The sequence below is a fragment of the Gossypium hirsutum genome, chromosome A11, assembly GCF_007990345.1.
Source record: "Gossypium hirsutum isolate 1008001.06 chromosome A11, Gossypium_hirsutum_v2.1, whole genome shotgun sequence".
NCBI classification, from domain to species: Eukaryota; Viridiplantae; Streptophyta; class Magnoliopsida; order Malvales; family Malvaceae; genus Gossypium; species Gossypium hirsutum.
In genome coordinates this window covers 115,225,666-115,297,754 of record NC_053434.1, presented here as the reverse complement: position 1 = coordinate 115,297,754, position 72,089 = coordinate 115,225,666, and the positions used below count along the sequence as shown (strand labels likewise).

Here is a 72,089-nt window from a genome sequence, read left to right as displayed (position 1 = left end):
ATTCTCTCCATAAAACATAGGTGGGGCTAAGATGGACAGGTTACTCGATCCCGATTCTATTTTCCTCAAAAAACCTCACAAGTGTATCTCTCAAATTTTCTCTCGGAACTCTCACAAGTCCATCAAGAAAAATGGCTCTGATACCACTGTTGGTTTAGCAAATACTTAAAAGAAATATAAAACTAAAGATGAAATGAAGAGATTATTTAATTGATTAACAAAGCAGCCCTTATATACAAGTCCCAAGTAACAACCTCAACAAGAAATAAATTCAAATTGCTACTAACAAGATAACAACTCCTACTCCTACTAACAAGCTAACAAATCCCCCTAAGACTTAGTCTTATTATTTTAAAAATAGTTGCAGCCTTGAGATACAAACAGAAACAATAAAAATTGCAGCCTTCATGACCAATACTAGGCTTCCTTAATAAAGGTTAAGTTTTTTTTCAAGTGGAGTAACCTTTTCATGGTATGGCAAAAGACAACCAATAGTGTCTATTAAAAACAATAGAAGCAAAGTATCGTGCAGTGGAGATAATAGCTCAATAAAGCACTTGACTTTTGCAACTATTGGTGGACTTGCATCAAGCGGTGGAGACTCCAATTCCTTTATATTGTGACAACGTGTCAACAATATGCTTGGCAGAGAATCCAGTCTTTCATGCAAGAACTAAACATGTAGATGTGCATTATCATTTTATTAGCGAAAGTATTGCAAGAAGAAATCAAGCTAGAACATGTCAGACCGAAGACCAAGTTGCAGGCCTGCTTAGAAAAGGCTTGTGTGGTAGCAAGCTCGGAAGCTTCTGTCATTAGTTGGACATCGTAGAAGTTGGTGTTAAGAAGGAGTGTTGAATATCAACTCCAACTTATTGGAAAATATCTTTTGCTAGTGTTTACTGATGTACAAAGCTTAGCTATTTTCTTTATTTTTTATGTGCAGCCCAAAGATCTATGAACTAGCCCGTGTTTGACTAGCCAAACAGACAAACGACCCTGCATCTTGCAAGTTTGCTCTTAAGTCCTCTATTAGTTGGATAATGAATCTCACATTCTTTAGAACAAAAAGCGGAGCAAGTATAAGTTTATATAAAGATCATATCCCACATTGTTTAAAAAAATAAGGAAAAAGGAACTTCAGATATAAAGAATTGGTAACACTATATACCCATGCAATTGTTTGTCTCTAACAATTAGGTGACAAAATTTTTTATGTTTAATAGATGGATAATCAAATTTGAATCAATTGATGATTATATGTGTAGTTTATTAATAACATTCGATAAACTTTATAACTAAAAATATGATTATAAAATAATAATATATTGTAAATATCATAATAATAAATTATTTATAATTTAAATGTATATCGAAAAATAAAATAAAAAGAGATTATGTATTTACTTTTATTGATAGTATCCTTTAATTTTATTATATTTATTTATATTTTGAAATTAATATAATATAAGATCATTTTTATTTTTATTTATATAATTTTTTTAATTATAGCTGTTGAATGTAGAGAAATTTGTGATGCATGCAGGATTTAGTAAATTTGAAGGTTATCAGTCTCGTCTGTTCTAAGAACCTTGTAAGAATCCCGGACCTCTCCAACGCCACCAATCTTGGAAAGATATACCTTAACCGGTGTTTTAACTTGTGTGAGCTTCCTCCATCCCTTCAGCATCTTGAGAAGCTAACTCATTTGGACTTCAGTTACTATAAAAAATTAGATCTCTGCCTAGCTTGTATAAAGCCACATGCCTCACCAAACTTGATTTTAGTGGATGCTCAAATCTGTGAAGTTTTCCAGAGGTTTCATCGAATGTAACAGAGCTATGGTTAGATGGAACTGCAATTGAAGAAGTTCCTTCCTCCATCAAATGTCTTTCTAATCTTTGTGTATTCAACCTATGGGATTGCAAGAGGCTTAAATCTCTCCCTACAAGTATTCATAAATTGAAATCTCTTGAAAAATTCAATCTTAGAGATTGCTCAAGATTGGAGACTTTCCCAGAAATCTTGGACACCATGGAGAGGTTGAGATATCTTAATTTGAGCGGAACGGCTTTAAAGGAATTACCATCTTCAATTGACAATTTTATTGGTCTTGAATATTTGAGATTGAACAACTGTGAAAACCTTGTTTGTATTCCTAATGGCTTTTATAAATGAAAATCTCATTGGGGACTTGATATTTGTGATCGTTCAAATCTTGTTGTAAAAAACTTGTTTTCTGCCATTGGAGACAGACCAGTGAAGCTGAAAGATCTCCACGGGTTATCCTCATTGTACAAATTAGATTTATCTGAAACCAATCTTGAGAGCTTACCTACAACCATCAAACAATTTCCTTGGTTGCAAGAGTTAATTTTGTGGAATTGCAAGAGATTAAAATCATTACCAGAGCTTCCACCAAGCCTAGGACATTTGGATGCAGATAGCTGCACTTCACTAGAGGAAGTGTCCAGCATTAAAAAGCTTTTTGAGCAAGCACTGTTCTGTCAAGATGAACCATATCGATGCTTGAAGTTGATATTTACCAATTGCTTCCAACTGAATGAGAAAGGTATGGGGAATTATGGAACACCAAAGTTGGAGACACCATTTAAGCAAATGGTGAATGTACTAAAAGATTATCATCAGGTCTACTTTTTCTTCTTCTTCTTCATCCAAATGTCCTAGGCTTGGTGGAAGCTCTGGTAATGATTTCAATCTCTTGCAATTCCACAAGATTAACTCTCATCGGTAGGAATTTTGGCATTAGATGTGAATGTCATCTAAAATCCTATAATGGCGACAGTCATGACCGAATGTTTGGTTGGGATCACATGTTCCTCTTGTAGGTACCCAAATTTGCCCTGCCCAGGCTCAACAAGCCCAAATCCCTAACCCAAACCAAAACCCAAAATAGCCCAATAATTTTAAAAAACTAAAAGCCCAACTGGCCCAAAATTTTAAACAGAACAGAACCCTAGCCCTAGCCTATCCTCTTCTGTGCCTTTGCCCTTGACCAGCAGCCTCCACAGCTTCCGCTCACCCACGTGACATCTGACAACTTTCAACCACCCTCGGCGCCCCGTCTCATCTCGTTAACTCTCCTGACACCTGCAAACAAAGCAAGAAGAAACGACAGAAGCAGTACAAACATGGCAACAGAGAAACCAACAAACAAAAGCAAAAGGCATAGTATTGTATCTCAGTCGGCTATAAAGCCACCAAAAATGAATGTATTTTAGGGGGGATACAAAAAGATTGTATTTTTTATGAACAGAAAAGAAATAAAAAAAGGGGCAGAATAGAACCTAAAAAGGTGTTTTGATCTTTCTCTTTATTTGTTACTCTTCATTTTCTTGTTTGTTCTTATTTTATTGTTTTATATAAATCTACTTTTAAAAGAAAAATCAAAAAGAAAAAGAAAACGAGGCCTAACCTCGAAGAGATGCCGTGAAATTCCTTCTTCTTCGTCGAAATCGAAGATAGAAAGGGTCTTAAGGCCGAAAAAGCACCGCCGGAGCCCGAGCATGCTGATCGCCGTTCATGGTGGCGAATCGGTGGTTAAGATTCTGCTGAAAAAGGAGGCTAGGGTTCTATTTTGTTTCAGCCGATTGAAGCAGGAGAAAGATTTTTTTCCTTTTCTTTAATTTGTTCTCAAGTGGCTGAATGTTTTTTAGGGTTGTAGGCCTGATTTTGTTCAGCTAATGAAACGACGCCATTCCAGGGGAAGGGATCTGCGTGCAAAACCGTTTCCAGACCCGAACCCGTGCCTTTGCGCCTTAAATAGGTTATTTATGAAGCGGGTCCTTCCCTTTTTGCGCCGATATTCAATCGGGCCCTGTTTACATTTTTTTCTTTTAATTTTTTCCTAAGATTTGCGCATTATTACAATCTAACCCGCGCTTAAGCACAGCGTTTTGGGATCTGGATTATTTCCAGTTTTGGTCCCCGCATACTGGCGCGTATTGCATTTTAGTCCTTATTTCAGTCCCAATGGTTTATTTTATTTATTATCTATCCCTTTAAGTTTGATTTTGTTTCAATTAGGTTTTTTTCTTTCATTTCAGTATGTAATTCTTTTATTGTTCTTTTCTTAGTGTTCATCTCTTTTCAAAATTTTTTATTTAAATATATATTTTGAATTACTCTTAATCATTTTTACTTCATTTCAACTTGGTATTTTAACTGCATTTATTATTATTATTATTATCATTATTAATGTTGTTATTTTTATTACTACTATTTCTTTATTTTTATTTAATATTATATTATACTGTTTATTTTTATTATTATTAGTATTAGTTTTAGCTTCAATTAATATTTTTAACATGCATATATATATATATACTTTTATGTAACATTAATGATAATTTTTTTTAAAACATTATTATTATTTTTAATACAAGCATATATATTATGAGTATATTTATGTAGTTTTATTAATAGTTGTTTTTAATATTATGATTATTTCTAATATGTATATATTATGTATTTACCTCTAATACAATATATTATATATTTTTAATACTAAGGTTATTATCGTGATTATTATTATTATTATTATTATTCGTTGTTATTAATATATTGTTATTGTTGGGATTAATGTATTATTGTTTTTTTTTAAATTTATTTTATATTATTTACTTTAAACTTGCTTTACAAATTACTTACTTCAAATTGTTATATATTTCATTTATGTTGGAATTTATATATATTGTTTATTCTGAATCATTTCATATATTATTTTTTATATTATTTGTTATAAAACCTTTTCTTTCCTTCAATTGATTTCATTTATTATTTATTTCAAATCTTGTTATGTTATTTATTTTTATATTATTTTAATTCATTTGTCTTAGATCATTTGTGTTGGTATTTAAATAATGTATGATATATGTGTTTTTATTTTCATATTATGTATTGTTATCTTATGTTGTCCATTAGTCTTTTGTGTCGCTATCTTAATTTTGTCTATGTTTGACAAGTTTTATCTTGATTTGTTTCTTCAATTAGTTATACCTTTAGTTTTCATTATTTTGATTATTATTGTGTGGAGGTGAGCTCATGGATATTGCGTATGTTAATTTGCTTTTTTGTTATATATAATTTTCATTCGTTAATGGAATTAGTCATCCATGTATACATTATCATGTTTATTCGACTTTCATTCGTAATTGTCGCATTGTATCTTTTTAACTTATTGATTCAAAATTAACAATTCCACTTTATTTCAAATCAAATTAAGATATTTTGAGTCGATTTTATGAAACAAAGGCGATATTCGATGTTCAAAAATTCGAGGAATCGTGTCCTAACGTGTTGGGTTTTGATCTTTCGTTTGTTTAAATAATCAAATGTCCCTTTTAAAATTTGGTGTCATTTTTTTAAGGTAATGTCTGATATTCGAAAATTCGGGGAATAGTGCCCTATCGTGCTGGATTTCAATTTTTCGTTTGTTCAAAATCATCAAGTATTCCTTTAGAATTTCACTCGTATTTTCTAAATTCTAAACAAGGCAATGTTCGATGCTTGGAAATTTGAGAAAACGTACCCTAACTTACGGGGTTTCGGTTCTCTCGTTGATTCTAAATAGCTAAATATCTTTTTGAGTTTAAATGCATTGAATTTCAATTAAAGATGACCTCGTGCTCGAGAATTCATGGTATTGTGTCTTAACTTACGGGATGTAATACTCCGATATCTCGAGATAAGGAAATCTTCAACAATCATTTTGAGCTAATTCAAGAATTTTAAAATCGACGTCAATAAAAGGGATCGTATTTCAAATCCATTCTCGATTTTCAACTTTCGACTCTAGGACAATAATTAATTAATTTGGTACCAATTTTAGGCGTGACGAGGGTGCTAATCCTTCCTCGCACGTAACCGATTCCCGAAGCCTTTCGCACGTAACCGATTCCCAAACCCATTCTCTCGAGTTTCGAAGACCAAAAATAATGTTTTCATAAACTAAACGTTTTATTAAAACAAAGGTGGTCCGATCACACCTAACAAAGATCGGTGGCGACTCCCCGTTTTAATTTTCATTTTCAAATAAAGTCGATTCCCGTTTTCAAAAAATGATTTCGACACCTCTTATATGATGATTTCAAAGTTTGGGAGTTCGTTGAAAGTCATCAAACAAGTGTATTTACAATGAAACTTCCTTTAAATTCTACCGTCTTCTTTATAGGTTGAATAGTCACTAAGGAATATGTCATTGGAGATAAAACAGTGCGGGGTTCATCTATTGTTTGCAAATTAAGGATTCAATGTATGACACCCCAATGATGCTTCATATATTTCATATGCAGTAAATTTCAAACCCTAAATATGTAGTTAATATATATTTTGTTTATAAAATGTTTATTTTCTTAATACATATTTATCATAGGTTTTGTTTATAAAGATTTATTTTTCACTCAAATTTTTATATCTTCTTTTTTTTTTATTTTTTTTATTTCCTATTGCTCAAATACAATTAGAAATTTAAGGCATATCTAAATGGATTTAAATGAATATTAAATATTTATAACTCAAAGGGCATACTTTAAAAATAAAATTATATAATAAATCATATTTTATATTGTTTTTAAGATGAATTTTTTTTCCAAAATAAAATAGATTGCAATTTTGGATCATGAATCAAGAAGGAAAAAAAAAGAAGACAACAATTAATATTTTTGACTATTTACATAACTGGAAATATATATATATGAAATATATAAAATACAAAACTTGGTTAAATGGCAAGATTCAACATTGAGAATTCTTTTTGGTAAGACAACATTGATAAATTTAACATCTTGTAATAATTGACTTTATTCAAACATAAACTATGTTCAAAATTTTGGGTTTTGTTCTTGTGTTATTCTTTCGTTTTCTAAGTGTTTTTTTCCCTCTTTTACCAAGAGGCTAAAATCTAAAGATTCTAAAAGAACTAAAATATTTTAGGAATAATATTTGATATATTGTTAATGCATAAATTTTATATACTTTTAGTAAATAATAACATGAAAAATTATTATTAAATTAAACAAAAAAATGGAAAACTTTTAAATAAATAGTAATAATTTTATTTAAACATGATTAAACATTAATAATAACTATTATAAATAAATATTAATATATCTAAGATTTAGGATATGGTATTTAAGGTACTTGAGTTTAAAATTTAAAGGCTTTAGCATTTAATTATAACTAATTATTATTTAATGTTTGTATTGGATTTTAGACATATATGCGCATGGGAATATAGCTCTAAAAAATTTCTAAATACATAGAAAATTTGAAGGGAGTAACTTACATTAGAATGATCCTAACAACTAAAATTTTTAGGCACCAACAAAATTTTGCCATATCATCAAATTTTAAAGACATAAAATTATTATACACTTATCTATAGAGAAATTATTTTATGGACTCTTCTCACCATATTATTCATGATCCATTTTCAATTATTTAATAACATTTTAATAATTTTTTTCTAACACATAATTTTGGTAATTTTTTATCCTAAACCCAAACCCAAACCCGTAACCTTGAACCTTGAATCTTGAACTCGAACCCTTAACCTCAAACCCTTGAACCCTAAACTCTAAACCCAAAATTCAAACCCAAACCCTGCACCTTAAATCTCAAACCCAAATCCTAAACTTTGGGGTTTGGGGTTTAAAGTTTAAGGTTCAGGGTTCGAGTTTAAGGTTCGGGGTAAAATAAGTACCAAAATTATGTGTCAATGACATGAAAAATATTGCACAAAAATTAAATTTTTTTTAAAAAAATTGGTTGCACAAAAAAATAGCTTATAGAAAATGATTAAAATTTGTTAAAGAAGAAAAAATGTTTGTTTATAATTTGAAAAATTAATTATTTTAAGTAATTTAATTAAAGTTAAATTAAGTTGGAGAATATATTAGATATAGATGAGTGTATGATAATACTTTGTTATCTTTAAAATTTAATGACATGACACTATTTTATTTGTGTCTAAAAACTATACTTTTTAGATGATCCTAATATAATTTATTCCAAAGTTTAAATATACTTATGTCGGACAGGTATATATATCTAATATTTAAATCTGGTTCCAAACCACTAGATTTTCATCAGCCAAAATCTAATCTTGTTTAATAATTTGCAAAACTAGTTTTTATCACTTCTTAGAGGAACACAATCAAACATATTCTCAAACTACGCACTAATCTCTCATTACCCTTTTTAAGAAATGAGAATTGCATTATTTTCAGAGCATCGTGTCTTACAAACTATATATTCCATTGTCACCAGAAGCTCCATTGCTGCAACAAAATTATTTTGTTTGTAAATATTCATTTTTTATTACTAACATTTTTACTAATAGTATACAATTTCTTGAAAGGTCCCTGACCAACCACTTTAAAACATAAAATGCTTCTTAGACTTGTAGTAGAGTTAGAATGATGTACAACTAAGCAAAGATTGTCTAACTTTAGAAGTTTAGCAGGATCGTTGAGTTGCTTGACTATTGCAATGTTCTAGAGAGCACAGGTTAGACTCATTAGAGGTTTAAAATACCAACATTGTTAAGAAGTATATTTTTTAAAATTTCCTGAATTACAAATGTCTCCTCTCTTGATTAAACAAAAAAAATACGCTTGAATATGAGTATACAAGTAACACATTGTTTACTAGAAATAATATGTGAGTGTAGCTTCAACTTCTACATAAAGTGTGTGAGAGTAACTTCCATGAAATATTTATATCTCTCCTAGTTAAATTGAGTAATGTCTCTTTTAGTCTAAGTATTTAATTTAAGTTTTTTAAAATATTTTTTTAATTTTACTCTTCAAAACTGATGGGCGTCGAAACTATCAAATAAAAATCCTATAATAAATTAACTCTAGATAGTAGTAAAAAGAGTAGTAGGGTCGAATCCATATGGATTGATTATTTTTATCCAATTTCATTTTTTCTTGTGAATAGGATTTCTATCGTGGCAATAGTCGTGTCCACAACTCTAAATGAACTCGTTGAAAAATAAGCAAACAAAATAAATTAGAGGAGTTGAAAATGTTTAGAAATTAAATAAGTGAGATAGTAGAAATAAACAATTTATTAATCGAAAATAAGATAAAATAAGAAAATGGATTTGAATTTTGTAAATAGAAATATTAAGCCTTAGCCTTAGACTCGGTGAATTACGATTTTCGAATTGATCCTCGAAAATAGATTCTCTCTTCCAAACCATAAGTTAGTTATAGTGATCAAGAACGTCCTAATCACCAATTTTTCATTTCGTAGCTGATTTCGGTACTGCTTGCAAATCAACCCTTACTGATTGTCTAACCATGATACATGCGTTTGCAATTCAAGACCCCGACAGCCTTACGTTTTGAAGAACCTAACTCAGGTCAACGACCTCAACTGCGTGGAACATTTAAATCCAGCCACTATCTCCCTTGACGAAAATCTCACTAGTATGACCCGCCAGGATATGCCAATTTGTTCATAGAAATCCGAATATAGTACGGCCGACTCGTCTTCCCAACTATACACCAAAACAACTCCAACCCAACATGCACTTTGTGTTGAAATCAAATTGACTTTAAGGGGCAAATTTGTATTATCCCATATTCCGAAGAGATGGTGAATATCGTTATGAAAGATTTTTAATGCGGATTCATTTCTCACGATTCTTAACCGGAAAGAATACCGGCCTAAAGCTAAGTAGAAGTTTAGCAAAGTGCTTGGTTGGTGTATGAAAATGATTTTAATGGAAATGGTGGAAGATGAAAAAGGAAAGACACTTGTTAAGCAATTAAGCCAAAATATTGAAATGGAAATAAAAGTTGGCAGAATGTCTGTACTTCACGCGTGAAAAGAAAGAAAAGAAATGAATTGATTTTTTCTATTAAATTTTCAGGTATTCAAGGTGTGTTTTTCTAAAGGCCACCACAAACCCTATTTATATAAAAACCACATACTAAAATTAGCCTAACCCACCTAACAACTAATTACATGAAATAAAATATCAAATTTTCTTTTTTAAATATGGCTTTTACAAAGTAAAAAATATAATAAGCCCTTAAATGTCTCCAAATTTTTTATTCGACCCCTTTTTTATTGCTCGCTTTCAATTTAATCATTTTCTGCTTGTTTTCGAATTAAAGCATCCGAATTTCGTTCTTGACAAAATTTAAACATAAAATCATCAATTTAGCAGGAATTATTTCAAGGTCAACCATACTCCCCATGTATATTTAATTTGAAAGAAGGTGGTTCAAACAGTTCGGGTTGGTTTTGGCTGATTCGGTCCTGGGTGTATGTTTTAGCAAATGACAGCACTGAAATTTGACAACACGTGCCCACACCATAGAAGTTCAAATCTAATATATTTTTGGATGAAAGAGGATAGCCTCTACCATCATTCCTCGAAAACAACAAAATGAAATAGATTCAATAATAATCTTATTTTTTTATTTTCAACATAAATTAAACTAAATTCAAAAATAAACAAATTAAAATAAATAAATATGGGTTGCCTCCCAAAAAGCGCCTTTTGTTTATCGTTGTTAGCTTAACGACCTGAAATGTTATCCGTTTGGCCTATTGAGAATTAATTCTTCCATTACGTGCACTTGGAAGCTCTCGTATAAAGGTTTAACATTTTCCCATTGTCTTTGAAGCTTTTCCCAGATTCCTCCATCATTAGTGGATTGAGACATCTTCGAGCTTCTCCGTCCGGGCTTGCCTTTTCCTCTATCGGAATCCTTATATGTTCCAGTAATGATTTGAGCTCTAATTTCGGGGTCACCATGCGAATGACAGCTTCATGTATTAGTTTTTTATCATCGATAATTCTTCTTATTTAACATCGAGATCTGCATTCGTGTAAAGTACAGTTTGTAACTTGTTCTTTTCAAAATGTAAGCTTTTCAATGGTTTCATTCTATCGACACTAGAGACATTCGTTATTACACTGGGATGACTCATATCCTCATAAACATTAAACCTAGCCACTTTACCATCAAATTCCATGGTGAGTATTCCACTCTAAACATTAATTTTCATTCGCGTGATGCATAAAAATGGTCTCTCGAGTAGAATATCAGAAGAATTTATCGAGTTGTCATCCACCATGTCAACGATGTAAAAATCAGTAGGAAAGATTAGCTCATTTACCTTGACGAGGACATGTTCTAGCACTCCTTCCGAATATACTAAAACCTATCCACAAGCTGAATGACTACACCCGTTTCTTTCAAAAGACCCGTATTTAGTAGTTTATAAATAGACAAAGGTATAACAATAATAGATGCACCTAAATCGTACATGGCTTTTTTTAAATCCAATATTGCCTATTTTGTAATATATGCAAAACATACCTTGATCCTTACATTTAGGTGGCATTTTCCTTTGTAAAATTATGGAGATGTTTTCTCTGACATTCATCTTTCCATTGTACAAGAGCTTCTTCTTACTCGTGCATAATTCTTTTAAGAATTTTGCATATCTTGGAATTTGTTTAATTGCATCAAGAAGAGGAATGTTGATTTCTACGTTTCGAAAAGTATCAAAGATCTCATTCTCTTATTGCTCCTTCTTAAATTGGGTGAGTCTTCCAGGAAATAGAGGCGGTATTGTTGAGTTTGACTCCTATTTCAGTAAAATTGAAGAAATAATCTTTCAGTCAAACTCTGTTTATTTGTTTCAATCAAACTCTGATTAGTCTAGATTATTTTATTATTATTTGACCTTTGAATTTAGCCTATAAGTAGGCTCCTTTACAACCTTAGAAAATACACTCATTAAAGATGAGAACTTATAACATATTTAGAGAACTTTTTATTTATGTTTTGAGGGGTTCTTTATTTTCGGGTTTTTTGGGTTTAGTTTTTATCTCCATTTTTTGTACTCTTCATTCTTTTTCCATTATAGTAAAATTATCTTTGCCAGTGGTTTTTATCCTCTTTGGAGGGGTTTTTCACGTGTTTAATTTCTCAATTTATTCCGTTATTTTTTACTTGTTACTTAATCGGTAGATCCCAACAAGTGGTATCAGAGCTAGTTTAATTTTCATAGATCAGCCCCTTTAGATATGGCAGTAACAAGGTTTGAAATTGAGAAGTTCGATGGTGAAACAAATTTCAATCTATGGCAAGTTAAGATGATAGCAATTCTAGTTCAATCCGGCTTGAAAAAGGTTGTTACCGGGAAAAAGCCTGAGAATCTAAACAAAACAGAATAGGAAGAGCTTGATGAAAAGGCTTTGTCTGCAATCTAGTTGTGCCTCGTTAATACGGTATTGTAAGAGATATTGATGGAGGAGACCTCATCCACCTTGTGGAAAATGTTAGAAACTCTTTATGTGACTAAGTCTCTGGCTAACTGTTTAGTATTGAAACAACGTCTATTTACGTTTCACATGAACGAAAGTGAGCATCTTAGAGATCATATTAGTTAATTCATTACTCTTTTAAATGATTTAAAGAACGTTGAGGTTCATATTGACGATGAAGATCAGGCTATGCTATTATTATGCCCTTTACCCCTTTTATACAAGTCTTTCAAGGAGACCATGATTTATGGCAAAGACAAACTCTCGTTCGAAGATGTGAAGTGTCATTTGTTGAGTAGAGACAAACTCGACAATGAGTTTGGTTTGGATAGCAAGGCAGATAGACAAGCTTCCGTTTTGATAGCATCAAAGAAACGAGACAAAAGGTGTCGCTATTGTAAAAAAGTTAGGTCACGTCAAAGTAGATTGTTATAAATAAAGAAATAAAAGAGTTGCTAAGAGTAGCGAGAAAGATGTAGCTAGTGCTAATTTGGCCGATGAAAGTAGTGATGATTTCTTGTTAGTGTCAACGAGCGATAACTCCAAGCTCACGTCCGAGTAGATCCTAGATTCGGGATGTTTTTTCCACATGTGTCCCAATAGAGAATGGTTTTCCACATACAGTTCAGTTGAAGGTGGAGTTGTATGTATGGGAAATGATTCATCTAGTAAGGTAATTGATATTGGTACTGTTAAAATTAAGATACACGATGGGACGATTAAGACAATCTCAGATGTCAGGTATGTACCTGATTTACGAAAGAATCTCATCTCCTTGAATATTTTAGACTTGAAAGGATGCAGAATCAACATCGAGTCGAGCAACATTAAAGTATCTCATGGAGATCTCATTTTGTTAAAAGTTAAAAGAACCGACAGTCTTTATATTCTAGAAGGTTTTACAGTGACCGGTGAAATCGGATGTCCCTCATTCGTTATGGAGTCGAAGTTAACTCGTTTAGAGCGGAGGCAACTTGGTCATAAGAGGGAAAAGGTATGACCGTTTCGTTAAAGAGAGGTTCTCTTTTGGATGCAGGTTTTGAAAAGATAGGGCATTGTGTTCGTGATAATCAGACTCAGGTTAGTTTTAATTTGGCAGTATACAAATTGAAGGCTAGAAGTCTTCCAGTTTCTAAGCACAGATTCAACTCAGTTAATTCCCTGCATAGTTCAAAATAGGCCTGTGGCGAGCTTTGGCAAATATGGCATTGTGGAAATATGAGTCAAGGTGGAGATTTGTTGAGTATGACTCCTATTTCAGTCAAATTTGAGAAATAATCTTTCAGTTAAACTTTGTTTATTTGTTTCAATCAAACTCTGATTAGTCTAGATTATTTTATTATAATTTGACCTATGAATTTAGCCTATAAATAGGCTCTTTTACAACCTTAGAAAATACAACACATTAGAGATTAGAACTCATAACACATTTAGAGAATTTTGTGTTTACGTTTTGAAGGTTCTTTATCTTTGGGTTTTTAGGATTTAGTTTTTATCTCCATATTTTATACTCTTCGTTCTTTTTCCATTATAGTAAAATTATCTTTGCACGTGGTTTTTTATCCTCTTTGGAGGGGTTGGAGGGGTTTTTCATGTTAAATTTGTGTTCAATTTCTTAATTTATTCAGCTCTTTTGCTTAATCGGGTCGATCCCAATAGGTACTGCAAACGGTTTCTGTGGTGCCGATTCCACTGAAACCTGTGAGTCAAGTTTCTTATCTTCTCGTCCAACATCATGGGCATGAATTGTGCCAGGTACGGGTTCCAAAATCGTCCCACTTCTCAATGTCATAGTAGTTGCATTATGTCGAGAATGAGATTTAGTTTGAGATGGCAACTTACCTTGAAACTCCAAATGGCTAACCGTGAATGCAAGCTTTCTCACTTGCTTACTTAATTCTTGAAAATGCATGTCAATTTTTTTATTTAAACTTTTCAGTACTATTGACGAGCTTTTTCACTATGGCTTCCAAAAATGATTTTGGTGGTGATAATTGTTGAGTCGGAAGCGGCCTTTGTTGGTATGGCTAATTGAATCGAGAATTCGACCTATAACTAAGATTTGGATAATCCTTTCACCCCACATTATAGGTGTTCAAATAGGGACCATATCTCCTTTGGGGTGATCCTGGAAAATTTCCAACAACTTTCGCTTGTGCTGTTGAACGTGTAGTAGCCCAAACTTGATCGGGCTTGAATAAGGCAAAAGAAAATAGATAAACAATCCACAGTCCGTTTACAGCCAAGGCCCGTTAAGCCCAAATACCTTAGACCCATTACCCTATACCGATTACAACCTTAACCCAAATAACTTACAAACCCAAACTTAACCTACAGCAGACCCAAACCTGAAGGCCTAAATAGTAGGGGCCCAAATGACTTTCAGATAGGGTTAGAAACCCTAGCTCTCATTCTCTTCGAGCCGCCACTAATTCTAGAAGGATTAGGGAGCGTCTGTCCAGCTCCCGAATCGAGGCCACCGTTCAAGGCTCTGCCTCCGTAATCAGCGCCTCACCGTCACCACGAATCTTCACCACCAGATTCCAGGCCTCCATCAACGCCAGCAGCCCTTGAATCACCGAGATTCTCGTGGTCACCTGCAAGAAAAAGAAAGAAGTCAAAGCAAGATTGCAGTAAATAGATTAGAATAGAGTTTGGAAAGAAATCTTTCGATTTCTTTCCAAAATAGGCAGTAAATCAAGGCTATAAAGCCTTTTCTCAAATCTATAAAAAGGGGCACGCTAATACACACAGACATAGAGAAAAACACACCACAAAAGCATTGTACACCAAACATCTGCAATAATATTTCAGAAGGTGATTATTTTCCATACTATTATATTATTTTTATCACATAATGTTTATATATCTTTATACTATTATATTATTTTACATTTTAACAATATATTATTTCATATTATTATTATTTATTATATATTATTTTTCATAAATTATTATTATTATTTTACATTATTATTTATATATTATTATATTTTTACTTGTATTATATATTTATTAAATATTTGTATATATTATATAATTATTTTATTATAAATATAAATTCTTTTACACATTTGATATTTTATATACCAATATATTTTATATTTTTCATATAATTATTATTCTTATAAATATATTTTTATATATTATTAAGTATCACATTTTTTTTATACATGCTCATTCTATTTATCAATTGTTTATATTATACATATATTTTTAAAACTCATGTTTTTATTATTATACAATATTTGCTTTTACTTTAGAATTAATTGCTATGTTATGTTTTATATGTTATGCAATATCTTAGACTTTTATAATTTACTTTCAAATGTATATTTTTTTTATATATGTGTCAAATTGTACATCATGCATCATTTTTTATTATTAATATATTTAAATATATGTTGAATTACATGTTTATATGTTTTTACCTATTCTTCTTAAATATATATTATGTCTTATGTATATTTTACTTATTTAAAATTGGCCATGTTTTATTTCTTATATATGTTAGCTAATGTATGATATTTATGCTATCGTGCTTTTATTTACCTATTATTATAACATGTTATCTCAAATATTATGTTAATATGCTCCTTCATGCATCGATTTTAAAAAAAACGAGATTCTAAAGTTTTCAAAAATAAAGGCAATGATTGGTGTTTGAAAAATTTGAGAAAAGTAGTGCCCTAACTTATTGGGTTGCAACTTTTCTCGTTAAGTTCAGATAATCAAGCACCCTTCTAAGTTTTTTAAGGTTGCAAAGTACAAGCAACTGTCTCGGAATTTCAAGGCGTTGTGTCCTAACTTACTGGATATGGCGTTTTGTTGTTTCGAGATAGGGATTTCCAAAAAGGCTAACTTAGTGTCAAATATCTTAAAAATATTGTGTCCTAACTTATTGGATGTAATATTTTGATTCATTTGATACAAGTGAACCATAGTTTTCAAAAATCAAAAATGTTAAAAGAGGATTGCATCATAAAATTTTTAAATTTCCGACATTAAAGACACTTGATAATTAATTAGGTACCAATTTTTGGGCGTTACGAGGGTGCTAACCCTTCCTCGTACGTAACCGACTCCCGAATCTGTTTTCTCGACTTTCGTAGACCAAAATTAATGTTTTAAAACAAAACATTTTATAAGGTGATCCAATCACACCTAAAAAGATTGGTGGCGACTCCCGTTTTCGTTTTTCTTAAAGTCGATTCCCATTTTCTAAAACTCGATTTAAAAATGATTTCGACAGAACGCTTGTGCAGAATAGGACATGAGCCCGTCGAAAACTTGTGTTTGTTTACGTATAAAGTTTAAAAAAGCGAAGATAAAAAACTTGTGTTTGTTTACGTATAAAGTTTAAATAAAAAAATTATTGAAGAAACACATAATAAATAATAAGCACCTAATTTTACTTATAAATTTAAATAACTAATGTTTTCTTGACCATTTGGAAGTGATATGGAGATATAATTTAGAACAAAAGCATTGAAGAAAATAATTCCCTCACTCACTGATTTAAGGTGTGGAATTTACTTTTATTGAGAACACCAATTCCAACCAATTAATTGGAAAATAAGATTACAGCTGCCGATTCAGCTTTAATTGAATTACTTTTGTTGTTATTTTTAACATGAATTGAAATACAAAACTATTGAATTGTATATTTTTCAGGACTCTTTAATTTTTTTAAATATATAGAAAATTCTCGTAAAAAAATAAATATAGATGATTATATAGTGGATGCGGATGTTTTTAAAGAGATCCAAGTCATAACTAATTATTAAAATTCTAAAAAAAAATTCAAGTACTTGAAATTGAAAGTAAAAATAGTGAAAATAAAAATATCTCAATAAGTTATGTCAATACAAGAAAATATGGAATCGTGAAAATAAGATGTTGTCAACAGCAATTTTGCATGCAATATTATTATTGAAATAATTAAAAAAATGAGGTTCTTGAATAAATTTGTTAAGAAATATAGACATGGAAAAAATTGACCAAAACGAAAAGACACAGTTAAAGTATAATTAAATTTGTGAAGTTTCTGGACAAGTAGTTTAAGCATCTAAAAGTATAATTAAATGAATAGTTTTGCAAAAATGAAATAATAAAATATAGTTTTTCGCTAAGTCTTGGCATTGATTATGAAAAAATATAATATTATTTTGTGGTAGATGTAATAATCTTTAGATATATTATTAGTTTGGCAGTTCATGAAAGATTTGACAAGGGTCTTATGATTGTTGTTACAATCTTTATATAAATCACTTATATATAGTGGAAGTTTGTATTTAAATCCTTGAAGGATTCAGAATGCTGGAAACATATAAAAATTCCCCAAAAATATATATGAATTGATTTGAACATATGTATTATTATACAATGATCATGATCAAAGTTTTGTTATGGTTATTGTTGAAAATTATTGAGGAGATTAAAATATATTTCCCCAAGAATTTTCCCCGCGTTAATGACTTTCAAAAGAATAGTGATATAGATGCTTAGCAAATGCGTTTAAGTGATCATTTGAAAAACTAAAATTCAAGATTTGAATATGTAGAATACGAGATATTATGTGACGTCATGAGGGAGAGTAAATACATGTACTATTTTTCCATTAACTGAGGTTTTGTTCCACTGATAAGGTTTTTAATAATGCATCATGTTATGCGTATTATAAATATGTGTACTCTTTTTCCTTCATTAGGAAATTTTTTCTGCAGGATTTTTATGTTAGTAAAATTTTAATGAGACACATTATCTACCAATAGACATCAAACAAGAAATATTATGAATATTTTATTATTAACTGAATATCAACAACACCAAAATAAGTTTGATACACTGAGATAAATATAAACTTTAAAGAATTATAATAAATATTCTCATTCATCAATAAAATTCATATATTCTTATTTATTCCCTTATTTATGGTTGTTTTACCTTTTCTTTTATTTATTTCATAATAATAAAAATATTTTTATTACGAAAATAATAATTTAGGTAACTGAGTCAACGTTGATTTTACATTATTTCATATCAATTCAAATATATCGGACCAATATCCCACTACCTTATTTCCATGAAACTCTTCAAAAGGAAAAAAAAATATTCCACGAGAAAAAAAAGAAAGCAAATATTGCTCTTTTGTCTCTTTCTGTGGTGGTGGATGCTTATCTTTCCGTTGGAAAAATTAGAATGATTTTAGATATATGCTATAAGGAAAAATAATAAATACATAAAAATAATAATTTTATTTTATATAATATAAAAATTTATTTAATATGACGTATATAATGAATAAACATTATGTGATAAATATAATTTACAAATGAAATTAACACAGACAAAATTAAGAATAAAATCGAAAAGGAATCGAGATACTAAAGTAAAAATTATTATGAAATAAACAAATTCATTAATTAGAATATATATTTGATATAGCTCTTAAACTTATATTTTTGTCAAATCATTTTAGAATGGATTAAAATATTAACATTTGTTAATAAAATTTTAAAATATTTTTATACCTTTTTTTATTTTTACTTTTTAAAAAATATTTTTTTAATATTTTAAAATTTGTAAAACTTAATTAATTACTGATGTAACATCAATGTGACAATTCACGTATATACAACAAATAAATATTAATTAATATTTATTAACTTTTTTACTGTGGCATGCACATGAATTGTCATGTGGATAACATGTTAACATTTAATTAATTATTTTAAAATTTTTAAAATATTAAAAATATATATTTTTAATTTTTATACTTTTTAAATAATTTAAATGATTTTAAATTCTTAAAATTTTAAAATTAATTAAATAATAGTGTGTACTGTGTAATTGAAAGTAATTGAACTGTAATTGAAATGTAATTTCAATGATAGTTCGACAACTTAGTTTTAGGTCCCACACGCTTTAGCAGTTGATGTACTGTGTAAAGTCGTAGTATGGCTATGAGTTTCTAAGAAACAACCAAATCTATGAGTCATTATCTTAAAACACAATAGCTTTACTCATAATCCAATTATCTTTCATCAAATCCAGTGAAACATCAATATGCTTGCTTCAAGATCTTCTTTTTCTTCTTTTTCTGCTGCTGCTGCTGATATGATCAAAGCAAGGACATAAGATGTTTTCCTTAGCTTCAGAGGCAAGGATACTCGTGATGGTTTTGTGAGTCATCTGTATAAAGATTTGTGTCGAAAGAATATCCAAACTTTTATAGACGATGAGGAGCTTAGAAAAGGAGATGAAATTTCAGGGGCACTGTTGACGGCCATTCAAGGATCCAGTGTTTCAGTCATTGTTTTCTCCAAAGACTACGCTTCTTCCAAATGGTGCTTGGCTGAGCTGGTCAAGATCATGGACTGCAACAAATGGATTGTTCCTGTATTTTACGGTGTAGACCCAAGAGATGTACGGAACCAAAGAGGGAGTTTTGCAGATGCATTTGCAAAGCATGAAGAAAATTTCAAGCATGAGCTTGAAAAGGTGAAAACCTGGAGAAGTGCTTTGACTGCAGCTGGCAAATTATCCGGTTGGGATTCACAAGTCACTCGGTAATTGCAACTCCTTTTCTTTACATTCAATCCTTTTTTTAAATATATCCATATATAGATTTGGAAGCAGAGAGATTAAACAGACTTTTGTTTCAAGCAGTGATTCATTTATGCTACCCAGATTCGAGTTGAGGGGCAGATACTTGATATGAAAGACTTAACTTTTCCCTTTTAATTTTTTTTTTTGCCATAATTTTGTAGGCATAGAGAAAAAATAAGAAGAATCTGTTCTTGAACAATGTTATTGTTTGTTGCGTTTTCTATACCTTCATACCATTCTCTCATGTCTAAAATCTATTGATATATTTATTTTCAAAGAAAAAAGTTAAAATTTGAGGATTTAAAAAGGGGTGTAGATTGTGAAATTTGAATTCTACATCTGTATTTGAATGTCTTCTTTTTATAAGTCACCCTATGAATCAATTGAGCTAAACTTGGATTTACTTTATTATTTTTATTTATTTACTTCTATTTCCTTTTTATTTCTCCTGTAATTTGTTTCTTCATTTAATATATAGGCCTGACTCAACTCTGATAGATAAAATTGTCGAAGATATAGTGAAGAAATTGAATTGTGGAACCTCAAGCGCTAATTTAAAGGGTTTAGTTGGAAATGAAAGGCGGATGCAGGAAGTTTTGTCATTATTTCAAGACGGATTCCCGGATTTTCGAATGCTAGGCTTTTGGGGTATGGGAGGTATAGGCAAAACTACACTTGCCGACGCCATTTATCACCATGTTTCAAATGGTTTCCAAAGCTGCTGCTTTCTTGCAAACGTGAGAGAACATGATGAACGAAGAAAATTATTAAAATTGCGTCAGAAACTTCTTTCAAACACATTAGGAGATAAAAATTTAGATATCTCGACGCTCACAATCGGATTAGGCATTCTTAAGGACAGGCTTTCTAGGATGAAGGTTCTGATAGTTTGTGATGATGTGTCAACATTAAGCCAGCTCGAGTTTTTAATCGGAGGAACCGATTGGTTCGGCCCTGGAAGTCGAGTCATTGTTACAACTAGGGATAAACAAGTGCTTATCCACTTTGACATTTATCCAGTTCGCATTTATGAAGTGGAGGAATTAGATGTGGAGATGAATCTGTTCAGCTCTTTTGTCAACGTGCCTTCAAAAGCAGTCATCCTATAGAATATCAGTTGCAGCTATCGAAGATGGTTTTAAGTGTTGCCAATGGAAACCCTTTAGCTATTAAACTTATCGGATCCTCTCTTCGTGGCAAGACCCAAAGCTACCAGGAAAGTGAAGTAAAGAAACTAAAGCAATTTCCTAAGCAGGACATTCAGAATGTGTTGAAATGGAGTTTTCATGCACTAGATTTTGAAGAGAGAAATGTTTCTTGACATTGCTTGTTTCTTTAAAGGGAAGGATCGAGACCATGTAACATGGATCATGGATGCTTGTTATGTCTCTGCATATTCGGGGATTGAGAACCTCATTGATAAATCTCTTATATCTGTTTCAAAAAATCAGATAGCAATGCATGATTTATTGCAACAGATGGGTTGGAATATTGTACGCAATGAATCACCTTTCAAGCCTGAAAAATGCCGTAGGCTGTGGATTCCTGAGGACAGCTATAATGTGCTATCAGAAAAGAATGTAAGGGCCCTGTTCATTTCCTTCACTTATGTTACCTATCACTCTTCATTTTCTCTGGAGATATGCATGTCCGACCGTCATGTTTGATTCTTATTCGAACACATATTTGTATAAAATACATACACGTATATGATAATTATCTTGAGTTCATATTTTGCCTATAACTTGACTCCATATACTGCTCTTGGGTTTAGGGAACGGAAACGCTCACAGGCATTGTACTTGATATGTCCAAACTTCCAAAGTTGGAATTGGATCCGACAGCCTTGATGAAGATGCGACAGCTTAGATTTCTCAAATTATATAATTCTTGTGGAAGAATCCTACTTTTTAAAGGGCTTTTATCATTTCCTGAGGAGCTAAGGTACCTTTACTGGGAGGGATACCCTTTGAGATCTTTGCCCACCAAGTTTGATCTAAGGTACCTAGTTGAACTTGATATGAGGGAGAGCCATCTTGAACAACTCTGGGAGGGAAAACAGGTACTCTTTTTTCTTTTGACATAAAGCTATGGTGTTTTGTAGATTGATGCAAGCAAGTTTCCATTTCCATTTCTTGATCATATAAAGATTCCTCCACATATAAATCTACCCCTTTGTTATGTTTTCATAATATGACTAATATTTAAGTTATTTTAGCATAAAGAAGAAGAAGTTATGACGTTAATTAATTCGGATTATGTTTGGGGAAAAAATGAATTGAGTTAGAATCCTTTATATTACGAAACTCCTTGAAATATTTTATTATTTTATGCCTAAACTGATAAATAATTAAAAATAGAGTTTACATGATATTAATTTCTGTTACAATTCATCAAATCTAAATCTATAATTTTTATTAATTTATTTGAATTTAAAATTATTAGACTTTCATTATTGGAGTAAAGAAAAAAATATTTAAATGCAAAATTATTTAGATCTTCTTTATTTAAATGCAATTTTTTTATAGTAAATTCTTTGCTATTTTTTCTAATTAGCAATTAACAAAAATATATAATGGAAAATATTGATAGTATATAATGGCAAATGTTGAAATAGAGAAAGGTTATATATGTATTTTCTGTTGATATTGATATTTAGATTTTATGTTATGTTTTATTTAAATTTTGAATTTTTATATTAATAAAATATAATAAAATTATTTTAATTGCATTTCAATTAAAATTTTGAATTGAGTTGTCATATTATAATTTAAATATGCACATAAGTTTAAACTAAAAATTAACAATTAAAAGTGATTCACTAAAATATATTTCTAAAATATTTAATTTAAATTTATTTATTTTGTTGTATATAGAAATTCTTTTAAAAGATTTAATTTTTTATATTATTAAAATATTTGTTCTTTTTATAAAATGCCTAAAACTACTTATAGTTCCTCCCCAACCCTTAACTAGAAAGAAAATGTGTATTTGAACTCATGTCTTCTTGCATTGAAAACAATGTCGATATCAATCGAATTAAGACTCAATTAGCTTTAATTTAAAACTTTTAATTATGAAACTCCTTGATGATATATATTACTCTCTTTGAGATAATCAACTTTTTTTTTGGGGGGTATTTTATATGAATAACTTTCAACAATCACAATTCTTATTTTTTCTTTTTGCGCTTTACTATTATCTCAGAAATAAAGTATTATATCAATTTTTGTTTTATGCTATGAACACTAACTGCTCATATTCATCAATTAATCCAATATGTAATTTATTAATATAATTATAAAATAATAATAATAGATGATAAATAACATAATAAAAATAATTTATAAATTAAACGCATATGGAAAAATAGAAGATAAAAGATTATTTATTTACTTTTATTGATATTACGCTTTAATTTTTATTATATTTATTTATATTTTGAAATTAATATAATATAATATAAGATCATTTTTATTTTTATTTATATAATATTACGTGCGGGGCACGTGTTATAAAATAAGTATTTATTATTTTAAAGAAGTAATAAAGAATTTTAATTCGAAATTAAAAATAAATAATCAATTTTGTACTCGTTTTTATGAAATTTTAATTATTTGAAGTTGAAAGTTAATGACCTACCGAGGCAGCACCATAATTTCAAATTTTTATAGGGAAATCTAATCTAGATTAAACCAAAATTTGAGCCATGGGTTGGAATGATAGTTTAGTGTGTTGTTGCACTTTCTTGATATTTTGGTCACATCTGCTGCATTATAGTCCTCCAATGTACACAAATTTATTAAACACTACGTTCTGATGCATGCAGGATTTAGTAAATTTGAAGGTGATCAATCTCAATATGTCCAAGAACCTTGTAAGAATCCCAGACCTCTCAAGCGCCACAAATCTTGAAGAGGTAAACCTTTCCAGGTGTTTTAACTTGCGTGAGCTTCCTTCATCTCTTCAACGTCTGGAGAAGCTAACTTATTTAAATTTCTATGACTGCAAAAATCTGTGTAGTTTTCCAGAAATCTTAGAGACCATGGAGATGTTGAGGGAGATTGATTTAACAGGAACAGCTTTGAAGGAATTACCATTGACAATCTTATTGGTCTTAAGGTTTTGAGATTGAACAACTGTAAAAACCTTGTTTACCTTCCTGACAGCCTTTATAAATTGAAATTTCTTAAGAGATTTTATCTTGAAGGTTGCTCAAGATTGGAGATTTTTCCAGAAATCTTAGAGACCATGGAGATGTTGAGGGAGCTTGATTTAAGCGGAACGGCTTTGAAGGAATTACCATCCTCAATTGACAATCTTATTGGTCTTGAGGTTTTGAGATTGAACAACTGTAAAAACCTTGTTTACCTTCCTAACAACCTTTATAAATTGAAATCTCTTAAGAGATTTGATCTTAACGGTTGCTCGAGATTGGAGATTTTTCCAGAAATCTTAGAGACCATGGATATGTTGAGGAGCTTGATTTAAGCGGAACGGCTTTGAAGGAATTACCATCCCCAATTGACAATCTTATTGGTCTTAAGGTTTTGAGATTAATAACTGTAAAAACCTTGTTTGCCTTCCTGACAACCTTTATAAATTGAAATCTCTTAAGAGATTTGATCTTGAAGGTTGCTCGACATTGGAGATTTTTCCAGAAATCTTAGAGACCATGGAGAGGTTAAGCTTTCTTGATTTAAGCGGAACGGCTTTGAAGGAATTACCATCCTCAATTGACAATCTTATTAGTCTTGATGATCTGAGATTGAAAAACTGTGAAAATCTTGTTTGCCTTCCTGACAGCCTTTATAATTTGAAATCTCTTGAGAGATTTTATCTTGAAGGTTGCTCAAGATTGGAGATTTTTCCAGAAATCTTAGAGACCATGGAGATGTTGAGGGAGCTTGATTTAAGCGGAACAGCTTTGAAGGAATTACTATCCTCAATTGACAATCTTATTGGTCTTCGAAGCTTGACATTGAACAACTTTGAGAAATTGTTTACTGCCATTGGAGGCAGACCAGTGAAGCAGAAACATCTCCATGGGTTATCCTCATTGAAGAAGTTAGATTTAACTGAAAGCAATCTTGAGGACTTGCCCACAACCATCAAACAATTTCCTTTGTTGGAAGAGTTAATCTTGAGGAAATGCAAGAGACTGAAATCATTACCAGAGCTTCCACCAAGCCTGGAATATTTAGATGCACATGACTGTTGGAAACATGATGGGCCGAAAATTTACTTTTTATTACACACTCAATATATTACAATACGAAGATTACAAATATTTTCTCAATGACTAGATAGTCTAGCTGCTGCTAGATTTTAACTCACTCAAGGTTTGCTAACCTTCTCACTCTCACTCACGTTGCTTCTCTTATTTCTTTTTTCTTCTCATTTTTCTTCATTACAACACAAGTTCAAGCCTCTATTTATAGGCTGATAAAGTGACAACAAATGTGGCTATTAATCCACTTAATTTCCAGCCACAAAACATCTCAATAATGGAGCACTTTGTATGGCTAAAATTTCAGCACTTTGCATGGCACAAAATTGCTCCACGTCTCATGCTTCTAGATTATGCTTGGAGTGGGTTTGATTTCTAACACTCCCCCTCAAACCCAACTTTCATACCGAGCTTCTCTTTGAATTTGTTGAATGTCTCCACTTTCAACGGCTTTGTGAAAATATCTGCCAGTTGATCTTCTGTCCTGCAATGGACCAACTCCACGTTTTTGTTTTTCACTTGCTCTCGGATAAAATGATACTTCGTATCGATGTGCTTGCTTCGGCTGTGCGACACCGGATTCTTGGCAAGTGATATAGCGGATTTGTTGTCAACGTAGATGGTAATTGGACCTTCATTTGAAACACCTATTTCTCCCAAAATATTCTTCAACCACATTGCTTGGCATGTACAAGTTGCTGCGGCCATATACTCTGTTTCACATGTTGAGAGAGCAATTGTTTGTTGCTTCTTTGACGACCATGAAAAAACTGCGGAACTGATGTGGAATGCATATCCGGAAGTGCTTTTCCGATCATCCAAGTCTCCCCCATAATCGCTATCTGAGTAGCCAACTAATTTTGAATCTTGTGAGTGGGTATAGAATAAACCATGGTTCATCGTACCTTTGATATATCTCAAAATTCTTTTTGCAGCAATTAAGTGGTCTTGCTTCGGCTTCTCCATGAATCTGCTCACCAATCCTACTGCATATGTAATATCTGGTCGTGTGATTGTCAAATACCTTAAACTTCCAACGAGACTTTTAAACAACGTCGGATTTATCGACTCCCTTGTCGAATCAACACTTAGCTTCATCCCTGGATCAGCTGGCGTGACTACTGGCTTGCAATCCTTCATTTTGAACTTGTTCAAAATCTGCTCCGCATACTTCTTTTGAGAGACAAAAATTCCATCTTGCATTTGTTTCACCTCGACTCCAAGAAAGTATGACATCTCACCGATATCTGTCATTTCAAATTCTTTAGTCATAGCTTTCTTGAAATCATCAGACATACCTGGATTGTTTCCGGTGAAGATCATGTCATCCACATATAGGCATATGATCATGATATCTCCATATCCATTCTTCTTTGTGTACAGGGTGTGCTCGTGCGGGCTTTTGATGAATCCATTTCTTCGGAAGTACTCGTCGATCCTTGTGTTCCATGCTCTTGGGGCTTGCTTCAATCCATACAAAGCTTTCTTCAATCGGTAGACTTTGTCCTCCTTTCCTTGTATGCTATATCCAGGTGGTTGTTCTATGTAGACTTCCTCCTCCAAGTAGCCATTCAGGAATGCAGACTTGACGTCCATCTGATAGATTTTCCATTTGTATTGTGCTGCGACCGCTATGAGAAGCCTAATTGTGTCTATTCTTGCGACTGGAGCAAATATTTCATCATAGTCCACTCCTTGTCTTTGCTTGTAGCCTTTGGCGACTAGTCTTGCCTTGTATTTCTCTACTTTTCCTTCTTTGTTGGTCTTCGTCTTGTACACCCACTTGACACCAATCGGGCTATGTCCTTCTGGCAGACTTGTTAGCTCCCACGTGTCATTCCTTCTTATTGCAGCAATCTCCTCGTCCATGGCCTTCTTCCATTTATTGTCTTCAATTGCTTCTTCGTATGTCACTGGATCACATTCTGTCATTAGACAGAATAGTGAATAATCGAACTGCGTCTCTACAGGTTCCGTAGAATTGTAGATGTCGTTGAGACTCCGTGTTCTTGTGGGTGCTTCATCTGAGCTGCTGCTTCCGCTGCTGCTGGTTGGTGACGAAGGGGCTGTTGTACCAGGACTTTGATCATCGCCTTGTTCTTCTTGGTTGATGACATCATTGTCGTCTTCGTTGAAAAATAATCCTTCCACTTTCTTTTCTTCTTCACTCCATCTCCAGTAATCCGCTTCATCGAACTCGACATCTCTTGAGATAATCAATTTCTTAGTAAGAGGATTATAAAGTCTGTAGGCCTTACTTCTTTTGTCATAGCCTATAAAGATACACTTCTCTCCTCTATCGTCAAGCTTTTTCCTCTGTTGCTCAGGAACGTGTGCATATGCAATGCATCCAAAAATTTTGAGGTGTCCAACTCTTGGCTTGTGACCGCTCCATGCTTCTTCTGGTGTCTTGTGTCTTACACTTTTTGTTGGACATTGATTCAACAGATAAACTGCGCATTCAACGGCTTCAGCCCAGAAAGTTCTCGGAAGGTGTTTACCTTTTATCATGCTTCTTGCCATATCCAGAATTGTCCGATTCTTCCTTTCTGCAACTCCGTTTTGTTGTGGAGTGCGTCTGGCTGTTAACTGATGAATGATTCCATGATCCTTGCAGAAACTTTCATAAAGCTTTGCAGTATACTCGCCTCCTCTATCGGATCTGAGTATCTTCAAATATCGACCACTCTGTTTTTCCACCATTGCTTTGAACTCCTTGAATTTTTCTAGGGCTTCCGATTTTGCTTTGAGAAAATAAACCCAACATTTTCTGCTATAATCATCAATAAAAGTTAGGTAGTACCTGTTTCCACCGAGTGATTCAATGTCGTACGGACCAGATATGTCGGTGTGTACAATTTCCAATGGTCTTCTAGCTCTTCGAGATTTTCCTACTTCAAATTTCTGCCTATGCTGCTTTCCTTTGACACAGGCTTCACACAGTTGATCTGGATGATTAATACTTGGTAATCCATTCACCATATTTGTCTTCGACAACAGCTTCAAGCCAGAAAATCCGAGATGTCCGTACCTTAAGTGCCACAACCATGATTCATTCTTCAGATCCGTCTTCATGCATTTTACTTCTCCAGACTCGATGTCGAGGGTGAAAAGACGATTTCGCGTCATATCAACTCGAACAACTAATTCTCCACTTTTGTTCCTGATGGCGAGTGAGCGGTCTTTCATATGAACTTCATATCCTTTTTCTAGGAGTTGACCAAGACTGATCAGGTTGCTCTTCAAAGCTGGTACGTAGTAAACGTCTGAGATGTACTTATTCTCTCCATTCCTTTGTGTTATAACAACCTTGCCCTTTCCTTTGATTTCTGCATGTGAGTTGTCTCCAAAAGTTATTTGTCCATGAACTGTTTCATCTAATTCTGTGAACAGCTCCTTTCTTCCACACATGTGGTTGCTTGCACCGTTGTCGAGATACCACACACTTCTCTTGCGATCTTCATTTTCTCCGTAAGTGAGAAAGACACTTGATTCCACTTTTTCGTTGCCTTCTGCTGCGACTGCTACATGGTTTCTTTCATCCACTTTGTGTGTTGATCTGCACTCGTAACTGAAATGTCCATACTTGTTACAGTTGTAGCATTGTACCTGAGATTTATTTTCTTGAAATCTGCCTCGGCCACGACCTCTAGATCCACGTCCACGGTTGGATGTTTGATAATCTTTATTTTCTTGATATCTCCCATATGATTGATTTCCACGTCCTCGTGATCCTCTTCCTCCTCTGTTTCCACCACGGTAGCCTCCACGGTATCCTCTGCGGTTTCCTCTTCCTTGGTTAAAGTTATTACTTGTTTCTCCGTCGTCGACGGACAACTTGCTATGCAAGGCTTGATCAAGATTTTCACTATCTTCATTTAGCTTCATCTTTTGCTCATGGGCTTGCAGAGAACCCACAAGTTCTTCGAGCGACATCTTTGACAAATCTTTTGATTCTTCGATGGCAACGACTACGTACTCGAATTTGCGTGTGAGTGACCGTAGAATTTTCTCCATCACTCTTACCTCGTCAAGAGTTTCTCCATTTCGTTTCGTTTCATTTCATTTACCACCGATTTTACACGATTGGCATAGTCATCGATATTCTCGGAGCTCTTCATTTTTAACATTTCAAATTCAGCTCTAAGTGACTGAAGGCGTACCTTTTTAGCTTTTTCTACACCTTGAAATGATTTTTGCAAAATCTCCCAAGCATTCTTCGCGTTCTTCACATCTGATATTTTCTCGAAGGTTGATTCATCCATACCTTGAAAGATACTATTCAAGGCCTTTTGATCCTTCTTTCGTGCTTCTCGTAACGCCTTCTTAGCGTCATTTGATAAAGCTGCTTCTGTAGCGGCATCTCCGGGCTCGATGTATCCTTTTTCAACGATCTCCCAACAATCTTGCGAACCGAGCAAAGCCTTCATTCGAATGCTCCAATTTCCATAATTTGTCTTCGTCAATTGTGGAACTTGTAGCTGAATTACGTCGCCCATATCGACTTGTTAGATGAACACCAAAGGTACTCCGAACTGGACACGAACCGGACACGAACCGAACTCCGAACCAAGCTCCGAACCGTAGCTCTGATGCCACTTGTTGGAAACGTGATGGGCCGAAAATTTACTTTTTATTACACACTCAATATATTACAATACGAAGATTACAGATATTTTCTCAATGACTAGATAGTCTAGCTGCTGCTAGATTTTAACTCACTCAAGGTTTGCTAACCTTCTCACTCTCACTCACGTTGCTTCTCTTATTTCTTTTTTATTCTCATTTTTCTTCATTACAACACAAGTTCAAGCCTCTATTTATAGGCTGATAAAGTGACAACAAATGTGGCTATTAATCCACTTAATTTCCAACCACAAAACATCTCAATAATGGAGCACTTTGTATGGCTAAAATTTCAGCACTTTGCATGGCACAAAATTGCTCCACGTCTCATGCTTCTAGATTATGCTTGGAGTGGGTTTGATTTCTAACAATGACTGTATTTCATTAGAGGATGTCTCAAGCATTAAGAAGCTTTTTGAGCAAGCATTATTTTGTCAGGATATAGATGCAGCTGAGGCCCCTTCATTGAAGTTGATGTTCACCAACTGCTTCAAACTGGGTGAGAAAAGTGTGGGGAAAGATATAGATGTAGGTGACAGCACTTCAGTAGAGGAAGTCTCAAGCATTGAGAAGGTTTTGAAGCAAGCAGTGTTTTGTAAATCCTTGGGTTGGCTATTTACGAACTGCTTCCAACTGGATCAGAAAGCTGCAAGCGGTCCTGAAACACCAAAGTTGGAGATGCCATTTGAGCATATGGTCACTGTACTAAAAGATTATCATCAGGTTTGCTTCTTCTTCTTCTTTCGGATAGCTATATGCTGAATACTCAATCATGTTTCTAATAATTGTAATCAAACAGGGACCCCCAGAAAGCAAAAGAAGAATTAAGATTCTTACATGCGTCCCTGGAAGTGAAATTCCGGAATGGTTTGATTTCAAAAGCTTAGGATCTTCCATAAACATCCAAGTGCCTTCAGAGTGGTGGTCTAATAATTTCGTTGCTTCCGTTGTTGTTTCATTCCCTGACTCTTCTTTTATTGATACGAATTTTGACATTGTATGTGAATGTCATCTAAAATCCTGTAACGGCGACAATCATGTCCTTAGCTATTATTTCTCCTTGAATTTTGAAAAGCAATTGTCAGATCACTTGTTCCTCTTATATGGTGGTGAAGTTTGGGAGTTTGCTAAAAGTGAGGCATCAAACAAGCGTTTTTACAATCAAGCTTCCTTTAATTTCTACCTTGATTGGATTGATTCCTCAGAATACGAGGTAAAACAGTGCGGGGTTCATCTATTATTTCCAAATTAAGGATTCAATGTATGAGAGCTCAATGATGCTTCAACCTCATTTATGTTATTTCGTTTATACTGAATTTCAAACCCTAATCATGTTTATTAAATATTTAACATATTACGTATTTATCATTGAGTTTATTTATTAGTTTAAGTTATATTTATTAATGTTTATTTTTCGCTCAAATTTTTATATTCAAAAATTCAAGTTTATTATTTATTTAACTTTTAAAAAAAGCATTAAAAAATTATATATTTTTATAATTAATTTTGATGAAAATATTGTTATTAAAAAAATAAGAATTCTGGTAATTGACTCTAAAGCCTATCTTATTTCAAATCAATTCAACTATATCATTATAGGCATTTGTCTTTTTATAATTCTCTTATAAAACTAATTTAAATATTATTAATTTCATTATTTTCTATTTTAATTTTTCCAGCCACTCATTTTATGCCACGTGCCAACAGTAAAATTTGAGTCAGGAAGAGTTAATGGCAGTAGGGGGTTTTCATAAAAAAAATTTATTAATTTTAGGATTTAAATGATTGATTACATTCTATTAATGATTTAATCGAGTGTTATTTTTTATTAAGGATTCTATTGATTTTATATAATAAAACAAGTTACAATAATTTTAAACATATGCTACAGGAAAAAACAAAGATAGATGCTAGACTAAAGGGAAAAAGATATATAATATTTTTATTTGATACCATACAAATTTTTTTATATAAATATGACGTATTAGGTTGGTGCTATGAGTTAAACGAGTAAAAATTTATTTGAGAAATAAAAAAAATATTTATGTAATTTAAGTTGTATTATTATACTGAGTGTTTTTGTCTTTTTAAGATAAAATCAATAAAAATCTTATACACAATTATGTTTTTAAACATTTAATTTATATATATATATATTACGTATTCTTTTCCCTTCACGTCATTAATTATATGATGATTAAACCCAGGCATCAAACAAGCGTATGTATAATGGGGCCTGGTTTAAATTCTACCCTCTAGTTTTCAATGGGGATTGGTCTCAAAGCGTTTGTTGTGAGGTAAAGCATTACGGAGTTCATATATCATTTGCAGAGGAGGAGGCAGAGGTGCAACCATATAAAAGATTCAAGTATCAAAGCTGAATCCTGCTTCTAGCTCAGATTGTTATTCGGCTTAATGGACTCTTTATCATATTTAAACTTTTTTTATTTTTTGATAACATAATTTTTTTATTTTTAAGATTTAATTGTTATTTGAATTTGGATTCCATCTCATATTAGTTAACTTTATTTTGTCTAAATTAATTATGAACATATAAATTTATAAAAATATATATATAAAAACTATTTAATATTAAAAATGAATCTAAACAAACTTTGATCTAGATTCAAAAGAACTTGGACTTCAATTTATTTAGATTCATTCTAAATTTGTTTTTAAGTTTTTTTTTTTATTTTTTACTATAAAATATCAAGTTTTTTTTTATATTATTATGTTAAATAAAAATATATGTTTAATAATATATAAATTTATCAAAAGCATTTCAAATTTAAAACCAACGACTCAAATCTAAACATCACTTTATCTAAATTCATTTTTTAATAATTTTTTTATAAACATAAAACAATACATCATTCTTCCTTGTTCAATACTTTTACCAAACACAATAAAACATAATATTATTTCTTATGTTTGTCAGAAACCATTTACATGACTAATGTTTAAAAAGCATGATATTTTATAAAAACAACACATCTATTCCATCTTTTTTAACAAAGTAAAACTATACTTTCAAATATGGTACTAATTATTATCACTAATCTTTTACGCTGCCCACAAAGTGAACTTTCGATGGACTTAAAGTGGTTTAAAGAATTTTTTTAATTACAATAACATGATAAAGCTTGAACAGTAAATATAATTAGTGTAACTCAAACTTATGTCACACCTAATGTGGTAAATACTCTTAATCATCAGGTCATTGTTCAAAGAAATTTTAATGTCATGTTCTTTGCGCCAAAGCTATTGCCTATAAACTTTTGCAGAATAAAAGGAGTTCATCTACTCGCAATCCAATAAAGTGAAGTTATAAATTTTTTAGATCGATATTAAATTATATATTTTTACGATAGTGAGAATGTAATTCTACCATTTTAATAATCTATATTTTATATTTTTTAAAAAATTAAATTAATTTTTTTTATTTTTGAAGAGAACAAAGTATAATTTTTTCATTACTAATTTAAAATTTTATAAATTATAAAAAAAAACCTTAACTGACAAATTTTCCTCACAATTAAGGTTTTCTCCGATAAAAGCTTAGTATAAGTTGTTAAAATAGTTTGATTAGACAATAATATAAACTTCAAAAATTCCTCACAATGAAGAAATAAGTGGAATCTAAATTCCATACCTAATAATGTAAGTCTAACAACTATGATCAAATCAAATCAGTAGAGTTTCGTTCCATATTAATTACCTTTATGAATGTTTAGATAATAATATTAGAGATAAATATGATGATGGCCCATAATCTCTTCCATTGTAGATCTTTTTCAAGTAAAAGTATTACGCAGACTTTTATATTATGAATCTGATTGTTTTTTGTTCCCTTTATTAAAAAAATAGACAAATTAGTCTTAATAGGTTAGATTAAAGAGCAAATTGGTTCTTTCTGTTAAAAAATTTATCCATTTTTACTAATAAATACTAGCATGACTGATTGCATGTAGTGTGCCAAACGTACCACATTCTAACGTACAATGACAAATTTTTAGCTGTAGAAATAAATGTAATTTTTAATATAATGACAAATTTTCTCTTTGATCTAATGTATAAAGATTAATTTACTATTTTTTAGTAAAAGAAACAAAATATAATTTGATTCTTAATAGATAATTTTATCATCTTCTTCATTACTGTGAAAAATATCGTAGCTTTGAAATCATGATATTTGTTGCACAGGAACTCTTCAATTACGGTCCATGGTCACGTAAAAAATTTCCAGCCAAAAAATAAAACTAAATAAAACTAGTCTAGAATAAAATGTAATTGATGTTTGCATTGTAAAACTAATGGTAAAATATAAAAATCGTCACCTAATTATGTTTGTTGTTCTATTTTGGTTACTCATTTAAATTAAATATTTTAGTCACTCTAAATTGACGTGGACTTTTTTTTGTTGGTCTAATAAAATTAGTCCTCTAATATTTGCACATTCTATCATTTGATCTTAAATATAAAAAATTCAACAAATTCAGCTATTAATGTTTACAAAATTTATCATTTTAAATAAATTAAAAAGTAATTTATATTAAAATTATACTTTAGTCCCCTAAAATTAATATATATATATTTAATCCTTTCAAAAATATGAAAATAATAAATTCATACATTACAAAATTATATTTTAATTTCTTAAGAAATTAGTACTTAATTCCGTCCCTAAAAATATTTCTAGATTCGTGTCTGCTCTCAATTTATTGGATGCTTTTTAAAGTGGTACAATGAAGCTATCAGCTTTATAGGTTGATGCAGGTAATTGAGTAAAAGATTAAAAGAGAGGAAATTTTCGTAAGTTAATATTTAGTGAGTTATGTTTTTAGAACTCACCCATCTTTGACAGGAGAAAATGATTTTGAGGGAGCAAATAAATATAAGTTATAAGATAAAACACCCATCAGGCCATCACCCATAACTTTCATGTTATTGGAACTACTATTAAATAAATCCATACCATTTCTTACTTACTAGCAATTTTGTAAGTCTTTTTTTTATAGAAATTGGCAGTTTTGTGAATTATTTTATATTATATAATTTTTTATATATTTATTTTATATTTTATAATTTTTTTATTTGTAAGTCTTGTGCTTATCTCATCATTGCTGCTAAATCCCTTTTTAATTGAATTGAAATTCTTTAACTTTGGGTTTTGGTTTTTCGCTTTTTGGGGGAATTTGTAAGTTGTTGATTGGATTTTTGTTGTGGAAATTTATGAAGGGTTGTGTTAATTATTGATGATTTGAGCTTTAAGCTTTTTAGTTGATTTTACAAAGTGGGTTCTTCAAAGACTGAGGGATTGATTGGTCATTCTCATTTATTTTGTGTGTAAATATAAATACAATACAAACTGCAAAATATATCAATTCATATTTAATGTATTGTTTATTAAATGTGTCAATATGTTACTTTCAAATTGGATGAATTCCAAGTTTGCTGCTCTGCAAGATGTTTGTATGTTAATAATAACTGGTGAGCCATGTCTTAACATGAAGTCATGAACTAGCAAGGAATCTATTATGATATTCTCTTTACTTATTATTAGAATATACCCATTCTTTGCCCATACCTTGCCATATCTTTCTCATACCTACCCATATATCGGAAAGGTCAAAGTTATGGGCACCAAATATTTATTTAGTGTTGGGCATGGAATAATAGCAATTTTTGGTCCCTAATTGTATAGGGACTTTGTAATGTGGCCCTTGAACCTCAACTATAAATAGGCCTAACCATTGCTCATTCTAATCATCCCACATTTGCCATTCTCTACTTAAGGCATTGTTCTCTTTCTCTATTTGTAAAGTTTCACTTATATTTTGGAGTGAAATATATTTGGTAGTGCCTGAGGACGTAGGCAAGATTTGCTGAACCTCATTAAAATTCTGGTGTTCTTTACTATTTATTTTTCATATTTTGTGAGTGTGATTGTAGTGATTTATTGTGCTATTAAATTACGATAGAGGGATATTCTGGCTAGGAAAGACTTGGTACTTAAGTGATCCTCATGATCCACCTCTCTTTCCTGGGACTTGAACTTAGTGTGATTTTTTAGTACAATAATTTTACTCTTTCACACGCTTCCGCACAACAATTGGTATTAGAGCCAGATTCGTACTTGGAGAATATGACCGTTTATGGCACTATTCATGTACGGTACTGTTCACGTATACAGTAGTTGGGATTGAGGAGAAAAATGGCAGCAGCATCGTCATCAGCAAGGACTACTATGACAAATGCAAAATTTGAAATAGAGAAATTTGACGGTACCAATAATTTTGGTATGTGGCAATGTGAGATCCTGGATGTCTTATGTCAGTAAGAGCTAGATATAGCCCTTAAAGAAAAACCTGACAAGATGAATGACAAGGAGTGGGCCAAGATCAATAGACAGGCGTGTGGTACAATCCGCCTATGTTTGGCCAAAGAGCAGAAGTACTCTGTCATGAGGAAGACATCAGCGAAGAAGTTATGGGATACACTGAAAGAAAAGTTTCTAACGAAAAGTCTTGAAATAGGCTTTATATGAAAAGAAACTTTATCGATTCACGTATGCACCCGGTATGTCAATGAATGACCATGTGAACTCATTTAATAAAATTTTAGCAGACTTGCTAAATTTGGATGAGAAATTTGAAGATGAAGACAAGACATTATTGTTGTTGAATTCCCTTCCTGATGAATATGATCATCTTACCACCACATTGCTTCATGGGAAGGACACGATCTCATTTAATGCAGTCTGTAGTGCGTTGTATAGATCTGAGACTCGAAAGAAAGATAAAAGAGATCACAGAGATACAACTGCAGAAGTCTTAATAGTAAGAGGTCATTCACACAGCAGTAAATCTGGTAGAAGGGGAAAGTCTAAAGGGAGACCCGCCAAAGATAAATGTGCATTTTGCCGTGAAAAAGGGCATTGGAAAAAGAATTGTCCTAAGCTACAAAAGGGAAAGGTTATTTCTAATGCATGTGTAGTGGAGCATGATGAGGAGTCAGACTTTAGCTTGGTTCGCATGGCAATGGCATGTCAAACGGATGAGTGGGTTTTGGATTCAGGATGTACTTACCATATGTGTCCTAATAAGAACTGGTTTTCTTGTCTTAAAGAGCTAGAAGGTGGAATTGTTCTTATGGGCAATGATAGTGCTTGTAAGACAATGGGAGTGGGTACAGTCAAATTGAAGAATCACGACGGCTCAATCCAAGTCTTGACAGATGTTCGCTACGTACCTAGCCTGAAGAAAAATCTCATCTTATTAGGGGCCCTAGAATCTAAAGAGCTCACAATCACTTTGAGAGATGGATTACTAAAAGTAGTAGCTGGGCAATTGACGGTGATGAAAGGCACAAGAAAAAATAACTTGTACTTTTTAAATGGAAGTACAGTTATTGGATTAACATCAACAGTTTCTACAAAAGATGTAGGTTCAAAGGCTACCAGATTATGGCATATGCGATTGGGACATGCTGGTGAAAAAGCTTTGCAGACATTGGCGAAGCAAGGCTTATTGAAAGGTGCAAATTCTTGCAAAATGGAATTCTGTGAACATTGTGTTCTGGGCAAGCAGAAGAGGGTAAAATTTGGTCCAGCAATTCACAATACGAAAAGAATTCTGGACTACGTTCACAATAATGTGTGGGGACCTACCAAAGTGGCTTCTTTGGGAGGTATGCACTATTTTGTTACTTTTGTTGATGGTTATTCAAGAAAAGTATGGGTGTATCTAATGAAAAGAAAAAGTGAAGTTTTGGATGCATTTCTGAAATGGAAAAAGATGGTGGAGACTCAGACTGGTCGAAAGGTCAAACGACTTCGATCAAATAATGGTACTGAGTACAAAAATGATCCGTTTCTACAAGTATGTCAAGATGAGGGTATTGTGCGACACTTCACTGTTCGAGATACACCACAGCAGAATGGGGTGGCAGAACGCATGAATCGAACTAAACTGGAGAAAGTTCGATGTATGTTGTCCAATGCTGGATTGGGCAAGGAATTTTGGGCTGAGGCAGTTACATATACGTGCCATCTAATTAACCGTTTACCATCAGTTGCAATAAATGAAAAAAATCCTATGGAGATGTGAATTGGTAAATCTGCTACTGATTATGATTCTTTACATGTGTTTGGTTCCACTGCATATTATCATGTAAAAGAATCTAAGTTAGACTCAAGAGCAAAGAAAGCATTATTCTTGGGTATAACTGATGGAGTAAAAGGATACCGTCTCTGGTGTCCTGATACAAGGAAGATTGTTTTAAGTAGAGATGTGACTTTTGTTGAATCAACCATGTTAAAGTATAAAGATTCACAAAAGGATGTCAAAACCAGTAGTACTTTGCAGCAGGTGGAGCTTGAAAAGGTTAATGATGATCCAGCTAATATTGGAGGGACAAATAATGAAGAGGTTCCTACCCAAGAACCTCTACAGCAACAAGATTCAATTGCATATAGGAGGCCAAGAAGAGAGATTCGTAAGCCTGCTCGCTTTGATGATATAGTGGCCTATGCACTTCCAATTGCAGATGATGATGTTCCTTCTACTTACACAGAAGTAATAAGTAACCCTGATGGTGTAAAGTGGAAGCAAGCAATGAATGAAGAAATGTAGTCTCTTCATAAAAATAGGACCTGAGAGTTGGTGAGACTGCCCAAGGGAAAGAAGGCAATTGGATGCATATGGGTATATGCAAAGAAGGAAGGATTTCCTAGTAAAAATGAAATTCGATACAAGGCTAGATTGGTAGCAAAGGGTTACGCTCAGAAAGAAGGAATAGACTACAATAAAGTGTTTTCTCCAGTTGTGAAGCATTCGTCTATTAGGATTTTACTAGCCTTGGTTGCACAATATGATCTTGAACTAGTTCAGCTTGATGTGAATACCACATTTTTACACGGTGATTTGGAAGAGGAAATCTATATGACTCAGCCAGATGGATTCAAGGTTGCTGGTAAAGAAAATTGGGTTTGCAAACTGACAAAGTCGCTTTATGTATTGAAGCAATCTTCGAGGCAGTGGTATAAGCAATTTGATCAGTTCATAAAAGGGCAAAGGTACACAAGAAGTAAATTTGATCATTGCGTGTATTTTCAGAAGCTACAAGAAGGAACTTTCATATACTTGCTCTTATATGTTGATGATATGCTAATAACATCTAAGAGCAAAGTTGAAATTGAAAGATTGAAAACTCAACTCAATTTCGAGTTTGAGATGAAAGATCTAGGAGAAGCTAAAAGGATTCTCGGTATGGAAATATGGAGAGATAGAGCTCATGATAGAGTTAGCTTGACTCAGAAGTAATATTTGAAAAAGGTACTACAGCAGTTTGGCATGAACGAGCATACAAAACCTGTAAGTACCCCGTTGGCTTCTCATTTCAAGCTTTCTACATAACTATCTCCTTCGACGAATACGGAACGAGAATACATGTTGCAAGTTCTGACATTTCACAGGCAGTTAGTATAGTGAGTAGGTATATGCATAATCTTGGAAAAGGACATTGGCAAGCTGTGAAATGGATTCTACGGTATATTCAGAAGACCGTGGATGTTGGATTACTGTTCAAGCAGGATAATACACTTGGTAAAGGTGTTATTGGGTACGTTGATTCTGACTATGCCGGTGATTTGGACAAGCGAAGATCAACCACCGGTTATGTGTTTACACTTGCTGGAGGACCAATAAGTTGGAAGTCTACACTACAGTCTACAGTTGCGTTGTCAACCACAGAAGCCGAGTACATGGCTATAACAGAGGCTGTAAAGGAGGCTATTTGGTTACAAGGTATGGCTAAAACCTTGGGATTGGTTCAGGAGCATATTAACGTGTATTGTGATAGTCAAAGTGCTATTTATTTAGTAAAGAATCAAGTCTATCATGCACGTACAAAGCATATCGACGTACGATTCCATTTTGTATGAAAAATTATTGAAGAGGGGAAAATTTGTCTTCAGAAGATCAAGACTGCAGATAATCTCGCAGATATGATGACCAAGGTGGTAACAGCAATCAAGTTCGAACATTGTTTGAACTTGATCAATATCCTGCAAGTTTAACAGTTGAAGAAGGTACTATCAAGTATTGTTGTCAAAGGCAGAAAGAATTGTGTGAAGATAATATTATCCTAATCAAATCTTCAAGGTAGAGATTATTAGAATATACCCATTCCTTGCCCATACCTTGCCCATGCATTTCTCATACTTACCCATATCTTGGAAAGGTCAAAGTTATGGGCACCAAATATTTATTTAGTGTTGGGCATGGAATAATAGCAATTTTTGGTCCCTAATTGTATAGGGACTTTGCAAGGTGGCCCTTGAACCTCAACTATAAATAGGCCTAACCATTGCTCATTCTAATCATCCCACATTTGCTATTCTCTACTTAAGGCATTGTTCTCTCTCCCTATTTGTAAAGTTTCACTTGTATTTTGGAGTGAAATATATTTGGTAGTGCCCGAGGACGTAGGCAAGATTTGCTGAACCTCATTAAAATTCTGGTGTTCTTTACTATTTATTTTTCATATTTTGTGAGTGTGATTGTAGTGATTTATTGTGCTATTAAATTACGATAGAGGGATATTCTGGCTAGGAAAGACTTGGTACTTAAGTGATCCTCATGATCCACCTCTCTTTCCTGGGAATTGAACTTAGTGTGATTTTTTAGTACAATAATTTTACTCTTTCACACGCTTCCGTGCAACACTTATATTTCTAACTGTTGCAAATGAACCGTTTACAGTTGAAGATGTCAGTGACTTATGGCCTGCCGTCAGGAACAATTTCGAAGAGAGGCTGTCATTCAAAAGAGCTTGCTTGAATAACAAGACCCGTAACCCTGTGTTTTTGGAGAATTTGCTTGCTGAATTTGTCTTAACCATTGATGCAAGATTACGTAGCAGATTTCCTCAAGAGCAGTACTTATTTTGGTTTCGAGAGCCATATGCGACTCTGGTTCTTGTTACATGTGAGGTACTTTTGATCTTGTTAACCAGTTTACAGATTCATAGATCTATGACCACAGAATGAGAAATATAAAATGGTTCTTTAATTTTTTTCTAAGTTTTATTTATTAGTCATGTTGATGTTCATTTTTCATTTTTGTATATGTGCTTACTGTTTTATTCACGTCCATTGTCCCCAGGACCTTGATGAGTTCAAGAATATTGTTAAACTACGCCTGAAAGTGTTTGCTCAAAATGATGAGCGCTAATGGTTTATTATATTTTTATCTAAAGCTCCAAACAATGATCAGGCCACTAAAATGGCTAAGAAAGTATATGCCAAATTTGAAGCTGATTTCAGCTCCAAGAAGAGGGAAATGTGAGCTTGCGGCTCTCAGCAGCTTGCATATATGTTCTTATTGGTGTCACAAGTACTATTTGTATTGTTGCCAATGATTTTAGTGTTGACGTACTGCTTTGATCTTCTGCATGCATGTTCCAAATCTTTGCAAAAGAAAAATTAGGTGAAACTTTGAAAGTAGCACCCTTAGGAAATTGGTGTTTGACTTCCTATGTTGCTTTCTGATATTTTAAAATTGTGTTTCATTTAGGTGCAGCGAATTTGACATATATGGTCCCGAACCAAATTTTTAGGAAGAGTTAGAGTTCAGGATTGTGGATTCTATCAAAAATACATTGGATAGATGAATACAATTCTATGAGGATGAGATACTCAAGCTTAGTGAACAACGATTCATGCCAATTTGGAACTTCTGTAATTTTTCATTCAGAAGGTTTGGTCCTCTTCTGAAAGTAATGCGGTCATGACTGATATTGATCTGGGGATAAACTTTATGATTTTCCACTCTTTTGTGTTACCTCAGCTTCATTTTTATCTTAAACATATATCATAATCCTTTTCTGGTTTCTATCTCTGGAGACTGTAAAAGAAAAGACGAACTTGGACAAACCTATTTTGCTGTTTAATTAATATAAATCCTTATTAACTATCACATTAGTTTACATATCCCAAATAAAAAAAAAACAGATTATTTTAAGCTTGGATGTTTAGTGCTTCATTTTTCTTTTTCTTAGGAAAGCTTGGCTTTTATGTTTGAGATTGCTCATCTTCATGAGGATGCCTTACGTGAATATGATGAACTAGAATTATGCTACATGGAAACAGGTAAGAAATGTCTAGGATTTCAAGAAACGAGCATTCGTATAATCCGGTCCCTGAGGATTCGACCCTACTTCTAATTTCCTATTATTTTTACTATTTTACAGGGAATAGGATATTTTTGGTACTCTCAACGACGCATAAAAAAATATGACCATAAAGCAAAAGAGTGCAAACAAAGTTAAAAATGTTTGTTCAAATAAGAAGCATAGAAAGATATGTATAATTATTTTTTTATCAAATAATCCTTAAATGGATAAAAAAAAGTTAATATTTGTCAACTATATTGACGTAGCATCTACATGGATTGCACGTGAATGTTGAAATATGTATGTCATATCAACAAAATTAAAAACATTAATTTTTTTATCTCTTTTAGAGTGATTTAAAAAAGAATACAAATTTAAAAGCTAAAAAAATGAAAATAAATAAATGAAATGCTAAAATTTTTAATCTACAAAGATCCCTCGCGCTAAACTAAAGCTATAAGCTTTTGCAGTTAATGTATAGGATAAAGTAGTATCGAACCCTAAGTGTTGGTCTGATGGTTAAGGTTTTTATCGCTTTAAATATAACTTAGATTCGAGTCACGCTAATTATGTTAGGATTTTACCCTCGTCTTGTAATTCAAAAAAAAAAAGAGAGGAAGTATGAATAACTTTCTAAGAAACAACCAAATGTAAACCTAATCTTCGTTTTCAAAAGATGTAAAAATCTTTCATCAAATCTGGTTGAACCCAAAATAAAAATATAATGTGGATATAAGACTAACACGTGTAAAATTAGGAGTAAAATTAAAGAGGTGAGATATTAAAATAAAATTATTATAAAATAAATTAATTCATTAATCAAAAAAAATATACTTGGCATAATAAATTATTTAGCCTTTTAATTTTACAAAAAAAAACCATTTTAATCTTTTATTTACTTTTTCGTTTATTTTAACTCTTAAACTTATATTATTTTTTAAAGCACTCAAAATATTGGATGAAAAAATTAGCATTTGTTTAATTATGCTAATATGACAGCATCCATGTGACAGTCTATGTGTATGCCACATTAGCAATTAATTATTTTTTTAAAAAATAAAAATTGTCAAAATCATTTTTTTGAAAAAGGTTGACTTTAAAAAAAACAAAAATGGAGTCGCCACCAATCCTTTTTTATGAGGTGTGATCGAGTCAACTCGTAATTTGATCGTTTTAATAAAATGTTTGATTTACTAAAACAACGATTTTTTGGTCTACGAAATTCAGGAAACGGGTTCGGGAATCAGTTATGCACGAGGAAGGATTAGCACCCTCGCAACGCCTAAAATTGGTACCTAGTTGATTAATTAAAGTCTTAATGTTGAAAATTTGAAAATAATTTAGAATACGATTCCTCTTGGTATTAATGTTAATTTCACTAAAAAAAATTATTAAATAAACCGAGAAGTATGTTAAAGACCCTCTTATCTCGAGGCAACAAAATGTTACATCCCGTAAGTTAGGACAAGACACTTTGAATACTCAAAAATGAATTTGCCCTTTTTTTTTATTTGAAATCTCACTGTTTTAATATTAAAAGGATATTCGATTATTTAGACCAAACAAGAAAAATCGAAACCCCGTAAGTTAGGGTACGATTTTCTTGAATTTCCAAACACAAATCATTGCATTATTTTGAAAACTTTCCTTTTTCGAATAATATCAAGTATTTTACTTAAACGAAATGTATTTTTTATTTTAAAACGATGATATGCGAATAAAATTGTCGCGCAAATGACAATGAATATACTAATAAGGACGAGAGTTGTGTAGTGTACACCATTTTAATAATATGAACAACCAAAGATAAATGCAATGAATGATAACAATGATGATAATAACAAAGTATGCACATAAAAGAACAATACCAACTTTAAAAAAATAAAGACAGAGAAATAAATAAAATAAATACATAAATAAATGTAAGAGAAAGTAGTTTATAAAAATATTGAAAATAAAGAACCAAACTAAAAAATAAATGAGATTAAAGGTACAATTTGTAATAAAATATATAATAATAGTAATAATAAGAACAATATATGTACAAGTAAAAGCATAAATATTCTAATTTTTAAAAGTATAAAAGGGGTAATAAACAAATAAATGAATAAATAATGATAAAATAATAATAATAGATAATAAAATGATAATAATGATAAAGGTATAATAAAATAAATAATGAAAGAAAATGAAAGTTTAAAAGGAATGAAAGAACAATTAATAATTGAATGCAGGAATTAAAATAAAAAGGGCTTAATTGAAACTTAAATGGAATATAAATGAAAGATTGAACAAAGTAAATAACAAAAGGGGTTGAAATGAAACGTGCAAAGGGAATGGGGGTTAACTGAGAAAATATCCCCAAAATTCTGAACGCGCCATTCCCTTTTGACAAATCGAGGAGCCAAATCACGCAAATAATAAAATGAAAGGGTGGACTTAAAAATAAAAATCAAGTAACAGGACGAAATTGAATAGTAGTGAAAATGCGGAAGGATTAAAACAACATCTAGCCCATTCACTTTCGAAAACGAGCGAATCTAGCTGGCGAGTTGGGTCGACGTGCGAATCCTGAGACGAAACAATGTTGTTTCAACGTCTATGCGCACTGGCCCCAAATAGTGTCATTTTATGCACTTATATAAGTTAAAATTTTTACCAAAAAAACCATTTTATCCCCTAAAAAAACCTAACTCTTTCCCCTCTCTCTTAAAATTCCCCACATCCTGCCTAGACTTCGGTCGCCGAACCACTATGGTGGCCCCCGGTCGCCAGCGACGGTGTTGCGGTACACGGTGGCTGGAGATACTAAAAAAAATTGTTTTAAAAACCCTTTTTTGGCCATTTTGTAAAAAATAAAAAAAAAAGAACTCAAAAGACTTCCGATATCCCCTAAAGCATCACACTGAACCTTGAAAGGTCTTGGACTTCCGACGACGGAGGAAGACAAAACGTCACAGGTAATGTTTATTTTTCTTCTTATCTTTTTTTATAAAAAAAATAAAAAAATTAAGAAAATCACCTTTTGAATTTGTATTTTTGTATTCAATATTCTTTACTTTTTCTATATTAGATTCCTCTGTAAAAAATACATTGGTGATTGTAGCTTTTTATAGTCGAATGCTACATCGTTTCTTTCACTGTTTACTACTGTTTGTCACTGTTTCTGCTTCTTTTCTTGCTCTGTTTGCAGGTCTAGGGCAAGTCAACGGGGAGGACCTTGTCATTTCGGTGCAAGGAGGTCAGGCCTCAGGTGGTCAGCGAGCTGCGGAGGCACGTGGGTGGCAGCAAGGGGTGCCGTGCATTAGGGTTTAGGTCCCCCTTTTTTCTAAATTTTTTTTAAGTATTTTGGGCTATGGGCTAGGGTTAAATTTGGGCTTGAATGTAATTTGGGCTGATGACTATTGCAAATAGACTTGATATTTGGACTTATTTAATTATTTTTAGTTTATTTTTATGGGCCTAAGTAAATTTGGACATTTACAAAAATATTTTTATAATTTTTTATTCTTTAAATTTAATTAATTCCTAAATGTAATATTTAGATGATAACCTATGTGTATATCACACCAATAAATATTAGATTGATTTGACCAATATTATAAATTTAAGTATAAAAATAATAAAAAACTAAAATAACTTTTTGGCCAAATAAATCATTATACCTATATATTTTTTAAACTTTTGAATTAAGCTTTTAACTTTATTTTTAAATATCTTTTGAAATAAAAAAATGATATAAAATTAAAAAAAAATTGTATAAATTTTTTTTCCATAGAGAGCGAAGAGTAGACATTTCACGTTGTTTATGGTGGGCCCATGGAATTGACCAAACAGGGCGTGAATTTGGTGGAGAAGTCGTACAATTATTTTCAATGTGAATGTCCCACACGCTTTTGCAGTTTAAACTTTTAAAGTAATACTCAGCCTACAAGTTTCACGCTTTTGCAGTCTAAATAATAAACTCAGCCTACAAGTTTCACACTTTTGCAGTTTAAAGTAGTACTCAGCCTACAAGTCTCTAAGAGAGAAGCAAATGCAAGGCCAATTCACTTAAAAACAATAGCTTTACTCATAATCCAAAAATCTCTCATCAAATCCGGTGGAACACCAATATGCTTGCTTCAACATCTTCTTCTTCTTCAGCTGCTGCTGCTGATATGATCAAAGCAAGGACATACGATGTTTTTATTAGCTTCAGAGGCGAGGATACTCGTGATGGTTTCGTAAGTCATCTGTATAAAGATTTGTGTCGAAAGAATATCGACACTTTTGTCGACAGCGAGAAGCTTCGAAGAGGAGATGAAATTTCAGAGGCACTGTTGACGGCCATTCAAGGATCGAGTGTTTCAGTCATTGTTTTCTCCAAAGACTACGCTTCTTCCAAATGGTTTTTGGATGAACTTGTGAAGATCATGGACTGCAACAAATGTGTTGTTCCTGTATTTTACGGTGTAGGCCCCTCAGATGTACGGAAACAAAGAGGGAATTTTGCAGATGCATTGGCAAAGCATGAAGAAAATTTCAAGCATGATGTTGAAAAGGTGAAATCCTGGAGAACTGCTTTGACTTCAGCTGGCAATTTATCCGGTTGGGATTCAGGAAAGATTCGGTAATTGCAACTCCTTTTCATTAAAATCAATCCTTTTTTCTTCTTTATATTCTATATATATATATATATTGATTTGGAAGCAGAGAGATTCAAACTCTTGACTTCTTTTCATTTATCCTCTTATCCCATTTCACGTTTTCATTAATTTTTTTTATTAGTTTAATTTAATCAATTTTAGTATAATTTAAATCCATAATGTTCATAAAGTGCAGGGGATAATCTATCTTAAAAGGACCATACTTTTGTAGACATAGAGAGTGGGCACATTGTAGAAAATAAATGAAGAAATTTAGTAACATGCGAAGCATTTATATTCAACAGTGTTCTTCTTTGCTTCCTTTTCCATGTTTCCTTCTTTAACTCTTAACTTTTTACACCTTCGTACGATTCTCTTATGTATAAAATATACTGTCCAGTCCATTGATATATTTATTTTCAAAGAAATATATGAGTACATAAAAAAGGTTGTAGATGGTGAAATTTGAATTATAGATCTATTTTTAAAAGAGATCAATTGAATCAATTTAGTTATTTATTTATGTATTCTTTTTATTTTTTCCATAATTTGTTTCTTCATTTGATATATAGGCCTGACTCAGAACTGGTAGATAAGATTGTGAAAGATATATTGAAGAAATTGAATCGTGGAACTTCAAGTGCTAATTTAGAGGGTTTAGTTGGAATTGAGAAGCGGATGCAGAAAGTTTTGTCATTATTTCAAGACAAATTCCCAGATTTTCGAAAGCTAGGTATTTGGGGCATGGGAGGTACAGGCAAAACTACACTTGCTGAAGCCATTTTTCACCATGTTTTAAATGGTTTCCAAAGCTACTTCTTTCTTGCAAACGTGAGAGAATCAGATGAGAAAGGAACATTATCTCAATTACGTCAGACATTTTTTTCGGCCATATTGGAGGATGAAAATTTATATATCTCAACTCCCACAATTGGATCAAGCTTTCTTAAGGATAGGCTTTCTAGGAAGAAGGTTTTGGTAGTTTGTGATGATGTGTCAAAGTTAAGCCAACTCGAGTATTTATTCGGAGGAAACAATCGACTCGGCCCTGGAAGTCGAGTCATCGTTACAACTAGGGATAAACAAGTGCTTATCCAGTATGGCATTGATTTCATTTATGAAATGGAGGAATTAGATGACGATGAATCTATTAAGCTCTTTTGTCAACGTGCCTTCAAAAGCAATCATCCCACAGAATTTCATCAGTTGAAGCTATCACAGATGGTTTTAAGTTTTGCTAATGGAAACCCTTTAGCTATTAAAGTTATCGGGTCCTCTCTTTGTGGCAAGACACAAAGCTACCAGGAAAGTGAAGCAAAGAAACTAAAGCAAGTTCCTAAGCCGGACATTCAAAGACTGTTGAAATGGAGTTTTGATGGACTAGAATGTGAAGAGAAAGAAATGTTTCTTGACATTGCTTGTTTCTTTAAAGGGGAGGACCGAGACTTTGTAACAAGGATTATGGAAGCTTGTTATCTTTCTGCATATTCAAGAATTGAAAACCTCATTGATAAATCTCTTATATATGTTTCAGAAAATGCGATAAAAATGCACGATTTATTGCAACAGATGGGTTGGGATATCGTTTACAACGAATCACCTTCAGAGCCTGAAAGACGCAGTAGGCTGTGGATTCCTGATGACATCTATGACGTGCTAATAGAAAACAGTGTAAGAGCCTTATTCATTTCCTTCACTTACGTTACTATCACTCTTCTTTTTCTCTTAGCATGACAAATAGGGTGAGTATTTGTTTGAGTTGAGTCGAATTGAGTAAAAAAAATTCGAATTAGTCAAGTTGATGAATCCTATTTTAACAACCGAACTTAATTTGAATTTTTATTTGGGTTAAAAAATCTCTTTTATCAAAAATTTACTTAAATTAATTCTATGCGCGCATAGCTAGTCAGACCTACGAGGAACGATTAGGAGATTTCACTCTGATCTAAGTCTAATAGCGACTTGCAAATTCCTTTGAAATATCTGTTGAATCTGATGCCTTCGAGAATTCAACCCTATTCTCAGATATAGATAGCATGCGTTGCTCCGACAATGTACTATGCCATCATGCATTTAGATTCGATAATTGAGTCGAGAGTGAAATGTCACATTTGTTAGGATACTTGTTAAAATGTTATTGGATACATATACTATCTCACAATTATCTTGAATTTGAATAACATAATTCTTATTTTGCATATATCTTGGCACCTTATTCTGACACACTGCTCTTGATTTTAGGGAACAAAAACACTCAAAGGCATGCTACTTGACATGTCTAGAATTCCAAAATTGGAATTAAGAGCAGAAGCCTTTGTGAAGATGCGAAAACTTAAATTCCTCAAGTTCTATCTTCCTTCTACGTTTGGAAGGGTTCAAATGAAATCCAAAATCCTCCTACCTCAAGGGCTTTTATCACTTCCTAATGAGCTAAGGTACCTTTATTGGGAGGGATACCCTTTGAAAACTTTACCTGCCAGTTTTGATCCAAGGAACCTAGTTGAACTTGATATGAGAGATAGCAATGTCGAACAACTCTGGGAGGGAAAACAGGTACTCATTTTACTTTCTTTCTTTCTTTATATATGTTAGAATTGAACATCGATAATGGCAATGAAACACAAAGAAAAGAAGAAAAATAAAATCCACATATTTTACATGAAAACTCTATCGGGGGAAAAAATCATGGGCAAAGGAGAAGAAAATTCACCGAATTCAAATAATACACGAGAGGAGTATAGACTACGTTTTTTATTATAGGTTTATAAAATCATATTCTAATCAAAGTCAAATAGACGTAATACAGTAAACTTCTATACGGATTTCACTTCGACCCTCGACCTTTGCCCTCACAGACCCCCTACCTTGTCACTATATTTATTTTTAACGTGAATTTGGCTAACAATATATATACCTCGTTCTCTATGATGTTTTGTAGATTGATGTAAGCATTTTTGAAACTAATTCCATTGTCATTTATTGATTCTACATATTTGTTATGTTTTCATAATAGCATAGGAAAAAGACCACTTCCAATATGACTAGTGTTTAAGTTATTTTTGCATTAAAAAAAAAGGAGTTGTAAGATTAATATATTAGGGCTATAAAATTTAACTATATTGTTAATCCAAGCTTTTGTTTGAGCTTGAGTTGTTGAGCAAGTTAAATTTGAATATCCTAATATTTAACTTAATTTATTAGCTATCATTTAATTTCTTTATCATATATCTATCTATATAAGCTCAACTAAAAATTTATTAGAAGTGGTTGACCACAACATCCTTCCAAATTAAAATATTTAATTTTCTTAACATATCTTATTATTTTGATGTACATAGAGTAATTTTTCTATTCAAATTTTGATTTAATATTTTTAATTATTGGGCTCTTTATATTTTAAAACTGCTTCAAACATTTTATTATATATACTAATTTTTTTATCTTTGCAATGCACAAACTTACTATGTATATAAGTTAATTATAATAAGTAAATTTAAATAATTTACTCTGTGTATTAGTGTAAGGGATTTAAAATTGTTATAAACTAAATCATTATAAAGTCAAGTTGGCAATGCAATATGTTGAATATCAACATCAACTTATTGAAAAATAGTATTTATTGTTGTACAAAGTTTAGCCATTGTCTTTAGTTATTCAGCACTTAGTCTTTTAAGTATTTTGTTAGTAGGGCAATGAATCTCATATTAGTTAGGAACAAAAAGAAAAGAGATTATGAGTCTATATAAGAACCATATCCAACATTGTTTAGAAAAAACAAGGGAAAGGAGACTTTTGGTCTATATAATGAGCTATGTTATAAGACTTATTTGCACCAACCAAATATTAGATTTTCTATTTGGCTTCTTTAAATTCATCTTCTTTTTCTTATTTTGGATTATTGGGAGCTGTAGGTAAATATTAGTTTAGTGATGTCGTGGGCTATCGTGCACATTAAAAAATAAACTTTCATAGCTACTTGAAAATTATCCTTAGTTGTTTAGTTGTTGGAAGGAAATATGGTAGTGTGGAATTGCATGTCTAGGAAAGGTTCTGGTTGAGGAAACGGTTGGTATTTAAGAGTGTCCGTTGTGACCTATCTTTTTTTCCTGGGAACCTACCTGATGCATTTTTCATGAACTACTTTCACGATTCCAATATTTAGTTGTGAGACATTTGTTGACAAGATGACAGACCCACAAGTTGTTAGCGAAATGAATAAGCTTAATAACAATTATAATACATGGTCAACTTGCATAATGTCTTGTATATGAGAGGTTGTTAATGGCAGTGAAGTGATGCAACCGAAAGCTGAGGATGCAAGTGGCGCACTAGGAAAATGGAAAATAAAAGCTGGCAAGACAATGTTCGCCTTAAAGACAACCATTTAAGAAGATGTGTTAGAATACATATGTGATGCTAAAATCCTGAAGGAAGCTTGGGATATGCTCCCCAAGTTATTCTCTAAAAGGAATTATGCGAAGCTCTAACTTCTAACTTACCAGTAGCACATGTTAGTAACACAATAGTTTCCCCTCAACATAATAAGATCAAGGTAGCACTTCAAAATGTCTATCATATGCTAGGTATGAGAAAAAAATCTTGTTTCAGTAGCACAACTAACATCTACTGGTCATGTTGTTTTGTTTGGTCCACAAGATGTGAAAGTATACCACAATCTTGAGAATATAAAAGAGCTAATGATGAAAAGACAAAGATTAAAGTAAGTCTATGTGATGTCCACAGAAATTGTATATGTTGACACGGCAAGAAGAAATAAGACGATGGACTTGTGACTCATGCAACTAAGTCACATCAGCTATTCTAAGATAGATGTGATGGCGATGAGATCAATGTTGAAAGGACTCCCAAAACTTGAAGTGAGAACAAACACAATATATGTGGGTTGTCAATATGGAAAAGCACATCAATTGTTGTATGAAGAGTCCAAATTTAAAGTGTAAGAACCATTAGAGTTAATCCACTTTACGTGTCTAGGCATGTTAAACAAGCCTTCATGAGTGGATGAAGTACATGGTGACCTTCATTGATGATTGTTCCAGTTATTTTATGAAGAAAAATTTAAGGATCTTTCAAAGTTCAACGAGTTTAAAGGGGTTGTGGAAGTAGAGGTTGTTAAAAGTGTCTGTTGTCTACACATTGATGACAAGGGAGAGTTCATCTCAAATGAGTTTTTAGGTTTCGTTCAAGAATGTCGGATATGCCATCAATTCACATGTGCTAACACTCCACAATAAAATGGTGTGGCGGAATGGAAAAGTAGGCACTTGGCCGAAATATGTCAAAGTGTGCTTCATGCAAAGAATGTTCCGAGTCTTTTTATGGCAGAAACAATGAAAACTGCAGCCTTCATGACCAATACTAGGCTTCCTTAATAAAGGTTAAGTTTTCTTTCTAGTGCAGTAACCTTTTCATGGTATGGCAAAAGACAACCATTAGTATCTTTGTAAACAATGGAAGCAGAGTACCGTGCAGGGGAGATAATAGCTCAATAAAGCACTTGACTTTTGCAACTATTGGTGGACTTGCATCAACCGGTGGAGACTCCAATTCCTTTATATTGCGACAACGTGTCAACAATACGCTTGGCAGAGAATCCAGTCTTTCATGAAAGAACTAAACATGTAGATGTGCATTATCATTTTATTAGAGAAAGTCTTGCAAGAAGAAATCAAGCTAGAACATGTCAGACCGAAGACCAAGTTGCTGACCTGCTCAGAAAAGGCTTGTGTGGCAGCAAGCTCGGAAGCTTCTGTCATCAGCTGGACATGGTAAAAGTTGGTGTTAAGAGGGGAGTGTTGAATATCAACTCCAACTTATTGGAAAATATATTTTGCTAGTGTTTATTGTTGTACAAAGCTTAGCTATTTTCTTTAGGTTTTAGGTGCCGAGTTTGCTCTTAAGTCTTCTATTAGTAGGGAAGTAATGAATCTCACATTGTTCAGAACAAAAAGTGAAGTGAGTATAAGTACGTGGAAAGATCATATCTCACTTTGCTTAAAAAAATAAGGGAAAAGGAATCTAAAGAATTAGTAACACTATATATCATCTACTATGCGTCATGAGAATACTACCCATTCAATTGTTTGTCTAACAAATAGGTGACAAAATTTTTTATGTTTAATAGATGGATTTGAATCAATTGATGATTATATATGTAGTTTATTAATAACATTAGTTATTCTTTATAACTAAAAATATGATTATAAAATAATAATATATTGAAAATATCATAATAATAAACTATTTATAATTTAAATGTATATCGAAAAATAAAATAAAAAGAGATTATATATTTACTTTTATTGATAGTATCCTTTAATTTTATTATATTTATTTGTATTTTGAAATTAATATAATATAAGATCATTTTTATTTTTATTTATATAATTGTTTTAATTATAGCTGTTGAATGTAGAGATTTTTGTCAAATACTACGTTGTGATGCATGCAGGATTTAGTAAATTTGAAGGTTATCAGTCTCTTCTGTTCTAAGAACCTTGTAAGAATCCCAGACCTCTCCAACGCCACCAATCTTGGAAAGATATACCTTAACCGGTGTTTTAACTTGTGTGAGCTTCCTCCATCCCTTCAGCATCTTGAGAAGCTAACTCATTTGGACTTCAGTTACTGTAAAAATATTAGATCTCTGCCTAGCTTGTATAAAGCCACATCCCTCACCAAACTTGATCTTAGTGGCTGCTCAAATCTGTTAAGTTTTCCAGAGGTTTCATCGAATGTAACAGAGCTATGGTTAGATGGAACTGCAATTGAAGAAGTTCCTTCCTCCATCGAATGTCTCTCTAATCTTCGTGTATTCAGCCTATGGGGATGCAAGAGGCTTAAATCTCTCCCCACAAGTATTCATAAATTGAAATCTCTTGAAAAATTCAATCTTAGAGATTGCTTAAGATTGGAGACTTTTCCAGAAATCTTGGACATCATGGAGAGGTTGAGAGATCTTGATTTGAGCGGAACGGCTTTGAAGGAATTACCATCTTCAATTGACAATTTTATTGGTCTTGAATATTTGAGATTGAACAACTGTGAAAACCTTATTTGTCTTCCTAACGGCTTTTATAAATCGAAATCTCTTTGGGGACTTGATATTTGTGGTCGTTCAAATCTTGTTGTAAAAAACTTGTTTTCTGCCATTGGAGGCAGACCAGTGAAGCTGAAAGATCTCCACGGGTTATCCTCATTGTACAAATTAGATTTATCTGAAACCAATCTTGAGAGCTTACCTACAACCATCAAACAATTTCCTTGGCTGCAAGAGTTAATCTTGTGGAATTGCAAGAGATTGAAATCATTACCAGAGCTTCCCCCAAGCCTAGGACATTTGGATGCAGATAGCTGCACTTCACTAGAGGAAGTGTCCAGCATTAAAAAGCTTTTTGAGCAAGCACTGTTCTGTCAAGATGAACCATATCGATGCTTGAAGTTGATATTTACCAATTGCTTCCAACTGAATGAGAAAGGTGTGGGGAATCATGGAACACCAAAGTTGGAGACGCCATTTAAGCAAACGGTGAATGTACTAAAAGATTATCATAAGGTCAGCTTCTTCTTCTTCTATATATATCTTCAATGTGGACAATTGATATTTATATGCATTGCTGAATAATCTATCATGTTTCTGATAATTGTAATTGAACAGGCATCCCCTCAAAGACATAAGTTTATTACATGCGTCCCCGGAAGTGAAATCCCGGAATGGTTTGATTTCAAGAGCTTAGGATCTTCCATAAACATCCAATTGCCTTCAGAGTGGTGGATAAACTTTCCATCTTTTGTTGCTTCCGTCGTTGTTTCATTCCCAGAGCGTTATAATGGTAGGAATTTTGGCATTAGATGTGAATGTCATCTAAAATCCTATAATGGCGACAGTCATGACCTTACTTGTTCATTCTCCCTTTGGGGGGTGGGAGTACTAAACCATGAAGACCGAATGTTTGGGTGGGATCACATGTTCCTCTTATATGATGATTTCAAAGTTTGGGAGTTCGTTGAAAGCCAGGCATCAAACAAGTGCATTTACAATGAGGCTTCCTTTAAATTCTACCCTCTTCATTATGGGTCGAAACTAAGGAATAGTTCTTTGGAGATAAAACAGTGCGGGGTTCATCTATTATTTGCAAATTAAGGATTCAATGTATGACATCTCAATGATGCTTCATATATTTCATCTGCAGTGAATTTCAAACCCTAAATATGTTGTTAATATATATTTTGTTAATATATATTTATCATAGGTTTTATTTATAAATGTTTATTTTTCACTCAAATTTTTATATCTTTTTTTTTTCATTTTTCATTTCCTTTTGTTCAAACACAATTAGAAATTTAAGGCATATCTAAATGGATTTAAATAAATATTTATAACTCAATGGACATACTTTAAAAATAGTAGAAAAAGTTCTAAATAAAATTATATAATAAATCATATTTTATATTATTTTTAAGATATAAGTGATTTTTTTTGTCCAAAATAAAATAGATTGCAGTTTTGAATCATGAACCAGGAAGAAAAAAAAAGACAACAATTAATATTTTTGACTATTTATATAACTGGATATATATATATATATAATACAAAACTTAGTTAAATGGCAAGATTCGACCTTGAGAAATTTTTTGGTAAGGCAACATTGAGAAATTTAACATCTTGTAATAATTGACTTTATTAAAACATAAACAAAAGAAAACATAGTTCAAAATTTTGGGTTTTGTTCTTGTGCTATGATTCTTTCTTTTGCTAAGTTTTTTTTCCCCTCTTTTACCAAGAGGATAAAATCTAAAGATTACAAAAGAACTAAAATATTTTAGGAATAATATTTGATGTGTCGTTAGTTAATTAGTACATAAATTTCATATACTTTTATTAAATAATAACATGACATGTCATTATTAAGTTAAACAAAAAAATATGAAAGATTTTTAAATAAATAATAATAATTTTATTTAAACATGATTAAACATTAATAGTAACTATTATAAATAAATATTAATAAATCTAAAATTTAGGGTATCAAGTTTAAGGGTCTTGAGTTTAAAGTCTAAAGGTAGTATTTATTTATAATTAATTACTATTTAATGTTTATATTGGAGTCGTTTTTAAGACATATGTGCATGGGAATATGACTCTAAAAATATTTCTAAATATATAGAAAAGTTTAAGGGAATAATTTATATTAGGATGATCCTAATAACTAAAATTTTTAGGCACCAATAAATTTTAAAGACATGAAATTATTATTATACACTCATCTATAGAGAAATTATTTTATGGACTCTTCTCACCATATTATTCATGATCTATTTCCAATTATTTAATAACATTTTAACAATTTTTATGTCATTGACACATAATTTTGGTAATTTTTTACCCTGAACCCAAACCCATAACCTTGAACCTTAAATCTTGAACATGAACCCACAACCTCAAACCCTTAAACCCTGAATCTTAAACCCAAAATTCAAACTCGAACCCTAAACCTTAAATCTTGAACCCAAATCCTAAACTTCGGGATTCAAGGTTTAAGATTTAGGGTTAGAGTTTAAGGTTCGAGATAAAATAATTACCAAAATTATGTGTCAATGACATGGAAAATATTGCACTAAAATTATTATTTTTAAATTGGTTGCATAAAAAAATAACTTATGGAAAAAAATATTAAAATTTGTAAAATGAGAAAAAAAAAAGTTTGTTTATAATTTGAAAAATTAATTATTTTAAGTAATTTAATTAAAGTTAAATTAAGTTGGAGAAGATATTAGATATAAATGAGTATATAATAATACTTTGTTATCTTTAAAATTTAATGACATGGTACTATTTAATTGGTGTCTAAAAACTATAGATGATCCTAATATAATTTATTCCCAAAATTTAAATATATTTATGTCGGACACATGTATATATATATCTAATATTTAAATCCGATTCCAAACCACTAGATTTTCATCAGCCAAAACCTAATCTTGTTTAAAAATTTGCAAAACTAGTTTTTATCACTTCTTAGAGGAGCACAATCAAACATATTCTCAAACTGCGCACTAATCTCTCATTACCCTTTTTAAGATATGAGAATTGCATTATTTTTTAGAGCATCGTTTCTTACAAACTAGATATTCCATTATCACCAGAAGCTCCATTGCTGCAACAAAATTATTTTGTTTGTAAATATTCGTTTTGAATGGTAGATATTATGTGATGGTATGAGGAGGGTAAATACATGATATACTATTTTTTCTTTAACAATGCATCCGAGAAGGTTTTTAATAATGCATCATGTTATACGTATTATAAATATATGTACTCTTTTTCTTCATTAGAAAATTTTTTCCACATGATTTTTATGTTAGTAAGGTTTTAATGAGACACATTATCTATCAATAGACATCAAATGAAAAACGTTATGAATATTTTATTATTAAGTGAATGTCAACAATATCAAGATAAGTTTGATATACTCTTGTAATAGTCATTAGAAGTAGAATTTTGTTTTATTTATATTTTTTATGTCCATAAATAAAAACTTTAAATAAGCATAATAAACATTTTTATTGATGTAACATTAATGTGACAATCTATGTCTATAACAAATAAACATGATAGTATAAAAAATTGATGTGATAAATGTAATGTGTAAATAAAATTAACACAGACAAAATTAAGAATAAAATTAAAAAAGAGTCAAAATATTAAAATAAAAATTATTATAAATTAATAAACCAATTCATTAATAAAAAAATACATTTTTTTTAACTTCGCTCGCAAGTTAAATAAATTTCTTTTATATTTATATTATTTTTTAATTTCAAAAGATATTTAAAAATAAAATTAAGTAAAACAAATTAAAATCAAACTTAAATGAGTTTAAAAAATATATAAATATAATAATTTATTTAACCTTCTAATTTTATAAAAATATTATTTTAGTATTTCATTTATTTTCAATCTCTTTTAACTTTTAAATTTGTGATATTCCTCAAATCACTCTAAAATAGATACAAAAATTAATTTTAATTTTAATATTATAAATTAATAACACCAAAAATGATTGCAGACATGCCGTCGGAGTGAGTCGAAGCAGAAGGTTGAACAGATGAAGAGGTCGGTGGAAGGGCCTGCTCGACCAGAGGAATATCACCATGAGCTTCTTCAAAATCTTCATTGTCAATATCTAGAGGATTATGATTGTCATCCTTAACCCAAGTTTCGGTAATAGAGTCTAATTTAAAACTAGCTCGATGAAGAACATGAAAACTAATGTGTTGAAATTTAACGACCATAGAAGGATCAACATAGGTTGAGATGTGTTGTGCGGAAGCGTGTGAAAGAGTAAAATTATTGTACTAAAAAATCACACTAAGTTCAATTCCCAGGAAAGAGAGGTGGATCACGAGGATCACTTAAGTACCAAGTCTTTCCTAGCCAGAATATCCCTCTATCGTAATTTAATAGCACAATAAATCACTACAATCAAATTCACAAAATATGAACAATAAATAGTAAAGAACACCAGAATTTTAACGAGGTTCGGCAAATCTTGCCTACGTCCTCGGGCACTACCAAATATATTTCACTCCAAAAATACAAGTGAAACTTTACAAATAGGGAGAGAGAACAATTGCCTTAAGTAGAGAATAGCAAGTGTGGGATGATGAGAATGAGCAATGGTTGGCCTATTTATAGTTGAGATTCAAGGGCCACCTTGCAAAGTCACTATTCACTTAGGGACCAAAAATTGCTATTTTCCCATGCCCAACACTAAATAAATATTTGGTGCCCATAACTTTGACCTTTCCAAAGTATGGGTAGGTATGGGAAAGGTATGGGCAAGGTATGGGGTATGGGTATATTCTAATAATCTCCACCTTGAAGATTTGATTAGGATAATCTTATCTTCACACAATTCTTTCTGCTTTTGACAACAATACTTGATAGTGTCTTCTTCAACTGTTAAACTTGCAGGATATTAATCAAGTTCAAACAATGTTCGAACTTGGTTGCTGTTACCACCTTGGTCATCATATCTGCGGGATTATCTGCAGTCTTGATCTTCTGAAGACAAATTTTCCCCTCTTCAATAATTTCCCGCACAAAATGGAATCGTACGTCGATATGTTTTGTACGTGCATGATAGACTTGATTCTTTGCTAAATGAATAGCACTTTGACTATCACAATACACGTTAATATGCTCCTGAACCAACCCCAAGGTTTTAGCCATACCTTGTAACCAAACAGCCTCCTTTACAGCCTCTGTTACAGCCATGTACTCGGCTTCTGTGGTTGACAATGCAACTGTAGACTGTAGTGTAGACTTCCAACTTATTGGTCCTCCAGCAAGTGTAAACACATAACCGGTGGTTGATCTTCGCTTGTCCAAATCACCGGCATAGTCAGAATCAACGTACCCAATAACACCTTTACCAAGTGTATTATCCTGCTTGAACAGTAATCCAACATCCACGGTCTTCTGAATATACCGTAGAATCCATTTCACAGCTTGCCAATGTCCTTTTCCAGGATTATGCATATACCTGCTCACTATACTAACTGCCTGTGAAATGTCGGGTCTTGTACACACCATTGCATACATCAAGCTACCCACTACATTAGAATACGGAACTTGCAACATGTATTCTCGTTCCGTATTCGTCGAAGGAGATAGTTGTGCAGAAAGCTTGAAATGAGAAGCCAACGGGGTACTTACAGGTTTGGTCTGCTCGTTTATGCCAAACTGCTGTAGTACTTTCTTCAAATACTGCTTCTGAGACAAGCTAACTCTGCCATGAGCTCTATCTCTACATATTTCCATGCCGAGAATCTTTTTAGCTTCTCCTAGATCTTTCATCTCAAACTCGAGATTGAGTTGAGTCTTCAATCTTTCAATCTCAACTTTGCTCTTAGATGCTATTAGCATATCATCAACATATAAGAGCAAGTATATGAAAGTTCCTTCTTGTAGCTTCTGAAAATACACGCAATGATCAAATTTACTTCTTGTGTACCTTTGCCCTTTCATGAACTGATCAAATCGCTTGTACCACTGCCTCGGAGATTGCTTCAATCCATAAAGCGACTTTGTCAGTTTGCAAATCCAATTTTCTTTTCCAGCAACCTTGAATCCATCTGGCTGAGTCATATAGATTTCCTCTTCCAAATCACCGTGTAAAAATGCGGTCTTCACATCAAGCTGAACTAGTTCAAGATCATATTGCGCAACCAAGGCTAGCAAAATCTGAATAGACGAATGCTTCACAACTGGAGAAAACACTTCATTGTAGTCTATTCCTTCTTTCTGAGCGTAACCCTTTGCTACCAATCTAGCCTTGTATCGAATTTCATTTTTACCAGGAAATCCTTCCTTCTTTGCATATACCCATTTGCATCTAATTGCCTTCTTTCCCTTGGGTAGTCTCACCAACTCCCAAGTCCTATTTTTATGAAGAGACTGCATTTCTTCATTCATAGATTGCTTCCACTTTACACCATCAGAGTTACTTATTGCTTCTGTGTAAGTGGAAGGAACATCATCATCTGCAATTGGAAGTGCATAGGCCACCATATCGTCAAAGCGAGCAGGCTTACGAATCTCTCTTCTTGGCCTCCTATATGCAATTGAATCTTGTTGCTGTAGAAGTTCTTGGGTCGAAACTTCTTCATCATTTGTTCTTTCAATATTAGCTGGATCATCATTAACCTTTTCAAACTCCACCTGCTGCAAAGTACTACTGGTTTTGTCATCCTTTTGTGAATCCTCGTTCTTCATCATGGTTGATTCATCAAAAGTTACATCTCTACTGAAAACAATCTTCCTTGTATCAGGACACCAGAGACGGTATCCTTTTACACCACCAGTTATACCCATGAATAATGCTTTCTTTGCTCTTGGGTCTAACTTAGATTCTTTTACATGATAATATGCAGTGGAACCAAAAACATGTAAAGAATCATAATCAGTAGCAGGTTTACCAGTCCACATCTCCATAGGAGTTTTTCCATTTATTGCAGCTGATGGCAATCGGTTAATTAGATGGCACGCATATGTAACTGCCTCAGCCCAAAATTCCTTGCCCAATCCAGCATTGGACAACATACATCGAACTTTCTCCAGTATAGTCCGATTCATGCGTTCTGCCACCCCATTCTGCTGTGGTGTATCTCGAACAGTGAAGTGTCGCACAATGCCCTCATCTTGACATACTTGTAGAAATGGATCATTTTTGTACTCAGTACCATTATCTGATCGAAGTCGTTTGACCTTTCGACCTGTCTGAGTCTCCACCATCTTCTTCCACTTCAGAAATGCATTCAAAACTTCATTTTTTCTTTTCATTAGATACACCCATACTTTTCTTGAATAATCATCAAGAAAAGTGACAAAATAGTGCATACCTCCCAAAGAAGCCACTTTGGTAGGTCCCCACACATCACTGTGAACATAGTCCAGAATTCCTTTCGTATTGTGAATTGCTGAACCAAATTTTACCCTCGTCTGCTTGCCCAGAACACAATGTTCACAGAATTCCAATTTGCAAGAATTTGCACCTTTCAACAAGCCTTGCTTCGCCAAAGTCTGCAAAGCTTTTTCACCAGCATGTCCCAATCGCCTATGCCATAACCTGGTAGCCTCTGAATCTGCATCTTTCGCAGAAGCTGTTGATGTTGATCCAATAACTGTACTTCCATTTAAATAGTACAAGTTATTTCTTCTAGTGCCTTTCATCACCGTCAATACCCCAGCTACTACCTTTAGTAATCCATCTCTCAAAGTGATTGTGAGCCCTTTAGATTCTAGGGCCCCTAATGAGATGAGATTTTTCTTCAAGCTGGGTACATAGCGAACATCTGTCAGAACTTGGATTGAGCCATCATGGTTCTTCAATTTGATTGTACCTACACCCATTGTCTTACAGGCACTATCATTGCCCATAAAAACAACTCCACCTTCTAGTTCTTCAAGACTAGAAAACCAGTCCTTATTAGGACACATATGGTAAGTACATCCCGAATCCAATATCCACTCATCCGTTTGACATGCCATTGCTATGCCAACCAAGCTAAAGTCTGACTCCTCATCATGCTCCGCTACACATGCATTAGAAATAGACTTGCCCTTTTGTAACTTAGGACAATTCTTTTTCCAATGCCCTTTCTCACGACAAAAGGCACATTCATCTTTGGCGGGTCTCCCTTTGGACTTACCCCTTCTACCAGGTTTGCTGCTGTGTGAACGACCTCTTACTGTTAAGACTTCTGCGGTTGTATCTCTGTGATCTCTTTTATCTTTCTTTCGAGTCTCATATCTATACAACGCACTACAGACTGCATCAAATGTGATCGTGTCCTTCCCATGAAGCAATGTGGTGGTAAGATGATCATATTCATCAGGAAGGGAATTCAACAATAATAATGCCTTGTCTTCATCTTCAAATTTCTCATCCAAATTTAGCAAGTCTGCTAAAATTTTATTGAATGAGTTCACATGGTCATTCATCGACATACCGGGTGCATACGTGAATCGATAAAGTTTCTTTTTCATATAAAGCCTATTTTCAAGACTTTTCGTTAGAAACTTTTCTTCCAATGTATCCCACAGCTTCTTCGCTGATGTCTCCCTCATGACGGAGTACTTCTGCTCTTTGGCCAAACATAGGCGGATTGTACCACACGCCTGTCTATTGATCTTGGCCCACTCCTTGTCATCCATCTTGTCAGGTTTTTCTTCAAGGGCTATATCCAGCTCTTGCTGACATAAGACATCCAGGATCTCACACTGCCACATACCAAATTATTGGTACCGTCAAATTTCTCTACTTCAAATTTTGCATTTGTCACAGTAGTCCTTGCTGATGACGATGCTGCTGCCATTTTTCTCCTCAATCCCAACAACTGTATACGTGAACAGTACCGTATACGTGAATAGTGCCGTATACGTGAATAGTACTGTATACGTGAATAGTGCCGTATACGTGAATAGTACCGTAAACGGTCGTATTCCCCAAGTACGAATCTGGCTCTGATACCAATTGTTATGCGGAAGCGTGTGAAAGAGTAAAATTATTGTACTAAAAAATCACACTAAGTTCAATTCCCAGGAAAGAGAGGTGGATCACGAGGATCACTTAAGTACCAAGTCTTTCCTAGCCAGAATATCCCTCTATCGTAATTTAATAGCACAATAAATCACTACAATCAAATTCACAAAATATGAACAATAAATAGTAAAGAACACCAGAATTTTAACGAGGTTCGGCAAATCTTGCCTACGTCCTCGGGCACTACCAAATATATTTCACTCCAAAAATACAAGTGAAACTTTACAAATAGGGAGAGAGAACAATTGCCTTAAGTAGAGAATAGCAAGTGTGGGATGATGAGAATGAGCAATGGTTGGCCTATTTATAGTTGAGATTCAAGGGCCACCTTGCAAAGTCACTATTCACTTAGGGACCAAAAATTGCTATTTTCCCATGCCCAACACTAAATAAATATTTGGTGCCCATAACTTTGACCTTTCCAAAGTATGGGTAGGTATGGGAAAGGTATGGGCAAGGTATGGGGTATGGGTATATTCTAATAAGATGTTTAGGCATGTAAAAATGCATGACAAGAATGTGCCAAAGGGCAAGGTGAGAGTGCTAGTAAGCTCCTTGCCAATTCGCTTGGTAATATCATTGAATAAAACTAAGGCAAAATCAGGATGCCTATTGCTATGAAAACAATCTATTCACCAATAGTCAATAGATCAAAGAATAACATGTTTTGAATAAGGGTACAAAATCTAAGTGATAATAAAATGCAAAACACGATTATGGACATTACGCTCGAAAAATATGAACGACGAACGTTCAAAACCGGATTATAAGTACCGTTCTCATTTGAAGTGCTAATTTGAGTGTTGAAAGCCACAAAAAGATAACACGTTTTGTTTCAATTTCATCTATTAATTGAATAAAAACCCATAAAAGATGACAAGTAGCCTAGTAAACACACAATGCGCGTTTGCTTTTGTGTTTTCATGATCCAGCGGACAAAGAGCAATTATTTGAAATTATTTTTTGGATTCGATTTTAGTTTTCTACATTAAAAATAAAAATAAAAACCTATAATATCTGTGGTTAATGTACTATATATGCAATCAAATATAAGCGTAGTTGACATAAATTTTATGGCACACATCCACAATAAAATTTAAGTGAAGAAAAATTTTTTAGTATTAAAGGATTTTTACAAGAAAATATCTATTTAAAGATTTAATTAATTGCTTAAATTCAATTAAATTTTGAAATATTGTTTCCGGGAAAATTAGAATGATTTTAGATATAGCTATAAGAAAAAACAAATATATATAATAATCTTATTGATTTATATAAATATTGCGTATTTAATAAATAAAAATAATATAATATTAAAAATTTTTATTATGAAATAAACCAAACCATTAATCAAAAAGTTGTTTTTAAAGGTATAACTAAAAAATTTTTGAAAAAAATCGAGGGATCAATATCCGCTTAAGTTTAAAAGTTAAAACAATATATAATTGATTTTCAAAGATTATATACCTAACTTTCTAAAGTTATATAATTGTCATTAAAGTTATCAAACTGTTACATTTTTTTCACTCATATGTTAACTTCTTTCAAGAGGGTGGTGCGGCATGTTAATTTAAAGGGTTAATAACCAAAATAGATCCAAAACTATAACTAAAATATCAATTTGAATCTTTAAAAAATTTTCTTAATAAAATTTTAATTTTTTTTGTAAAATTTAAGAAATATTGATTTGAATCCCTGAACTGAATTCATATTTAAGACTTATATATTGAGAAAAGATTTAGAAGTATCAAATTGATATTTTAAATGTAGCTCTCGATTAGTTGGAGGCTCTTAAAGCGGTACAATTAATCTGAAGGTTTTAGGTCCCACACGCTTTACCAGTTGATGTATGGCTATAGCCTATAAGTTTGAAAATTATCCGGTTGGGATTCAAATTTATCATACTCAATTATTTTAGTTTTTTTTAATTTTGCTTTGAATTTTTTAAAAATATATATGGTTTCAAATTTATGTGCTTTAACATGTAATTAATTATACTGTAACAATATTTTTATTTGGTATGTTTAATTTTTAATTTAACTCGAATAATTTCATTCGATTCGACTCAACTCGATTCAAAAAAATATCAAATTGAGTTAGGATGATAAAGTAGGGCTCATGAACTCGATTAACTCAAAATTTTTTTATTCTATCCTATCGAATGCACATCCCTAGATCCCACTATGTAATTTCTATGAAAGTCTTTAAAAAAAGAAGAAGAAGAAGAAGAAGAAAATTCCACAAAAGGAAAAGAAGAAGAAGCAAGTATTGGTCTCTGTCTCTTTCATTCGTAATTGATGCCTATCCTTTCGCTTGGAAAAATTAGAATGATTTTAGATATTCGCTATAAGAAAAACAAATATATATAATAATTTTATTTAATACTATACAATAAATTATATAAATATGACGTATTTAATAAATAATAAATCTCACTCTGCAAAAAAGATTTTCTCTTTATATGAGATAGAATATTTAAGCGAATAAGATAAAATCCAGCCTACTGATCTTCCTATTGTAAATCCATATGCTGCATATAGAAAATCAACCATTTCTCCTGTAAAGTCTATTAGAACATTGATCAAAGGCTCTACTAAACAAGTAAGGGAGTATATTCAAGCCTCAGGGTTTGATAGCTATCTCATTTTTGCGGCTTCACCAGAACAGTTCGTTACATAAAATTAGTAATAAAAGTGAAAAGGAGTCAAAATATTAAAAAAAATTATTATGAAATAAACCAAATTATTAATCAAAATGTTCCTTTTAAAGGTCCTTAAACTTTATTGAAATTTTATTTTAGCTCTCCATTTTATTTTTTGTCTTTTTCAGCCATTAAGCTTGCATTTTTTTTCTAGCCTTGGATGAAAAAGTTAATATTTGTTAACTACGATGATGTGGCATCTACGTGAATGACATATCAACATTTAACAATTTTTAAAATTTTAAAAATATTAAAAAATATTTTTATAAATTTTATACTTTTTAAATAATTTTAACTTTAATTTTAAAAAATAATTTTCTAATTTTTTTGAATTTTAAAATTTAAAAAAATTAGTTAAATGCTAACGCATCATCACACATCTGCCACATCTGCAAAGTTAAAAAGCGCTAACTTTTTCATTCATTTTGGGGTAATTTGACAAAAAATACAAGTTAGAAAGCTAAAAAGGAGAAAAATTAAATGGAGGATTAAAATAATTTTTTTTTTGTAAAATTGGAGGACAAAAAAGTCTTTATGCTTTTTTTTTTATTTAAATTCTATACGTTTGATTTAAGCTTGTAAATTTTCTTCTGATTATGTTTATTTTTAATTGTTAAATATCTTTGGAGATAAAAATAATATAAAAGAGGTCTTAAAGTTGGATTGACATTCAGGAAAAACAAATAAACCATGTTAATGTAATAGTTTTATTTTATTTTATTTTATTGTATCAGCATAAGAATATTAATTTTAGTATTTAGTTTAAATACATATTTACTTGATTGGCTCATGTATACCAATAAAATTAAACATATAATATAATTGATGAGGTTTTAGCCAAAAGTGTTATTAAATGTAGGTTAAAATATGTTCAAGTTCGTATATTTAGAATTTAGTTCATTTTTTTATTTTAAGTAATTTAGTCTCTCTAATTTTTAGATTTAAAAATGTAAGTCCAATTTTTAACACCATTAAAATAATTTTGTTAAATTTAGATTCATTACAACATTTTTCTTTTGTTATATGACAACCATGTGAGATTTTTTTGAAAAAATTCGCAGCAGGGAATTTAACAAATAATAATAATTGTTGTAGATCTGAATTTTAAAATATGAAAAATAAATAGACTAAATTTCAAATATATAGTATAATGACTTAAAACATTTATAATTTTGATATTGTAAATTTAAGGTTAAAATATGCTTCAAGGATCAAAGTAAAAATATAAAAGGACCAAATACAAATTTTAATTTTAAGAAAAATAAATGCATGGTATTTAGAAAAATTCGAAAAATCGAGGGACAAACATGCACCTGCGATGCGAGCAAAGGTTAAAACAGTTGTATAATTGATTTCCAAGGAGAGGACCATTAAGCTTTGGGTAAACAACCCTTTTAACGGAAGTTAAAAGATGAGTGACAAAATTTTAATATTTTGATAATTTCAATAACAATTATGTAATTTTTAAGAGTTGAATGCTTGAAATACAATTTTAATCAAAAATTAAGGACAACTGGTGTAATTTACCCTTCATTTCAATTTGTTGGAGGCTCGTGCAATTATTTTCAATGTGTAAGGTCCCACACGCTTGAGTAGTTGATATACAGTGGGAAGTATGGCTATAAGTTTCTAAGAGTAATTAACTTTAAAAAATGGCTTTACTCATAATCCAATAATCTTCCATCAAATCCGGCGGAACACCCATATGCTTCCTTCAACATCTTCTTCTTCTGCTGCTGCTGCTGATATGATCAAAGCAAGGATATACAATGTTCTCCTTAACTTCAGAGTCGAGTATACTCGTAATGGTTCCGCAAGTCATCTATACAAAGATTTGTGTTGATGAAAATCGAAATTTTTATAGATGATGAGGAGCTTCGAAGAGGAGATGAAATTTCACGAGGTTTGTAAATCTAACATTTTTTGCTCGAGTTTAACTATAAATTCGGATAAATATTGTTATAAAGAATATCAAAGAACAAAAAAGAATTAAAGCATAAATAAGTCTCATTAATTTATTAAATCAAACTTCAATAAAATTTTTAACTAGAAAAGAGAGAAACAATTAATTCTAAGTCTTTCGAAATTTTAACCTAATAATGTAAAAATATAAGGCAGAAATAATATAAAAAAAATAAAAGTGTTGTTAATTAAATAAAGCAGAGATTTTCAATAATATCTTAGTAATTTTCAGGTCAAACTTTAAGGGCGTTTTTGGTACCTTTCTGATATTTTTGGGCCTCAGAGACGAATCCCTGGAGACCAATTGGTTGGGTGGGATCACTTGTTTCTGTGATGACAATGCTAAAGTTAGCTGGTTTGTGGGAACTCAGGCATCAAACAAATGAGGCCTAGTTTAGATTCTGCCCACTTGTTTGCAAGGGGGATTGGTCTCAATGCATTTGTGGTGAGGTAAAGCTTTGTGGAGTTCATGTATCATTTGCAAAGGACGAGGCAGAGGTACAACCACCTAAAAGTTTCAACTATCAAAGCTGAATCCTGCTTCAAGCTTAGGTTATTATTTCAACCGAAGAGTTTTTAAATTCTTTTTGGATTTAATTCGTTGATTCAATTTCATACTTTATTCCTCTACTCTAACATTGTTAAAATGTGATGACATGAAACCGGCAATTAAAGAGCATAACCATAAGCATTAATAAAAATAAAAATATTTAAAAATATATAAATTTATAAAAAAAATATTAAAATTATTTAACATTAAGAATGGATCTAAACAAACATTTGTCTAGATTCAAATGCACTTGGACTCCAATTTATTTGGATTTATTCTAAATGTGTTTTAAAGCAATATTATATATTTTTAATTTTTTATAAAATGTCAAGTTTTTTATATTATTATATATATTTAAACTGATGAATTCGGTACGGTTCGAGTTTATAATGTTAGGTTTAATTTCAAATTGATGTATGAAAGTGTAGTTCTGTATTAGAATAAATGGATCATTTCTTAAATATAATAATTATAATTATAAGCATAATTTTAATTTTTTTTAAAAAATTTATTAATTTTTATAATATTTTATTTATAAAAGAAATAATTATAAAACACAATCAATTATATATTTGATAGTTACGAATTTAATTAATGATATTGACATATTGCAAAAACTTATTTTTTTTTTAAAATATGTAATGACCCAAATATAATTAATTAAAATTATTTTATGCTGCACACGAAGTTAACTTTCGGTGGTACAAAGATTCCTGACTCCAAGTTTCTAAGAATGGGTAGTTTTCAAAAGATGTAAGCGTTTTTTACATTAAAAACCGTTTATTTACTCGTTTTCTATTACTCTTTCATCAATTCTGGCTGAACCCAAAATAAAATTGAAATGGAGTCTTGATATTAAGATTAAAATTATTATGAAATCAATTATTTTATTAATCAAAATATATTTTTAGCATAATGATTTATTAAAGTTAATAAAAATTAATTTTTGTATCTATTTTAGAGTGATTTGAGGAATATCACAAATTTAAAAGTTAAAAGAGATTGAAAATAAATGAAATATTAAAATAATATTTTTATAAAATTAGAAGGTTAAATAAATCATTATATTTATATATTTTTTAAACTCATTTAAGTTTGATTTTAATTTGTTTTACTTAATTTTAGTTTTAAATATCTTTTGAAATTAAAAAATAATATAAATATAAAAGAAATTTATTTAACTTGCGAGCGAAGTTAAAACAATATAATTGGTTCCCACGGACTAGACTTTGAATTTGCTGGAGAAGTCGTACAATTATTTTTAATGTGACTGTCCCACACGCTTTTGCAGTGTAAAGTAGTGCTCTGCCTACAACTTTCTCAGGGAGAAGCAAATGTAAGGGTAATTCACTTAAACAATAGCTTTTCTCGTAATCCAATAATATTTCATCACATTCTCCGTCCTAACTCCTTTGATTCGTCGAATCTCCCTCCTTCTCGGATGTATACTCGTTCAGTTTAGGTGGGAGTTCATCCCAACATTCAGACTGTTCTTCTTTATAATCTCAATTCTATTGATTTGTCGAATTTTCGTACAATTAATTTAATTTAGATAATTTATACACTGACTTATAAAAATCGATATTCATGATTAAATCTAACAATTAACCAGGTATGTAAAAATATCAATTTTTTTCTTTAATAATAATTTTTTTATATTTTTTCTGCATTAAAAGATATAAAATATAATTAGTTAAATAAAAGTGAGAACACTATCTAACTCGTTTTTCTTTGACTAATATTATTTTATAGTAATCAATTTAATAAAAATTTCAACGTTGCAATCCCCGACAGCTGTGGCAACAACTTGACTACCTATAAACATGTTATCATTTATAGTAAAAATATCACACCAAAAATATATTTAATTAAATCGGCGGTGCCCACAAGTGTACGGATCAAATTATAATATAGTAAAGTTTACAAAGAAATATTGGTAAGTATTCTGAGTACCATACCCAAGGAATTAAAGATTAGAAAAATTATTATTAAATTAATTATAGAAAATAATTACTAATCTAATTCGGTCATGAATTAGTAGTGTAAGTCCAAAATAATAGATTTATTAAACTAATTAAATTATTAAATCTAAATTAACATAAAGGATTTTCTTATTCCTAGTGTTGACAATGCAAGAATCTAGCTTATGATTAATTAAATCCCTAATTAATAAATAGAATATTAACTAATTTTAGAATTCGGGTTTTAATATGAATTAGCTATTAATTAACTAATATTACCTCCCAACTTCTAATAATTGATCGATTGGTTAATACTCGTTTATCTCCCGACCTCACTTTCTCAATCAAGATAGACTACAATTTACTCGATTTAACTTATCTCCCGATCTCGTGTCCCTTATGATAATTTCCTAGGGTTGTCACACCTACAGTTTTATAACATGTATCTATACTAACTAACCCTATTATGAATCCTTATTATTTTGTTAATTAATCGACTTGATGAATTAATTAATTCAACAAACAATCATGCAAGATATAAATAAAGTTATTCTAAAATTCATACAAACATTAGTTGATCAGGCTGATGAAATATAAATAAAAGAATAAAGTAGAAGAGTAAAGGGAATGCTCATTGATAAATATATTGAAGCACGGATCCGGAATAATCTCCGCTCGTAATTATCTTTATATTGGAATAAGATATTCCGGCTACAGAAGAAGAAAACTAAAACTAAAGAAAACTATTTAAGTCTAAATCTCTGCTTGATGGATAGATGCTCTAATTTGTGTACATAAGCCTATTATTTATAAGCTAAAATATGTGCAGTTGATGCCCAATATGCCCCCGATATTAATAAATGCTTGGTATTAAATGGTATCTTAATATCTTGCTAAACATGGTCATTGACGTCATCATTGCTTGTGACTCACGTTTAAGCTACGGCTCAGCACAGGTTGCTATGGCTCAACCTAGGGGTCGTGTCGCGCCATAGCTGTCTTTTTATGGCTTTGGAAGTTTTTATCGTACTTTCACGGCTCGGGATGTAACAACTTATTTTTTAGTGGTGTTGAAAATAGTAATTTTAAGATCACAAATCTGATAAGTGAGTCCGTAAATATTATTAATTAATATTTATGAGTCAAATATAATATATTATTATATTGAATTTTAATATGACAATTTTGGCTTATTGAATAAATAGTTAACTATAAGTGAGTTATCCCTAAAGTTAAGTGATTTTAAAAAATAAGGTATTGGGATTTCATTTCTATAAACCAAATATTTACAGAGTGACAGCTTATGTGTATTAAAATTTGGTCTAAAAAATTTGGTGATTTGATAGTTAATTAAGAAAAAATGACTAAATAATAAAAATTACAAAAGTCAATCGTTATAGATTTTTATTAGTTAATATTGGAACCCACCATTGTTTGAAAAGTCAAATGGGGTGGGCACCGAAAGTAGAAAGTAATATTGGTTGGCAAGTTGGGTTAAAAGTTGGCATGGGATAATTGCAATTTTGGTCCCTAATTCTATAGGGACATTGCAAGTTGATCCTTGAACCTCAACTATAAATAGGCCTAACCATTGCTTACTTTCTTCATCCCATAATTGACATTCTCTACTTAAGGCATTATTCTCTCTCTCTATTTGTAAATTTCACTTGTAATTTTTGGAGTGAAATATATTTGGTAGTGCCCGAGGACGTAGGCAAAATTTGCTGAACCTCGTTAAAATTCTGGTGTTCTTTATTATTTGTTTTGCATATTTTGTGAATGTGATTGTAGTATTTATTGTGCTATTAAATTACGATAGAGGGATATTCTGGCTAGGAAAGACTTGGTATTTAAGTGATCTTCATGATCTACCTCTCTTTCCTGGGAATTGAACTTAGTGTGATTTTTCAGTACAATAATTTTACTCTTTCACACGCTTCCGCACAACAATTGGTACCAGAGCCAGGTTCGTACTTGGGGAATACGACCGTTTACGGTACTATTCACGTATACGCACTATTCACGTATATAATACTATTCACGTATATGGCACTATTCACGTATACGGTACTGTTCACGTGTACAGTAGTTGGGATTGAGAAGAAAAATGGCAGCAGCATCGTCATCAGCAAGGACTACTGTGACAAATGCAAAATTTGAAGTAGAGAAATTTGACGGTACCAATAATTTTGGTATG

At 31.9% G+C, this 72,089-nt stretch overlaps 1 protein-coding gene, 2 long non-coding RNA genes and 1 pseudogene across 4 annotated transcripts; 3 read left to right on the top strand and 1 right to left on the bottom strand.

Moving 5' to 3' along the window:
- Window positions 1–2,200: 2,200 nt before the first annotated feature.
- Window positions 2,201–4,101, bottom strand: LOC107886837 (uncharacterized). The gene is made up of 2 exons (XR_001680926.2): window positions 3,437–4,101; window positions 2,201–3,111 (listed from the first exon to the last, which is right to left on the bottom strand). It is a non-coding gene; the product is annotated as an uncharacterized lncRNA (long non-coding RNA).
- A 15,199-nt stretch (window positions 4,102–19,300) lies between these two features.
- Window positions 19,301–31,115, top strand: LOC107955564 (disease resistance protein RUN1-like; annotated as a pseudogene).
- A 14,786-nt stretch (window positions 31,116–45,901) lies between these two features.
- On the top strand, window positions 45,902–54,875 carry LOC107886849 (disease resistance-like protein DSC1). The gene is made up of 5 exons (XM_041080001.1): window positions 45,902–46,572; window positions 47,161–48,259; window positions 48,830–49,141; window positions 53,061–54,164; window positions 54,267–54,875. The coding sequence occupies exons 1-5, from the start codon at window positions 46,076–46,078 to the stop codon at window positions 54,750–54,752; spliced, it is 3,498 nt and encodes a 1,165-aa protein (XP_040935935.1). The 5' UTR covers window positions 45,902–46,075; the 3' UTR covers window positions 54,753–54,875.
- Window positions 54,876–67,063: 12,188 nt separating this feature from the next.
- LOC121209384 (uncharacterized) lies at window positions 67,064–70,930 on the top strand. 2 transcript variants are annotated; one of them, XR_005904508.1, is made up of 3 exons: window positions 67,064–67,322; window positions 67,614–67,933; window positions 69,223–70,930. It is a non-coding gene; the product is annotated as an uncharacterized lncRNA (long non-coding RNA). The 2 variants fall into 2 exon arrangements; XR_005904507.1 differs by lacking the exon at window positions 69,223–70,930 and having other exon boundaries at window positions 67,614–67,978.
- Window positions 70,931–72,089: the final 1,159 nt, after the last annotated feature.

Excerpts from the sequence above, each read along its gene's own strand:
- LOC107886849 (XM_041080001.1), top strand. The coding sequence starts at position 46,076 with ATGCTTGCTTCAACATCTTCTTCTTCTTCAGCTGCTGCTGCTGATATG. Across the intron at positions 46,573-47,160 it reads TGGGATTCAGGAAAGATTCG|GCCTGACTCAGAACTGGTAG; the intron begins GTAATTGCAACT and ends TTTGATATATAG. Across the intron at positions 49,142-53,060 it reads AACTCTGGGAGGGAAAACAG|GATTTAGTAAATTTGAAGGT; the intron begins GTACTCATTTTA and ends TGATGCATGCAG.